General features: G+C 37.2%; 1 long non-coding RNA gene and 1 pseudogene across 1 annotated transcript; one reads left to right on the top strand and one right to left on the bottom strand.

Annotated features, from left to right (window-relative positions):
* Window positions 1-17,164: 17,164 nt before the first annotated feature.
* Window positions 17,165-37,135, bottom strand: LOC140239413 (uncharacterized). The gene is made up of 3 exons (XR_011901980.1): window positions 37,095-37,135; window positions 22,477-22,727; window positions 17,165-17,461 (listed from the first exon to the last, which is right to left on the bottom strand). It is a non-coding gene; the product is annotated as an uncharacterized lncRNA (long non-coding RNA).
* Window positions 37,136-44,296: 7,161 nt separating this feature from the next.
* LOC140240205 (uncharacterized) lies at window positions 44,297-47,487 on the top strand (annotated as a pseudogene).
* Window positions 47,488-72,089: the final 24,602 nt, after the last annotated feature.

Here is a 72,089-nt window from a genome sequence, read left to right as displayed (position 1 = left end):
TGTATACTAACATGTCTTCTATCATCTGTCGAAATTTTGAAGCAAATATTGATCAAAGGAAAGATAAAAAATAGCGTTTTTCTGAGCCATGTTTGTAGGCGTTTCAACGAAGCAGAAACTGGTTCGAAAATTTGGATTGAGCGCCACAGATAGGTTCCGCCCCTAACAACGACCAGAGTGATCTCGTTGGCCAGTTTGCTGCTTGCTGCTAACCGAAGCGTGAAGCTCGCACACTGCCCAGTCGACTGGTGCGTGCGGGCGGGATGCGCTATGGTCAGCCACTTCTCACATCCTGGTCACTGATTGGTTGGTGAGGAGACCGCCGACGCTGATGTGCTTGAATGAACTCTTCGGGGGTTGCTAGGGCTTACCTTCTATTGTCCAGAGTTGAAAACTGACTTGCGTGTCCCTTGATCGCGATTGCGTCGAAAGGAAGACTTTTAGGGCGCTTTTCTCGAAACAGTGATTTTCCAGACGTCTCGACATGCTCTCTTTTAAACGTCGATATCTCCGCAGCCGATTATTTTTATAAAACGTGTTATTTATCAATTCAAAGCAGAAAGATTAGGGGATTATATCATGCAATTTTCAAATAATCGACCTCGCCCGACTTTAGGATCATTTTATTGTAGCGGGTCACATATGTTATATATAGGCCGGCCCAAATTCTCGGTGTAAACGCACACCGAGTACCGCAATTTGGGCCGGCCCTGGGCCGGCCTAAAAGTAGTCAGGCAGTGTAAAAGGGGTCTAAATCTTAAACACTATTCCTGACGATTTTCATACTTTCACATTATTCATTTAAAACATAAATCAACAGTGGCATGTCTTTATAGATTTGTGGAAACTATAGTGGTCCTTGAGCAGAGAAACCAATACATGGAAAAACCTTTAACAAATTTGACTGAACAATAACAATAACGTAGAAGGTTAACATATTTCAGAAATGTAGCAGAATAATTTGATAACAATACCGCTGGCTTGCAGGTACACCTTTGTATAATCTACGCATGCTTTCTTCTTTTGTTCTCAGCTTCCTCAAGCCCCAACTCATGCATTCAGAATGCATCTTATGGTGAGGCTGCCATGCCATCATCTAGTTCATTGTAATTTGTTATAAATTTGGAAAACTATCTTATTCTTCATCGCAATCACTGTAAATTTTGAAACTCTGTGCTCAGTATAGCTTATTTTTGATTATTCCAATATAAAAAGTCTTAAAATCATCCGGCGGTCCGTTTCCGTGGTACCTACCTAAATCTCATTCTTTTTTTTTTTCCTAGCTACCCAAGTAGCTACCTGAAGTAGCTTGAGCTTTGTAATCTCACTAGTGCAATTGTCACTTTAAGCATTATTATGATCGATATTCCATACTTATCGGGCAGGAGTGTTCAATAATATCAAGAATTTTCAATAGTTCACTTTCAACTCCGTTGCTATCTATTGCTACTTCACTTCTTGTTTGTTGTATGTCATTATTACTTTTCAACTACATGACGTTGACTCGTCCTCGACTCGTTCCTAGCAGAACGGTATAAAAAATTTAAAGCGCGCATGAATATAAAATGTAATAAATCAGCATTTCCAATAAGCACAGGCTAGAATGGCCAAAATCCACGATAGCGGATCAACGTGAATTCTACATGGCGACAGTTGTTTTGACCTTGATGCACGTTTATTGGACTGACATCAACTCCTGTTTTTGTCATAAGCCGATAAAAAATACTATTCAATTGTTGCGTTTTTTTTTTCATGAAATTAGCTTTACATAGTAATTCAGGGCTTTCAAAGTAATGGCAAAAAATGAGACGAATTATATTGATAACATGTACAAACTTAATAGTGCACTAAGAATGAACAACTGTTGAAAAAATCACACCTCAAAGGAAGGAAATTCAGGTTTTTTTATTACCATCATACATGAATGTCAAAGTTTATGAAAAAAAAATCGTAATAAACCTTCAGCCTCCTACCTCATGCACGGTGTATATGCAAAGAGAGAGGAATGTGTCTCACAGATTAGAACTCGTGTGCCTTCACTGTTGACATTCTGATTGACAGCTATGTCAATAACGTTTTGTGAAGGTGATTGTAGTGTCCAATCATCTTCACAAAGGTCCATGGGGGGGGGGGGGGCGGGAGGTTCTGACATTAAATGTATGGCATGCTCCACGTTTTTCAAACGCACCCCCCCCCCCTTCACGCCCATGAATTGCACTAACTTTAGAGTGATCAATGGCGTGGACCAAATCGTCTGTGTCCATTAAAATATCCCATTTACGTCAACGGTGAAAAGTTGCCTGTGGATTTGAAAGGAATGGTCGCTATGCCTTCAAGACTAAATCCTGATCAGGATCTTTAGACTTTTCTTCCCCAGAGCCTACAAAAAGGCACTGATTTTGCCAAATCTTCTTGACTTCTCTTGTACGCAGGTTCTACAAATCAAAATGATTATATAACTTGCTTGACATTCAGGCACCAGCAATGATAATAACCAGAAAAAAAGAGCTCAAAATAATTGATAGCAATGATATCAATCACATGAAAGGCAGATGGAAAGGGAGAAAAGACGAATGAGCGACATGCTTCGACATATCGGGAACAATCAAAACTTAAAGGAAAAATGAGAGGAAATATGCTTACTTGTTTTAAGTTAGCCATATTTTGGAACATCTTGTCTGACTTATAATAGAAATAGATGGAAGTCTTTAACTCAATCATGCAAATGAATATGTTCTGCCTGACGAAAAAATAAAGTACTATACCATAGGACTGATGATACATACAGATTTATAATCTATCATAAAACTGCAAGAACAATTGTTTCTCTTTCTTGGTGTTTGGATAGGTGTTACTTTAGTAGCTAAATGTTTTAATTTCATGTCAACTAAGCTGCCAGTATTGCCTATGGACTTTTTGTTTTTGAAGCATGTACCATACCAGTATCTTTATTCTGTTGTTTCATAATAATACTAAATACTGACGACTGAGTACAATTTTGTATAGAAATCTGATGCTTCTCCTGATTAATTCATAGCCGCATGAAGCTGATTGGAAATTATCGTCCTTGATCGATGTGCAGAACGAAATTACATTTGCATATTAACGCCGTGAGTTGTTTTTCCTATTTCGACAATTTACGAGATGGTAAGTCCACCCAGCCTTGGCGCATGTTTATTTCTGACAGTCCTGCATCATTGATGCCTAAAATGCTCGTCAGACTGGCAGTGTCATGTACAACACCTACAAAGATATCTACTATCCAATTGGTGAACTGCCTTATATCACACGACACGCGGTTAAAGAAAAAAAAATATATATATGCTTATTATACCATACTGTCATTATGGGCGTGCAATTTTGTTGAGTAGTTTTGGGTATGTTGTATTCCACTCACTCCTTTTCAATTACCCCCATAGCAACAAAACCAGACTACTAACACCCGCCTTGTAATGACCATGATTTTGATAGCGAATATAGTTTTGAGTAAAAACCTATACCCGCCCAAGGGTTTTCTTTTATGGTTTAACATTACATATTTCATAATATAGGCATCGAGGATGACACTGAGATACTGGATGGGTAAATATTTTGGAATCCCGTATGCTGGGCATGTATACATTATATACATAATTATATCAAGAATAGAAAATGAAGGACTCTGTACACGGTCGGGACGCTATGGCTTCTCGCACTCCTTCTTTCTTTCTCTTTCTCTCTCTCTCTCTCTCTCTCTCTCTCTCGCTATCGATCGTGTGTCTGCGAGGGTCTGTTTGTGTGTCAGATGTCTCAGATCACATCCTATAGTCATCTATTCAAAGTAGCATGAACTTATGTTGTGCCATTTTTCGTCCCTTTCTCTCTACTTATCAGTATAATAATTCATATGATTTCAGTGAATTCAAAAATAGATTTGTATACATTGTGAGGAAGCTTTAAATTGCAACCCGCAGACCACAAACATTCTGATATTCCAACTGACTTAATAATAATTTCATTGGCGCAAATTTGCCCTTCAGTCATAGGACGAATTTGAATACCAACAACAGATTATGAGTCGTTAAATTTAATTCCACTAAGAATCAACTTTATCAAGGTACACTAAATTAAGCTCTTATAAATACACAGGAAAATTGTAGGATGATGATAATTATGTTTTCCAAATAGCAACAACAAAAAAAAATGTATTAACAATGATAATTTCTGTACATGTCAAGGCGGATTATAATCGCACAGGGAAAATGATATGATTGCGTTGTGCCTTGAAATGCAATGATTTTAATACTACACATCGTAAACGCACATAATGTCAAATCTGCAAATATTGATTTCTTGAAAGCTGAGTTCTTGCAGACATTTAAGAGATTGATTGAATACAAAAGGATGCTAATTCATACATACATCATTAAGTACGTTTAAAACAAACATGATCTGTTATTGACTGGCATCCAGTAGAGTTAATTGCCTTGCGTTCGAAGTCTGTATTAGATAGTTGAAGACCTAAATATAAGAACGACCCAAGTCCAATTTTTGGCCAAATTCAGTTTGACATGGGAAATTGTAGCTTATGCATGGACTCATCTTGTGTATAAATGATAAATCCTAATTACCTCCGGAAGAGCCTGAAATGAATGAGTTAGATCTTATATGAATGTAAGAATGAAGGACTTGGGTCATTTCATTAACCGTTTCATGAAAAAGCTATCCCATAAAGCTATCACATAAACTCAGACTTAGGAGAGACTTTTTCTAGAAACCATTTCATGAACAAAGCTAGCACATAAAGTCTCTCCTAACTTGGCAAAGCTATGACATAAATGTAAAAGTGGTCAGGAGCACTCCTAAGTTTATGTGATACCTTTTTGAGAGTCATTGTATCAAACTTTTTTTGTCTCATTTTTGGAGTAATTGACCCCAAATTTGGCATGTGTGACCACTGTCAAAGGTAGATGTGCAAGACATCTTTTTCGTTAATATCGCGTAATGCTTTGCCATGGCAACGACATATTTTCATAAAAATCATACAAATTATTGTGGATTAAACTACTACCCTCACTTTTAAAGCAATGCAGTTGAAATTCAGCATAGAATCAGATCAATGTAATGTGTAGTTGTGCATGACGCCTTTTTCCGTGTGTGGGTGTAAAGAAATCTGTTGCCATGGCAACAACAGTTTTTTCTATACCAATCATACAAAGAAATATGTGGATTGACCTAACTTCCTTAGTTTTTTAGCATTTGACCTAAATTTTGGCACATGTGACCAGTATAGTACGTAGATGTGCAAATTTCATTTTTCGTCATTGTTGAACAATGCGTTGCCATGGTAACAACAGACTTTGAATAAAAAGCATACAAAACTGTTGTGGATTCAGTCATCTCCCTCAGCTTTTGAGCATTTTGCTTGAAATTTGGCACATGTGACCACTATGATAGCAGCTGTGCAAACTTCAAACTTTCATAGATATGGAACATTGTGCTGCCATGGTAAAAGCATTTTCAACGAATATAATGCAAAAAAAAATTGTGGATTCAGTTTACTCCTTCAGTATTTGAGCATTTTACTTGAAATTTGGCACATGAGACTGCTAAAGTACATTGACTGATGTGCGAATTTCTTCTTTGATCGTTGCCAATGTGTTGCCATGGTAACAGAGTATTTTGAATGAAAATCATATAAAAATACTGTGGATTCAGCTAACTTCCTCAGCTTTTGAGCATTTGACTTGATATTTGACACATGTGACAGTCATAATATGTATTTGTGCAAACTTTTCTTTCAAATTTTCTTTCGTGAATATTGAACAATGTGTTGCCATGGTAACATCATTTTTTTAATGAAAATCATAGGACTTACCAGTTTATTCATCCAACTCCCTCAGTTTTTGAGCACTTGATTTGCGATAGTAATTATGACACATATGACGAACATAATTTTTAAATAAACAAAACACAACTTTATTCAATGTTGAACAATGCGTTCCCATGGTAACAACTTAAAAAAAAATAAAACCGTATAAAGTTAGTGCTGGTTGAACGAACTCTCTCAGTTGGAGGTGAGGGTAAAAATCACAATGAGTGATAGTTCTAAAATACAAAATGCATTTTCAACCCCTGCTGGTGCAAACATCATGGAATACATCCTAAATAATTAATGTAATCATCGTGATCCCGCTGGGCGCGCACAGCGTAAAATAAGTTGAATAATGCATGTTACTCTGCTTGCACCCATGTTCAGAAAAAAAAGTAACAAATGTTTTTTAATATAATGTGATTTTGTTTATTAAAATGTTATACTGTGTTTCACAAATGATATTTTCATTCTTTCAGAATGGTTCAATACACGAGGAAGAGATAGATGTAGAACGGATTACGAATTCAACCCTGCCGTGCACTTTTCGAGAAGGCATGCACAACACACGCGAAGAGATTTTTCAGAAGAAAAACAAAGAACGCGTTTTCAACCCTTTTTTTTTATTCTTTTGGTATCAACTCACAAATAATTCCTTTTTTTATTCTTTCTCAATAATAATGATCAATTTACTTGTGTAATAACAACACAAAGACTGTTCATAAGTTTGATTGCTTGGTATATGTGACTCCATGCTTATGTTTTCTTTGTTTTTAGTGCGTACGGTTATAACGATGAACCGGTTATAACGAGGCAATATTGGCGGTCCCACGGACCTCGTTATAACGGGGTTTCACTGTATATACATTGATTTTGAAAGATTAAATTCATATATATATATATATATATATATGTATATATATGAAGAGTTTGTTTGCAAAAACCGATAAGTCCATATTTGCAAAATGGAGATATTTGCGATTAAAGGTCAAGAAAAATAAAGAGAATAATAAGAACTTGTTTGCTTCTTTTGACCATAACTTCAAAAATATACCTTTATACGTAGTGACCAATATATCATTTAAAAGGTATCATTTTGTACTTTATGACAGAGATTGTACTTCAAAATCTTACAAAATGGACTTATCGGTTTTTGCAAACAAACCCTTCATATGTATATATATGATCTCATCTGTCAATCATTGCTAAGGTACTGATATGTTTAACAAAAGACATTGGAATGCACCTTCCCCTGCCTCGACTCAACAACTTGCATTTTCCCTCGTCATGTTTTTTTGTTAGTCACATTATAATCTTATCACAGAAACATACAAGTTACGGTGAGGCTTATGGTGAGGCTGCTATGTCATCATCCATGTTCATTGCAATGTGTTATGAATATTTTGAAAACATTCGTATTCTTCATCCCAATCGTTTTAGATTATGAAACTCTGTACTCAGTATAACTAATCTATAGTTGTTAAAATGTAAAATTCTTAAAATCATCCGGCTGTCTCCTTTAAGTGGTACCTACCTAAATCTCATTCTTTATTTTATTATTTTTTTTTTGCGAGCTCCCAAAGAGACTGAATTAGCATGAGCTTTGTAATCTTACTAGTGCCGATGTCACTTTCAGCATCATTTATGTTCGTTATTCCATACTTATTACGCTGGAGTGTTCGATAATATCAAGAACTTTTAATATAATAGTTCAATTTCAACTAAGTTGCAACCATTTGCTGCTTCACTTCTTGTTTGTTGTATCTCATTATTATTTTACACTCACGTGACGCTGACTCGTCCTCAACTCGTTCCAAGCAGAACCATATAGGTATGAAATAAATTAGACTATTTTGCATTTCCAAGAAGCACAGGCTAGTACGGCCAAAACAATGATAGCGGATCATCGTAAATTCTTCAAGGCGACAGTTGTTTCGACTTTGATGCAAGTTGATTGGACTGCCATTAATTCCTATTTCTGTCATAAGCTGAAAAAAAAAAATTAATCAATTGTTGCTGCTTTTCACTCAAATTAGATTTACATAGTAATTCAGGACTTTCAAAGGAATGGGAAAATGAGACGAGTAATATTAATACCAGAAACTCGATGATGCAATACGCATCAACAACCGTTTCAAAAAGAATAAAAAAAAACAAACAAAAATAACACCTCCAAGGTAGGGAATGCAGGGTTTTGTTTTTGTGTTTTTTTATTATCACTTATGAATGTCATAGTTTTTGTACGTGTCGATGGTGACGAGTTGATGTGCTGATCTGATGCCGGACACCGTCTACCAACGTTGAATGATTTATGGTCATGCTCAGTCAGCTGTGTCAACGAACGTGATTTCAGGAAATATCATTTGCGCCCACGTGAAGATGTCTATAATAACTTCATTAAGGTGTGTGGGTGTGTGGATGTGGATTTGGATGTGTGTGTGCCAGTTAATTTGTTTGGGTAGATCTATGTGAGCATGTGTATGTTGATGTTCATCTGCCTGTCCCTGCCTCTGTCTGTTTTTGTTTGTTTGTTTGTTTGTTTTTACGTTGAATTTCTTAGTTCAGATGCTAAAACAGAGTGACACAAAACTAGTACGATCTGTGAAAGTTGACTTCCTATACAACAGGTACCCGTCATTTGAGTCCAACTTCGAACAATGATTGCCTGCTAATCAGTAAAGGTCAATCAGCAGAATCATAGAGAGAACCAACTCATGAATTCCAAAGAATCACTCAATATGCATTAAATTGTTGTTGTTGTTGTTGTTTTGTTTTGTTTTTTGTTTCATATTAAGCATCGGTGAGGATCTTTAGATGAGATATTTCTTTTCAAAAACCAATATTATTTACAAATCTGGCTTCCTCGCTTCTCATTGAGGCTAGTCCCGTCAACATTACAAGGGCGTTCAGAATACATGACTACGAAAAGATGAGTAATGATGATAATGATACTCACCTATATAGACAACTATTCTAAAAGCCAGACGCGTGTTACTTACTTGCTACTTGCGTGTATTTCGTGTGACCTGCGTGAGAGCTTCGAAACCGATCCATTTTAAGTTACGAACGACATACGGGGAATGCGAAGTACCTGCGTTACACCTGCTGCTGAGTACGTGCGTGAGACTTGCCTGCGAGGTGCTACCGCTAAGGGCCTCCTAATAGTGCGGGCAACATCCTGCGACTCACTGGAAGAAGTCTTGAGTATGTTGAAGGCCTTGTCACACCGTGTATGAGGAAGCCTTGCTAGTTGACATGCGGGGACATTTTTTTTTTTCTTTTGCTACCCGGAGCTCCCCGCTGTTGGCCCGCACCTGACAGTACCTCTCTCGCTCGTAGTTGCCCGGACGTGAGCACGGAAGTCTGATTTACCCGCAGCAGAGTTTTGAGCGTAACCAAAACTTTTCCCGGCTGAGTCTCGGGGATTGACCGTAGAGGTCCACGCAGAATACCAGTAGGAGGCTGTCGCAAGTCACAGGCAGTTGACCAGCTTAAAGTACGTAGGTTGCCCGTTTATCTATGCTTTTGTGCCGGTTTTGCGTGTCATCTGCATGACATTCGATTTGTGGGACATTGCCATAATCAAAATTCTTCAGAGGAATTATTCCTTCATCGAGTTGTCAGCCTTCACTCGCCACCCATGAGCCTACACGCAGGTCAAACGGAATGGACGTAAGTAGAACGTTAGTATAACGGGTCCATCAAGTAAGACGCATGCGAAACTCGCCCAAATCATTGTCCTCCCGCAAGAATTGTCCCTGTGTGTTGGAAAATACGCACACGCATCAAGCCCGCCTATCTTGCCCAGAAAGGTGTGGCAGAGCCAAAACTTGGCTGCGGGTAAAGAGGACTTGCGCGCGCAACTCCGGGTAACTACGGGTGAGATACGTGCTAGTTACTGTCATGAGCGGTCATCTGTTCTTCGCAAGTCTCACGCAAGGCTTGCCCGGAAAGGTGTGACAGGGCTTTTATACATGACAACTTATACATGATGCGGGTGAACACTAATTCACTAATTGATCGCAAAGATAAAAGAAAAAAAAATGTATGTGTGTGTGTGGGAGGGGGGAATACTTCTGTATACATACGTGACCCTTGGAGGTATTATGTATTTTGAAGACGGCCCGACGGCACTTGTGGATGATTTTCTGATCTATGGAACTATCTTTTGCAGTTTTAGCAAGGTAATGGGGAATTTGGGACTATCTGCAGTCAAAAGAAACCCGAAAAAAATGTCCCATTGCCATCGAACTCTCGTGTTTTTTTTTTCTTTTTAGTTTCTTGCCAATATTAGATGATCTAAATCCCCAGGTTATACTTTCCAGATGGAAAGACTCTTAGGGTTATGCGTACATTATGTTAAAAATGATTCCCTCTTTTTTCTGTCTTGCTCCTCATCATTAGTTTATAGGATCGACAAAATTGTGCATTAGGAAAAGAATTTGTGATACAATGAGTCAAATAAACTTGTTCATCATTTCTTCATGGTCTTCTGATATATCATGTTGAGAATATAAATAGCTTCTGGTGTTACTTTGTCCGGAGGTTTCGTGGTATACCAAGTCATAAATGGCATGATGCAACGAGCCCACCGTTGTGCTGAAATTCTTCGTCACACTCTTGTCCATGCTTAAGACCCCTTGTTTTTCACTGGTACAGCTCTACACATCTCTATGTCCAGTCTTAAAGGTTCCCCGAAATACAAGTGCATATTGATTTGTGTTGTTTTATAGTACCCTCAACATCTTTTCTGCGCTGAAACGAATATCTAGAAGCATTAAATATATTTTGACAAGTTTTTCTTATATTTTTCTTCAGATTACTTGTATTGGATACGCCCACAAGAAAAAAAAAAAGAAGAAAAACGCCTTGCCAAACCAATCTTCCCGTTGTGACCTCATCTGTCAATCATTGCTAAAGTACTGATATGTTTAACAATAAAAATTGGAACGCACCTTCCACTCGACTCAACATAATTTGCATGTTCCCTCGTCATGTCTTTTGTTACTCACAAAGAGTAATCGCACAGAAACATGAAAGTTATGGTGAGGCCTAAGGTGAGGCCGCTATGCCATCATCCCTGTTCATTGCAATGTGTTATACATTTTGAAAACATTCATATGAAGAACCTTTAATATAATTGTTCAATTTCAACTAAGTTGCTATAATTTGCTGCTTCTCTTCTTGTCTGTTGCATCTCATTATTACTTTACAACCACGTGACGCTGATTCGTCCGAGACTCTTTCCCGGCAGAACGATATGGAAATAAAGCGCGCATGAATATATATATATATATATATATATATATATATACATATTTGTATATCACCCTATTCTGTATTTCCAACAAGTCTGGGTAAAACGGCAAAAAGCCATGAATCATTCACAAGGACAGCTGATGCACGTTGATTGGTCTGCCATCAATTCATATTTTAGTCATAAACTTAGTCATAAAAAAAAATAATAATAATCAATTGTAGCAGTTTCCCCCTCAAATTACGTTATCATACATAGTAGTTGTTCTGGGCTTTCAAAGCAATGGAAAAATGTGACGAGTTGTATTAATACAAAAAAAAAAAAAAAAAAAAAAAAAAAAAAACCTCGATAATGTAGTACGCATCATCAAGCGTTTCAAAAACAATAAAACAAAGAAAAAAAAACACCAAAAAAGAAACGCAGGGTTGTTTTTGTTTTTTTATTATTATCACTTATGAATGTCACAATTTTTGAAAAAAAAAATGGTAATAAACCTTCAGCCTCCTACCTGACATGCCTGATACACGGTGTATATGCACAGAGAGGGCCATAGTGGCATGTGTCTCACAAATTAGAACTCATGTGCCTACAGTGTTGACATTCTGATTGACAGTACAGTGTTCAATAATCTCCACAAAGCTCGATTACTATCGACATACGTCAGAGACCGAAATGTCTAGAAGCAACCTATCGTGCGTCTTTACTTGCAGGGCAGTCACCAACTTATTTCGGGGGTGGGGGGCGTTCTGACACTAAATATACATGGCCGGCGCCATTTTTTTTTTCAAACGCAGCCCCCCCCCCCCCCCCCCCCCCCGCCGTGACGCCCCTGACTTGAATTGACTTTTGAGTAAGCAATGGCGTACGTGGAGCCATCCTCTGTGTCCACTGAAATCATTCAATTTTCTTTACGGTGAAAAGTTGCCTGTGGATTTGAAAGGATTGCTCGATATGCCTTCAAGACTAAACCCTGTTCAGGATTATTACATTTGGTTTTTTGTTTCCCCAGAAACTACAAAAATTACTAATTTGCCCAATCATCTTGACTTCCCTTGGACGTCAAAATGATTATGTGATTTGTTGACATTGAGGCACCAGCGATGATAATAATGATGATAAGAGTTCAACTAATGATAGTAATGATATCAATCACATGACAGGCAGATGGAAAGGGAGAAAAGACGAATAAGCGAGATGCTATGTCATATCGGAAGCAATCAAAACTTACAGGAAAATGAAAGGAATATATGTTTCATTGTTTTAAGTTAGCCATATTATGGAACATCTGGTCTGATTTAGAGATGAAATGAAATAGATGAAAGTCTTTAAACTAATCATGCCAATGAAAAAAAAAATATTAATTTCAAAAAGATACCGTACTTTAGGACTGATGATACATATAAATCCATATATATATATATATATATATATATATATATATATATATATATATATAGTGGGGATGTACTAATTACTAGAGTGTGTAGAGACATCAGCAACAGAAGGGCGCCCCCATGTGGCAGGCACCTCTCTGCTTGCTGTTCACAGGTGAGTTGATGAAAATGAGAACGTCACAAATTACTCAAGAATTTCAGTGCCTACATGTTGCGGTGTTGTATTATCATTATTGATAATTAATATGAAGAGTTTTAAGGGCCAAACAGGCATATTATATGGAGTGAGAGTGGTAGTCAGAATTTACTTTAGCCATTCTATTTGTCTCTGGTTGATAGTGGTTTTGTTCAGTGGCACTGAATGCACGGTAGCTTATGTATGTACGTACCTGTGCTAAGTCGGTCTACGGACGTGCGTTGTGTGTACGGGCGTATGTAGTTAATTGCGGCTGCTGTAGTCTTGTGCGCACAGTGTATTCGTAGTGAGTAGTACAATGCAAGGGCTGCAGGCCTGCGTAGGTTTGTGTACGTGACCAATTACGATATTGAACAGTGTATTATGTAGCGCTGTGTAACAGTATAGGGCGTTTAACGTGATCTTTGTACTCTGGTATTACATGGTGTTGTGTAGTATGGGGCGCCTATAATAGTGTGATAAGATGCTGAGTTGATGGTTTTTGATGGAAGCTATTTACCTACACTACATTTTGGTAATGCATTTATGGTGGAAGAGTTTAGAGATAGAGTCAGAGATGTACAGTGTAGGTACAGACAGTGTTGTGGGTTTATGATGTAATACCACTGAGGTTGAAAGAGGGAATATTATTCCTTTTGCTTCCCCTAATAGAGTAAGATTCTGTATTGATAGGGACTAGGGTATCTTGTAAGTGTGTCGTCTAGCAAGAGATTTAAGAAGCTACCAGAGTATCGATCATAAAAATTTTGACACACACAATGGTGGAGTTAAGAATACAGGTGTATTGCACTGCCGTTACCATCATTTAAGGTTTGTTATGCTGAGACATTGTGTAGATTTGCATTTGTTTTTTTTTTTTATAGTTGGTGTACCCTGTGATCTAAAGTTGCAAGATCCGCAGTACTTGGGTATAATGTAATTTTTCAGCATTATTATACCCCCATCTTATCTTGCTGACATTCCAGATTTGATGCAGTGGGAACTATATGGATCAGATGTGTGATTGTAATTGTTTTGAGTAGGGATAGGTGATTTGACTGACGAAGTGATCTGTAGATGTTAGGAATGGTTGGTGGAAGAGAGGATTTATCCATATGGTATCGCGTGACTTTTATCTAAGAGCTAAGGTGATCTTATAGAAGGGTTATGTGGAAGTGTCGATAATGGATGCATTCAGGCTCTGGTAAACTGTTCAGCAATTCAAATCAGTGAAGAGAGAACTGCTGTCTCATTTGTTTTTATTATCATTCAAACAAAATAGCATAGTTTGAGTCAGATCTTTGCTGGACTCTAAAACAAAACAGGTATTATTCTTTTCACAAATAATGATGAATAAGATATGTATTGTATATGTATATGCAAGGACTGGTAGTCATACATGTAAAAAGCCTTTATCCTACTATATTATGGGGTCTGACATTACACTAACAGAGTGGACATGACACTGGCTGCTTATCATGAAGTGTGGAGAGTATGATTTTATTCCATAGAGTGAGCCCTTTGTATGTGAATAGACATCACAGTGTTGTAAGACATAAGCAGATATTGTTACAACACATTTACATTGTATTAAATGGTTCCACAACATTTGCACCCAGCCATTTACAGTCTGTTTAATGTATTATAAATGGTTTTTAACAGTCTTGATAAGTGAAATAATACAGAGAGAGAGAGAGTTATGTCACATACAGTTGATTATATGGCAGATGCTTTCACTAGTTATGATACTTTTATTGATACTCCATTGTGGATTTATAGCTATAGAGACAATAACTCACTTGGTATCTGTGTGTTATAATGAATGACTTGTTTTGGTGTTAAACAGGTGCGAATTTGATAATGTGCACATATAGTGTTTCAAGGGTTCTCCTAAAGTACATTTTAGGAGCTGTAATTGTGTTGTGACTTTATTATGAGTCAATAAAAGAGACCTCGCTGCTTGCTGTTCACAGGACTCCTGTCGAGTGTTTGTCTTTATTGACTGCACGACCTCCCACCCGAACCCGCGTGCCGTATAACCATCTCCATCATAGACACACATACACATACACACCGTCTTCACATCATCTCGCCCTTCTCCATATATCTCTTCTCATCTCCACGCCCATTCGGCCCCCTACATATATATATATATATATATGTATATATATATATATATATATGAAGGGTTTGTTTGCAAAAACCGATAAGTCCATTTTTGAAGATTTTGAAGTACGATCTCTGTCATAAAGTACAAAATAATACCGTTTAAATGATATATTGGTCACTACATATAATGGTATAATTTTGAAGTTACAGTCAAAAGAAGCAAAAATTTTCTTATTATTCTCTTTATTTTTCTTGACCTTTAATCGCAATTATCTCCATTTGGCAAATATGGACTTATCGGTTTTTGCAAACAAACTCTTCATATATATATATATATATATATATATATATATATATATATATTATAATGTATTGATTATAAGACAAGAACATCTGTTTCTCTTTTTGGTCTTTGTATAGGTGTTAAATAGTAGCTAAAAGTTTTAATTTCATGTCAACTAAGCTGCCATTATTGCCTATGGACGTTTTTTCTTTGTTCGAAGCATGTATCACACCAGTATCTTTTTTAATATTGTTTCATATACTGCCGACTGATAACAATTTTGTACTAGAAATCTGATGCTTCTCCTGATTAATTCACAGCCGCACTAAGCTAATTGGAAATTTTTATCCTTGGCGTATCTGCAAATCGAAATGACATTTGCTTATTAAAAGCCGTGTGTTGAATTTCTTATGTCGATGAATTATGCGATGGTAGGATCATCCAGCCATGGGTCAAACCAGACAATGTTGGATTGTTTATATCATATTCTGAAAGAGATATCCTTCTTCTACAATATATATATATATATATATATATATATATATATATATATATATTATTATTATTATTATTATTATTACTTTTTTTTTTTTTTTTTTTTTAGTTTGGGTTCATAATGTGAAAGGGGAAGCGTGTCTTCAGCTGTTTTTTCTACAACGTCACCTCTTGAAGAGTAGTGTGATCCGGTAAGTCTTAACGGCTCATTTTCATTTCTTGAAAAATCCTATCCACGTTCTTCACTTTCAACTATGATAACTTTTTTTTAAAGTATAATGCTACTGTTTTGAAAGTTGGCAGTAAGCATGGACAGAATGTATTGATAGAACACATTCAATTTCAGGTTAATCTGGTAATCCGACTATTGTTGATCGGTGGTTGGCATCCCTTTCTTTCCCATTCATCGCATTGCGAGTAGAATCGTGTTATTAAGTGTTTCTCATAAAGTCCTCTTTTCATTTCTTAAAAACCCTGCCCATACTCTTCATTTTTAATTGCAATAACTTTGGGGGGGAAAAAACACACAAAAACATGCCACAGCTTTGAAAATCGGCATTGATCACTTAAATTATGGGTTGATGAAACGTGCTAAATTTTAGGTTAATCAGATAATCCCTTAATTGTTGTTGCTCCGGTGGGAAACATTCTATTTTTGTTCCATTCATCGCCCAGCTAGCACGGCTTGGTAAAGAGTAAATGCTTAAATGTAAACCCTTTACTTCAGAGACTCCTTTCTCTGTCCACACTTTTCTAGAGTGTGTGCTTTCTTACCAATATGAAGGTAGGTTAAGCGAGTCCATTTGAATTGAATTATGCATCATTTTAAAGCCTAGAGCCTGCTCTTTCAGAATCAGTCCTTTATAGAAATTCTATGTCTGGCGACTTTTTTGTTTGTTTGTTTGGTGATGCAAGGTCATACATTTGTGTGTATGCGTGGGTCTGCTTGTGTGTCAGGTCACATCATAGTCATGTACGTAATCATCCAGTTTATGTCGCGCTATTGATATTCGTCTCTTTCTCTCTCGTCCTTTCTCTTTCTCTCTTTGTCCCTCTTTCTTTGTCGTAATTTATACGATTTCAATGCGTTCAAATGTAGATTGGTATACATGGTGAGAAATTAGCTTTACATTGTAACCCGTTGACCACCACCATTCTTATATTGCAACTGACTTAATAAATTCATTGGCGTATATTTCAAATATCCTGCTGAGTCATAGGACGGAATTTGATTGCAGACAACAGATTATGCTGTTATGAGTCGTTGAATTTAATTCCACTCAGAATCAACTTTATAAGGTGCACACTGGACAATCATTGAACTCGAATAAATACACAGGAAAATAGTCGGATGATGTCTTTTTTTCCAAATAACAACAAAGGCATACAAAAATGGACTTTCTTTCAGTAGGGTAATGGAGAATTTTGGACAACAGCAGAAAAAAAAAAACAACAAACAAACAATAAAGTCTCATTGCCATCAGCCTCTCGTTATTTCTTATTTTCTTGTCAATACTAGATGATTAAATTCCCTGTTAAAACATATATATATATATATATATATATATATATATATATATTTCTTCTTTTTTCTGCCTTACTCTTTAACATTTTTAGCTTACAGGATCAACAAAATTGTGCATCAAAAAATGATACAGTGAATGAACAAATTGTTCATATTTTTTTTTCATGGTCTTCTGATGTATCATGTTGAGAATATAAATGGCTTCTTGTGTTGTGTCCGGAGGCCAGCTTCGTGGTATACCAAGTCATAAATCGCATCCAAGGAACCCGACGTTATGCTGGGAACTTTCCTAACGTTTCTGTCCATGCTTACAGATCCCTTGTTTTCCCTGGCACAGCTCTACACATCTCCATGTCCAGTCTTAAAGGTTCCCTGAAATACAAGTGCATATTGATTTGTGCTGTTTTATAGTAACCTCAACATCTCTTCTGCGGTGAAACGAATATCTAGAAGCATTACGTATATTACTAACAAGTTTTTCTTCTATTTTTCTTCAGGTTACTTGTATTGGATACGCCCACAAAAAAGTCCTTCCAAACCAATATTCCCGTTGTGACCTCATGTCAATCATTGCTAAAGTACTGATATGTGTAACAATAGACATTGGAATGCACCTTCTACTCGACTCAACACAACTTGCACGTTCCCTCGCCATGTCTTTTGTTAGTTACAAATTATCACAGAAACATGCAAGTTACAATGTATGATGAGGCTTACGGTGAGGCTGCCATGTCATCATCCCTGTTCATATGAGTAGTTAAATTTAATTCCACTCAGAATCAACTTTATTAAGGTGCACACTGAACAATTATTTGATTCTAATAAATACACAGGAAAGTTGTCGGATAATATTTTTTCCAAATAACAACAACATACAAAAAAACGACCGATGACAACAAAAGCGGAGCGACAGAAAATGTCGAGGACATAATTAAGAAAAAAGATTTTACTCTGTGATTAATCATGATTAAAAACAATCATGACTTAAACAAGAAAAAATAAGAGAATAACAGAGAGTATACATTATCAATCAATCAACCTTCGTCACCCCAGACCGGGAAACTACAATTCCTGTCCCTTTGAATAACACACACACACACACACACACACACACACACACACACCTTTCCTTCGAGGTAAGTCAATGCCTTTGCATTACAAGCGAATTGCCTTATAAGTTAACGGATATCTTTTTTTTTTTTTCAAAATGTGTAGTTTTATAACAGTATTTAATAATGTAAGAAAAACTATTACCATATTCTGGCAGAGACCACTGTTGTAAAAATGATGGTAATTTCAATGTACTTAATTGTCAAGGCGGGTGATAATCGCTCAGGGAAAAGGATACGGTATATTGTATATTGTATATTATATTATATTAATACTACATATCGTAACGCGCGTCATTTCAATTCTGCGAATATAGATTTCTTGAAAGCTGAGTTCTTGCAGACATTTAAGCGATTGATTGAATACAATATGATTTTCATTTTATATACATCACTGAGTACATTTAAAACAAACATCCACTAGGGTAAATTGCCTTGCCTTCAAAGTCTGTTTTGTTTTGTTTTTTTTTTTTCATTTAAGTGTAGTGACTATGCTAAAAGAAGGCATTCATATACACAATGATTGCATTGCTAAGGCGTGAATACAACCTGCATAACAACTGTAGTCTGTGATTATAATACATATACCTACGCGTACGCATTCATACACACTCTTGTTAAGACTTGCATACAACCTGCATTACAATTGTTGTGATTACAATAATCATACGTATTCATATATAAGAGACACACGATGATTATCTGTTAAGGATTGCAATCAGCCTGCATGACAAGTGTAATGATTATGATGAAATACACCCATTTATATACACCATACATGCCATATGATCATAATTGTGATTGTTGAGGCTTGCATACGACATGCTTGTCAACACTTTCAACCAAAAAAGAAAACAATCCCCCGCCCCCTTCCGTTGGACTAGAAGATTATAATGATGATGATGATTTTAATGATGATAATTACAACAACAATGATAACAATAAAAATCGCAATACCTTTACTAATATTAATGTCTTCTTTACCCAGGGTACCCTCTTCAGTGTTGCTACTGTTCTACCAGAGTACCCTGCCATTGTTATTACCCTAGCGTTGCCAGGTATCCATTTATACGCCTGGGTCGAGAGGGACATGGTGGGTAAAAACATCTTGTTCAAGTACGTAAGCGCTGGGCGGGAATCGAGGGAGGGTCCTCCGATTGGGAGTCAGGAATCTCATCGACTTTGCCACAGCGCCCCCAGTAGAGGCAGAATCACAGACAAACAGTGCGAGCTTTGCCAGATTTACTACCGGATTTACCGCCAGATCCACTGCTTTTGGTGAGACCAGTGAAATAAAGAGAGCCCTTAGACTCCTTTACGGCAAGACCCCTCTTCTTGTTTTGGCTGTCGTCACGCAGGTCTATTAGAAAAGACGGCAAGTGAAACGATTTTTTTTTTTTTTTTTTTATCAGAACCAGGTAGACAGAAATAAGTTATTATTTCGAAGAACATCAAAAGAAGCAAGTTAACCGTGGAAGTGACTGCCTCTCTTTAAAAATAGACCTATGAAAGTGCATGGCCGTCAGGAAGATAAGTTTATGCGTTTCTCACCGATGCAAACAAAAACAAAGCCAAACAAAAGTAATATCAACAGTAGCATCGAAATCAGTAAGAAAATATCTTCCACAGTCAGCTTTCCATTATGAACCCAAGCAGAGGAAAAGACTTGTCCATGAAAGCTGAATATAGCTATTATTTCATGTACATTCCGTCTCAACATCGTGAGATTCCATCAATCCGTATTTTATGAAATTGTATTTCCTCAACACAAATAAACGAAACACTGATCTTGCCCAATTCTCTATTTTGATTATTGAGTATATAGTATCAAACCTGAATGCACCGTTTTCCAAAACAGAAATTGTAATAATGTCTGCCATATTAAAGTTGGTTTAAAAATCAAACAAACAAACGATAAAGAATGAAAGATAGAGACAGACAAAGAATGAGAGAGAGAGAGAGAGAGAACAGTAAATGGAAAGATGTAGACAAATCTCTTAAGGGAAACAAATGTTTTAATTAATTAATGTTTTAATTTTAAACTAATGTTTTAATTAATTAATTGCTTTAATCTCTGAGTCGCAAGTGAAACGTCTCATCAATTCTCTTCCGTCCAAGTCATGTTCTCTAGATCCTCTTTCCACATGACTTCTAAAAGAGTGTTTAGATGAATTTCTTCCTGCAATAACTCACATTTTAAACCTTTCGTTGTCATCAGGCGTAGTTCCTAAGCACTTCAAAAGGTCGCATATATTGGCCTTTTTGAAGAAACCTAGCTTAGACCGTAATGATTTGAACAATTTTCGCCCCTTGCTAATCTGTCTTTTCTTGATATAGTTCTTGAGAAATTGGTTGCTCGCCAACTCAGAGACCATCTTGATGAACACAAGTTGTTTCCTAGTAGTCAGTCTGCCTACAGGCACTTCCACTCCACCGAAACCGCCTTAATGAAGGTACTCAATGACCTCCTCTTAGCAGTAGACAAAGGCCACGAAGTTGCCCTCCTGCTTTTGGATTATTCTGCTGCGTTTGACACTATTAATCATGTAATTCTCCTAATAACAGATTAGAGACTAATTCTGGTCTTACAGGAACAGTCTTGAGGTGGATTACATCTTACTTACACGACCGCCACCAGATGGTTACTGTGAACGGTGCATTTTCTTAGTCGTTCCCTCTCAGACATGGTGTCCCCCAGGGGTCTGTGGTTGGTCTTTTACTATTTCGTCTTTACACAGCCCCTCTGTCTTCGGTAATCAACTCTCATGAAGATATTTTACATGGTATGTATGCCGAAGACACTCACATTTACATAATCATACAATCAAATACCAAAGTGGAAGTACTCTGCAAACTTAGTAGATGTGTTGATGATATTTATAAAGCAATGGTCTCACGATAATTATTTGAAATTGAATTGTGTTAAATCTGAATTTTTATATGTTCAGTCTCAGTTCAGGCGGGGTAGTTCTCTCGTAGAATTTTCCCTTGAAGTACTATCCTCATCTCTCAGTCCGTCAAAGATCTCGGAGTTATTGTAGATAAGTATCTGAACTCTCAACAACATATTAAGAATTCATGTCGTTCTGCTGCGTGGGGTATTTGTAAAATTGGTAAAATCCGTAAGTTATTGGATCAGTCTTCCACTGAACGTCTCATTCACGCATTTGTTTCTTCTCATCTTGACTACTGCAATTCCCTTCTTGTTGGTCTCCCTGCTTCGAGTACTGCACCACTTCAAAGAATTCAAAATACAGCTGCTAGGCTTGTCACCCTTACAAAAAGTTCTGACCTCATTACTCCAGTTCTCCAATCCCTCCACTGGCTCACCATACATCAACGTATCACATTTAAAATCCTCCTTATTGTTTAAAAGATATGCAATAATCTTGCCCCATCTTATCTTAAAGACTTAATTTCCTTCCGCTCCTCCACTTCAACCCGTTCTCTCCGTTCTTCCTCCACTCTCCAACTATCACGTGGTCCCCGCACCTGTACCCGATATGGGTATGGGTTTGGCAGTTGATATCAATGGGGTCTGCAGTAAAACAGATGACCGCAAGGCAAAAAATCTTTGGAACGCTATATTATGTGACAGTCCAAACAAAACGGAATGCCCAAAAGAATAGTAGAAGGATCATTCAAAGAATTCGTAGAGCTTGTATAGGAAGTCAACATCCGAATGCCAACGTATCGTGTGACCTCTTCGTGGTCTTTGCGGTTCCCATTATGATATACCGGTTGGAGCAGACATTCGAAAAGCAGACAAGATGCAGTAGTAGAAACTCTGTTACAGAGAGTAACAAATCCTCTGTCTTCCTTCTAAGCAAAAGTGATGATTAAACTCTCACTAAGGCAAACGACCATATCAACTGCTATGTGTTGCTATATGTTGTTTGTTGACTGTGCAAACAGTCGTCCTAGCTTCATACACCAAAACTAAAGAAATCCTCTCGGCCTTAAAATTCTGGAGAAAACACGTTCTCAGAAAGTGTCAGTCTTTGGACCCTTTAAGACAAATAACCAAGATTGAATCTCAGCGAATGTACTTAGAAATTGTGGATCTGAGCTCGCTTGAAATCTTTCTGAGCTGTTCAACGCCGATGAGAACATAACATGTTTCTTTGACAGAGGTAACCAATCTACCAATTAACCAACCAACCAACATAAAAAACAACAACAACAAATAAACCAAATTCGTTAAAACCAGCTAGTGATCTGAGCTGCTAGTAACTGGCTTACAGCTCCTGCATGAGTGTTTCCAATATGTAGGTTTACCTGTCTCCTGGTTTAGTGTCTCAACAGTGGTTCTCCACTTTGCCGTCGACCTGGATTGAGTTCTTGGCCCGATCTCGTAAGGAGTGGTTTCAGACACCACTCTCATAGTGGCTGCCCACTCCCGCGGTGAGCCTCTGCCTGTGTTTCAGAAGTCTGTGCAGGAGAAGATGTGATCCTCTCATCAGTGACCCGAGGTACCTTAGATCTGGTAGATGATTCCACGGTGTCTGGCAAAGTATCTACGTTGAAAACTGATTAAGAAGACAGAAGTGACTCATTATTTGCCGCCTGTCGTAACTGCTTGAATTAATTAAACCCTTAGACGGTGAATACTACGATATTTGGTTAATATTTTCTTCTTAAGACAAAAACATTTTGATTGTGTTTGTGCTTGTGGGTACTTTCTATAAAGAGTGAATTGTAGAATAATGCCTATCAAAATTGTATGATACCCCTTTTTGAACTGCTGTTCCTCGTATCGATATGATATGTTTTTGTCTTATAGTCAGTGTTGAAGTCTGTTCCTCATTTACATTGCCACACAGTATACCCCCAAAAGCCATGATTGTTTATTTCAAATAATTATGTTTCCAATCTAAAAGCATATAATTTCAGTGATAAGTCAGACGAGAAATGCTACAATTGATGAATAATAATGAGAAGAAAGGCCTCTATCCAATGCAAGTCTCATCAGGGGAAGGAAAGAGTTCAGTTTATTCTCACGGAATTCACGGATATCCCCGGTGAACTCTTCAGCATAGTGGCACTTGAAACCAGTCTTTGTTTCCTCACATTTCCCATTCCTGCATGGCGCTCTCAAGCCTACTGTTTAATGAAACGAAATAAGTAATACATAATTGTTTGTATGCTTGTTTGTTTGTATTTTCTGCACTCACTGCATATAGCAAACTTGGTGAGATTAAACCCTTGAATAGACCCTGTTAAAAACTAGAAGAAAAAACTTCTTTCTATTCTAGGCAGGTTAGGAAACTCTATTTCTAGAAAGTTGTGCATCATTTTATTCTGAAAGCTGCTATACCAGAATCCGCCCTTCGTAAAACCTATTTCTTGAGACGTTTTGTGATACAAGATCACAATATTCAAAGACGGCGTGGATAAGGTTAATGATTCAGATTCATGTTCACCGTCCTGAAAGGAGATGGAAGAGTGCAAAAGAAAATCTTAACCAACTTTGGGAAACATGACGAAGACCCATGTATGCCATTCAGTAGTGCATTTGGTCATATCACTGAATTACCTGCCTTGAAGCTCATGGCAACGGTAACGCTCAATAGGACATTGGAGAAATAACGATATTAATGTATTCTTTAGTAGTAACTCGCTTGGTGACACAATGTTTATCCAAGGCTCGACACCTTACCGGGAATGCGACAATCCCACTTTCCAGGCTGAAAGCGCGTCGCGTAGCAACTCTTCGGGGCGAAAGCACAAGGCATGGACTTTGGGATGAGTTGGACTTGAGTGCCATTAAAAGTCGTGATGTCGCATCGTGTACGTATGGGGGAAATGTAATTGCCCTTGTACTTGTTCCTGCATAATCCGTGGGCTGCAAATGTAACGATGGAGTTAAAATGTTTGTGTGTGTGTGTGTGTGTTAGTATTGTACAAAACATTTCAAACCGGCTTAGGCCTACATTCATCCCCTAAAAACGAGTATATTTGATTTTCACGTAAATTTGCTAATTTTACAAGTCGCATATAACAAGAGGCGTATTCTTCTTGGCGAGTTCCGGTAAACTGCAAAATATTCTCAAAATCGTATCAAAACCCTTTTTGCTATAAACTCTATAAAGGAAAAAGAGAAAAAAAAATGTTTGCATAAATGTAAAGAGCTGCAACCGTTAAAGCCCTAGGCAGTTTTGATAGGTGTCACTCAGTTTTACTTTTAACACCTTTTCAACATGCAATACCATGATATAAATAAAGGGGACATTCTTAATCCAAATTTAGGATACATGCAATTTTAATACATATTTATGTGAAGTGAAGAAAAAAATATTTTAAGGTTCAGGTGACACCTCCCTATAATGATATAAAAGGTGCATGGTCCTGGCGTTTTAGTCAAAAGCGTACGCGGGCGCACGGCGCAAGTTTCCTAAAGAGACCTCTTTAGCGCTTACGCTGTGGCCCACTTCCCCGAGTCCAAAGAAGTCCGATTCACTGTAGTCATTGGCCCGATCACAGTTCGGCTCTTGATTCGGCTGGAGGGGATGGCAGCTTTAGCAAACTTTTTTGTGAAGTCATAATAAGAAGCACATATGCACGCACCCTAGCTGGCATTACTACAGACTGCGTGATGCGCAGAGAAGACAACGAAGGCAACGTTACTTAACAACACCTAAGCACTTTGCTGATGATGACACCTCAACTTCGGTAATCTTCGTATCAATGCTAACGGTGATCGGCAGTATCAACAACAGCGCCCTCTACACTACCAGGACTACCGGGTATGCGTTGGAGATTATTTTGTATTAATACTTGATTTTTTTTTTCTCATTGAATATAAAAGAAAGTCAGGAATACAAGCAGATTCTCCCTCCGCCCCCCCCCCTACGCCCCCCCCCCCCCTACGCACACACACACGTCAGAATACAACTGCAATTGAAACATCATTAGAGTCATTATTCACGTCAAACACAAACAACATTGATCGCATTCGATGGACGTAATCAGTATTATTTCGTTATGCACTTCTTACGACTTTATTTGTGTTCATATAGTTTGTTTGTCATCAGAGTACTTACTAGACGTTAGGCACTGCATGTTTCCTGTACTTTTTTTTTTCGTTGAAATACATTGTCATTTGCTTATAAAGCAAACCGTTATATTTGTTCTAAAGAAAAAGGTTAAATCGAACATAATTATCTAATTGCTATCAATTTAAATATAATCAAAACACAGTTCCATATTCGTTTTTTTTTTCAATCAAAATGAGAAAACTAAAGCAAGATATACAGTTACCTGATATCTCGTATAAAAACAAGAGACCGAATGGAAGAATGGTCCACTTTAAGTTAAAAAAAGATAACAGATTGGATTCAAAACATGTTGATAGAATACATATGCATATGAAATTATGTATGTGACCCTGCACCACAAAACAAACAAAAAGTCGCCAGACATGAACTTTTAGTTAAGAGCATATTCTGAAAGATCAGACTTTTAGCTTTAAAATGATGTATAACTCAAATCAAATGCACTCTCCTAACCTACATGTATCTAAATATTGGAAAGGAGGCACACACTCAGGAAAAGTGTGAACTGAGAAAAGAGGCTCTGAAGTACAACGTCTATTCAAGCGCTTAATCTTTACCAAGCCGTGTTGGCTGTGCAATGAAAGGGACAAAAAACCACCGGAGTAACAACAATGAAGTGATTATCAGATTAAATTGAAATTGATCATGCCTTATTAAAACATTCTGTCCTTAATCAATGCCAACTTTCAAAGCAGTAGCGCCATCCTTTCAAAAGTTATAGGACTTGAAAGTGAAGAGTGTGTACAAGGTTTTTAAGAAATGAAAACGGGACTGTAAATACACAATTAATCACACTATACTCTGCCAAATAATGTTCCAGAAAAAACGGCTTAAAAGCACACTTTCCTGTCCGTTTTATGATCCCAAATTTTAGCATAATGTAGAATTGCTCTTTCAGAAAATATGAAAAAGTCAACATCGGCTCGGTTGACCCATTTCACCTATTTTCAGTCCTCACACAAAATCAGTGTGTGAGAGTTTTTGTTCGTTTTGTGGTGCACGGTCATATATTATATATACTCCTATATAAACAAAATTAATATTCGTATGAAAATAGAACACATAGAAAAATTGAACACAATCACTCATAAACTGAGAGTATCAAGAGTTGGTAAGACTCTTAGCTTCTCTTCCTACGTGATATTCAAGTTGAGATCTACATCTCACCGGGTTAAAGTGCAATACTGATCAGAAAACAATAACAGCGGTAATGACAGCAATCATAAAATAAATGTCATTGAAAGTTTAAGTTAAGAAAACACCTGGATGAGAAACAAAGACATTGCGTTGAAAATGTAGATAATAATTACTAGTATCTTGGTACTGCTAATAGGATGCATTGTGCTTGCAAACAATTTAATATTGATTGTAAGTGACCTCGCCTAAAAATAATAATTAAACAAATACTCGGTTCTACTAATCATTGCATTGATGATAACCATGTGGGAGGATAATCATTATCATTATTTCATGTTGCCTCTGCTGACACAGTCAGAGGTGTTAACTTACCACAATTGTTGCTCTTTCAATCGAAAGTTTTACTGTTAAAACTCGATGATTAGTTTCGTCAAGGAAAATGAGACATCAAACTTCTCGTTTTTCTGACAGTGCGGATGACGCGTGAAACGCGGCGGAACTATAAATGAGCTCAGTAAGCTCAGAAGTTCCAGGGTTTAGGCTGTTGGTCTGACGACGAATTTTCATTAACATGAGTTTGATAAATAGCAAAGCAATCATCTGCGAAAAAAAAAAAACTCTTAGTATATTGATATTACTTGACATGGAGCGGCGGAGCATTTTTGTAAGGTGGGCACATTTGGTGGCGGTGATATTACTAACACTATGTGTATGTTAAGGGCAGCAATATCATATCTCCCCTACTTTTTGAAAGCTGTCAGTCAAATGTAGTTTTATTATGCTAGTAAAAGTGATTTTTCGGTGGAATTCCCTTTATATTTTCGTTATGATGTTTTCCACACATAACAACGTTATTGTCCTTATAAGTAGTCTCCTCATCCAGCGGTTCAAACGAAAAAAAACTTTAACAAGTCATAACTTGTGCATCAATTGTCCGATTTTCCTCAAACTATCACTGATGTATTCCACTAATATTGCTGCTTTCATTCAATTAACATTTCTCCTTGGGCTATGGTTTCCTTTAAGTGAATTTTGAGGAAAAATATTAGGGAGATACGAGGAGGCGAACTTTCGATATTTTTTTTTTCTCCTTCGCTTCGCACCGGGCTTTGATGACCGTTACGAATTCAAAAGCTTTCGCCTCTTATCGCGGAGTTAAAGCGACTTTCCAGTACTGGTTGAGGTGAGGATTCAACCTGTAACGTTTTACGAGATATTCAGAAACCACTCTATGAAGTGTTAAAGGTCATAAAATTCTGAGGAGAATGAAAAGTTTATTTGATTAAAATCGTTTTGAAATGACTGAGATATCCCCCCAAAAAAAGTTAAACAAAGAGATCCTTCTTTGAATTACATGCCTTTTATAATCATTTCATAAGAGGTTTCTCATAATCCCATTAAAAAAAAAGTGTTGTAAACCTGACATTATTTCTTGATCAAAACTATACGACCCCTTAAATGGCACCGCATGGCCGGGCCTAATGCAGGCAGCAACTGCAGGGAGGCAGCACAGGCTCGATACGGATAAGCAAGCTGCTGACATGTATCCTTATGCATATTCATTAGATGCGTAATCATTTCCAGAATTGAGCTCTCTGATTGGACTCTACCTTTCCGGTAGCAGAATCGGTGAGAAGGTCAATGTTTTCGAGCAATAATTGCTGGTGCCACTCGGCCTCGTTTTCGCTCGTTCCCTCTTACTTATTTATTTATTTTTTTTTTAACATTAGCATTGTAGCCTCCCCCACCAACACCACATATTTTTCACCATTTTCTTTATTCATTTATCTATTTATTTATTATGTCTTTACTCCTTCATTCATTACACTTAGCAGAGTGGGGTCATTAAAAGTGGTCCAGTTAAATTCGCTGCCTACCGAAGTATTCGAAAGCCACAAATAACGCTGCCGGGCTGTATTTACCTGCAGCGGCAATTCAGTCATGGTAATGCACTAGCAAGAAGCTTGCTTGCTGTGCAACAATCTATCAATACCGACATTGTTCAATTCATGAAACACGTCCATACGTACACACGTATTATTTTGTATGCCAACAAGTAAATGTAAACTCCTCAAAATAAGTTCTGAAATTAAAGTTTGACATAATATATTTATCTTATACTCGCATTATCTTCACTAAATATGACATCATAAGAAGGCCTTATTGATTACCTTAAGAATGACACCTCATTTGCTATGATTGGGTGTTCTTGGAATGTGCAAAACAGCTGAGTATAGAGACAGATCAAAAGTAAAAAGTCGCAACAATTCTGCTATTGATAATGTACAGTTTTGATTAAAAAAGGCCACTGGAATAAGCAATGCTGAAATGACAGCACTTTCAAAAACTCCCATTTATAGACATTGGATGACTGTTTGGTCAACCTTTATGTTCAATTTTAATCTGCAGATACTACTGCAGTTTTTAATTCATGGATGAAGCCTGGAATCTAATGCTAATCTCACAATGCATTCTTTTCAACCACATTCCTTCCCTGGAACAACAAAGCAAATGGGAGTGATTCACATAACACATTTGCTCTATTTTTCAACATTTCACATTTGACCTTTCCTCATACGCAGCCATACTGTGCATTCCAGGAATACCCAATCATAGCAAGTGAGATGTTATTTTTAAGAATAATTAATCAGGCCTTCTTGTGATGTCATATTTAATGAAGATAATGCAGGTATAAGAGAAATATGATATATCAAACTTCAATTGCAGAACTTATTTTGAGGAGTTTATTATACAGTGCACTCCCGTTATAAAATTATAACGAAATGTTGGTTCAAACGAGCTAGGAATTCAGGGCACAACATTACCAGCTCAATATTATGAATTGTTACAACGAAATATAGATATAACGAAATAAAACTGATTGTCACGAGGACTTCACTATAAAGGGTGTCGACTGTATATTAACCATATAAAGCCCAAGCTATTTTCACCCCTTCTAGGCCCGGGGGGGGGGGCACATTGTGCCCCTATGATTTCTTGATTATATAATGTATGACCGTCTTATTTGGCACATTGGTAGAGCAACTCATACTCTACATGACCCAATATTTGACATTTCTCAAGGTCATCGACTGAGTGCGCTATCTACGAAAATGAAAAGAAATACATTGGAAATACGCTAAAATCATGTTTTTTCTTTTTTATTTCTTTATCCCTAGTAAGCCCTATATATATTTCTACTTTACATCAATCATTTTCATATTTACCACACAGGAAAAGCAAGTCAACCTTCACTATTTGTTATGGTTGAAATTTCTAAAGGTCAACGTGCGCTATTCATTACAATATAAAGAAATATATGAAACCTATGATGTCTTGCTTGGAATGCGTGCATATATTGGTATCACATTTCATAATAAGTTCCAAAATATTGAAATTTTGAGTTCGCAGATTGATAATAATATGATAAACAAATGATATTACAAGCAAAGCTTGCGTGAAGATAACACACAATAAAAGGGTAGTCTTTGGAAAATCCTGTATTTTTAATTATGTCTATTACATAATACTCTTTGATCCCTATGTCGTATAAAAAAAAAATAACGGAAATAATATTAAGGGTAACTCAGAACCATAATTACTTCACATTTTGGTCCTTTAGCAAATTACAGCCTAGAAAAACCCCCATTTCATCCATTATTATATTGTTAACTAAAATTGGAACAGAAAATCATGCAAAATCTGACGAACATGGTTGTCAGTTTACGGTTGCCATGGCAACCAGCAATATGGGACATGAGCTAAATTATATATCAAAAGTCACCGAATTTGGTTAAGTAAAGGGTGTAGGAGTGCCAAACTATAAACTATGGTAGGGGGCACAATGCCCCCCCCCCCCCCCCTTGGGCCGTATAGGATTAACGTATGCAGCGATATAAAAACATGTACTTGTACATCATACTGTATTAATGCACAAAAGCCTCCGATAACATGTCTACCACTGTTATCTGTCTATTCTCATACTCTTTTCATTCTTATATCCCTTGGATAGCCGCTCTGTAGGCAGGATTGAATATAGCCAAAACACCCTCTGTTTTATGGCATATGGTGTGTGTGACGTTGGAAATGAAACATATCTTTTGCCTGCTTGTCTTATAGAATTTGAGTGAAGTTTTGTCTTCAAAATCCAATGAACTATAATGGAAACCACAATTACCCGCAGGTTCTTGTTTTCTTTCATGATACACATTAAAGGTTGGTAGTTTTGGAGAGCAGAAGTTTATCATCTTGATCTTCAATAGAGTCTGCAGTGAACAAACAAAGGATCCGTGTGTTGTATTAAAAAGAAAAAAAAAAATCCAAGGGTACATCCGTCTATCCATTCTGCCGTTCCTTTCCGCTTATGGCCCAATTTTGCTAAAATTGTTTATGAATAATTCAAGTATAATCTAACTAATGTATCTCTTCCTTCACAAGGCTGCGGTGAAACGGTAGATGAAAGATAATCATCGTATATTTGTCTGACATTTTTTTAATACAGTTCATGAAATGTGTCCAGGGATAAAGCGATGATCATTAGGTAGATTGATTTAGAAATTGTTCCTGCGAACTAGCGTGTTTCATTTCATTTCATTTATTTATTTCAACACGGCACATGATTCAGCCAGACGGCTGTTCTTCCTCATGTCCGTGCATCATGAGGTAAAAATGACATACTTAAAAAAAAAAAAAACAAACATATACACATGTACATGAAACATATATACAAAATACAATTAGATGAAACAAATCAGGACAAAAGTAGAAAAAGTTACACAATGACAACGCAATATGAGGACAAATTATTGCGCGTGGTAAGGTAGGGTGGAAATTTACATGATTATGATTGGCATGTCATTGAACAAATCAATTCACCTTTATCTCTGGTGGGCGTGTTACTCTATTTCATTTCGTTCGTTTTTCAAGGTATTCATATCGTGGGGGTCATCCCCAGCCTGTGGCTCCCCGCGTTTGCCGTAATTTTTGTTTCTGTTGATTGGCTCATTTGCATATCTTTAGCATTTGAGAGGATACAGCCTGCGCGTCTTATATCCAAATATCGTCAAATTTTCTTCTTCCATTTTTTTTTTTTTTTTTTTTTGCGACAAAGCTTACACGTATTTTGCAAATACTTCACTAGCATGAATGGTCACTCTGTTTATTCCAGTTATGCCATTCCCTTCGTGTGTTAAAAATATATATCGTTGCTGGGGTGACCAGACCTTGTATCTGCAATTTTGGTGAAAAATAACCTTTTTTTGGATTAATGGTCAAATAACGGGTTAAGTGATGTACTGTCCAAATCCCAACTGTTTTACTCCAAAAATGAAGCCACCACGGCATGTCAAAGGAAAGGCTATCCCATTCGCCACAGTGCTTTGGCCGCCATGTTTTTTGGCTCTCCTGAACATTTAACATTAAACACGAGGTCTTGTCGCCCAAGCGACGATATGTATATATAATATAGACAAACAGCAAAGCATTCAACGTCATTATTATGTACTATATGTAACAAGTCAGCATACCAGGGTATTTCATGAATAATCTTGTATTGTTGACAAGTAAACAGAAAGTCTCAGCAGCTGCTAATTAGTCAATCAAACACATGCAATATTATGATGGGCTCTTTTTTCTTTAATGAGGTATGTCAAGTAGGGTTACTTTTCAATCATGCTGTATAAGTCTTATTCTGTCGATATTATATGCAGTGGAGCGGTTTGGGTGGGGGTACATTATAGCTCTAGAAAATGTGAAATAAACCGAAAACTTAATGTTTTAATTATAAATTATCATAATCACTGTTGTTCTCTGTTCAAGTTATAGTCTTCTCATCCAGCAACGGTATAGCGCCGAATATTTAACAATATCACATATTTTGGACCATCATCCTGTAATCCTCAAGTAATAATGAAAATTGAATATTGTGCAATACAGCCTATCCACTATATAGTTTTTGTAAACCATCAGTAGGTCACTGGTCAAATCATGATTCTTACCAGTTTGCTCCCTTCCGTTTGTGGGCCTGCCATAATCAAAGGGGAAACGATTTTAAATTTGTTTCTCTGAGCTTCGATTACGCAGAATGTTAACGTTTGCAATAATATGAATAACATATCAAATATAGAGCACACATTTTGTTTGTTGATATATAATGTTTATAATAAGGAAGGCAGCTTGAATACGTGCTATTAAAAGTTCGTGCAGACGGATACATACCCTTATATTCGTGCTTTGGTACCGTATACGCAACCCCCTTTTTTTTCCATTTCTTTCTCTTTTTCTGTCTCTCTCCCTTTTATCTGTTTGAAACACTTGTCCTGATTGTCATGCACACACAAAATGTCATATTCCACGTCACCATAATTATTTGGAAAGAGATTTTTAACCACAAACGTTAAAAAAAAAAAAACAGGAACAGGTAGACACATCTCTTCTAAAAACAACCCCAGTCGTTAAAGAAGGCTAACTTTTGTTCCTATCATTATGCCTTTTGCTCCGCCCCTCCCAATCTCCCTCTCTCTCTTCAAGTTGAACTTGAACTTGAACTTGAACTTGAACTTTTGTTCTCTCCCTCCCCCCCCCCCCCTTTCTTCGGCGATCCTTTCCATCATGTCTTCTGCATAAATTTGATGTAGACTATGTACATCCGCCCTCTAAGGGCAGTCTGAGTAAAAAACCTGCTAATTCCAATGTCGTTGACAATATGCTGCTGTCATGGCTGTGTGAGTGAAAATGACGGAATCATTGAATGTCTCGCACCTGCCTTTATCATCTTATCATTGCCTTTACCCTTTCAGGTTTTTCTCGAATAATCAGCATTATCAACTCTTTATGTGCCATGGTGGGAACTTCCTTTGTACCAAAGAGCGTACAACCCTAAGAGGGTGTACTCTCTCGATTTTGCGTAGTACGCTCACGGGCAGGTAGGAAGCAAAGCGATCGGTAGCGGGCGGATTTTTACGTGACACTCAATGGAGAGGTATCTGCCTCCCTTTCATTTTCTCTCTTTTAGGGAGGCATACAGGGTAAAAGAAGAACTTCGGACCTCAATACGGCATTTGTAAGTACCATTCCTGCCTAAGAACGAAATATAGATGAAGAAATGCTCTTAATATCCAATCTGTAGTCCCTCAAAATTTGAGCTAACTCCTAATGATAGGGAGTAAACCATGATGTGTGATATGCATGAGGGTGCTCACAAGTTGAGAGCCCCCCCCCCCTCTCTCTCTCTCTCTCTCTCTCTCTCTAACTCCATCTCTCTTTCTCCCTCTCTCTCTCCCCCTCTCAACTTTTCTCTTGGTCAACGTTGTAGGCTAATATACCATGATTTTCCCTAGAACAACCAATAGAAATCATTGTAGGCGGTCAAATTAATACAATTTTCCTTTCTATACAGTGTTTCCAGAAAAGCTGCAGAACACTATTCTATATCTTCTTTTGGGTTTTTTATCTCTCTTTCTTTTCTTTCCTTCGTTCTTGTTGATTGGGGGAGGGGGGGGATACCGTGGATGGGGTAGTGTTAACATCTTGATCTTTTTCGTTGTGTTGCACTTTTAAAATTTGTGAATTGTATGTCTCTTTTTTTTTGTACTGATCACAATTATAGACATGAGCATAATGTATCCCTGCATATGACCGGGTCTTTTCAACTACATGCATGTCAAGTTTTATGTATTTTTTTTTTTTTTACATTTTGTTGAAAAGGGAAAATAAAATCTGAATCTAAATTTGAATTGGAATTAGAATTAACATGGACCAAACGAATGCGGTGCATGGTATTATTATTATTCTTTGATTGTTATGATGCACGGACATGAGGAACAGCCCTTTGGCTGAATCATGTGCTGTCCTGGAGTAAAGAAGATTATGAAAAATTAATAAAAAATCTATTCTTATCATCCATGACACTCTTCTTCTTAGTATGAATTATCTTATTTATCAGAATTGTGATCTTTGTCGCGATCACCTTATACATTACTGAGAAAACAACGTGTCTTGTTATTGTAACACTGTCGATTATTCTTGCCCTAATTTCTCAAGAAGAATTCAACAATCTTTGGGGTGCCCACTTTGGTGGAATGATATTTAAAATGTTTTTAATCAAAACGATTCTTGGACAGTGATGGGCTGAATCATGGTATCTGTCACCTCTTGATCTATACATTGTCTGTCTTCACGGTGCACTCTGACATGTGTGTTGGAAGTCGACAGTGCATAGGCCCGGGGGGGGGGGGGCTTAGAGAATGTCTTCCTCCCACACGAGGGAGTTTAATTTGTATTCTCACAATTGATATGATTTGGTGCACATTTTGGCGGAATATTTGCCATTTTGAATTTAAAAAAAAAAAGAAATGTAGGGAAAATGTGGCTAAGTTCGTTATATTCGCGACCTCTTCATCCAAGATCGACATAATATGCGCGTCTTCATTGTGTAAGAGGTGGACTGAAGGGGCCGGGGAGGGAGCCATTATATTTTCAAAATTAAACTTCAACCATGGGATGCACACCTTTGGTGTAATATTTGAGAATTTTCAATCAAAATAATATTTGTAATCTTCATTGCAGATCATCGTGACATGGTCTATCAAGAGTGCTAAAAAAGAAAAGAAAAATAAGAATATTAAGTTTGAAAATACAGGGGGATGATCCTCAGAAAAAAAAAAAATACAATCCAGGGGAAAATTCCCCCCCCCCCCCAGATGTTTTATAGGGCCAAAAGGGCAGAGGCGAAAGAGAGGGAGAGAGAGAGAGAGAGAGAGAGAGAGAATGGAGAGAAAGGCGTTAAGTAGCTCAAACTTTGAGGGAATACAGATTCGAAAATAATGGACATTTTTTTCTTTTTTTTTCATGATGCTTCTAAATGGGAATTTGAGGTCTTAAACAAAGCAATACCACTGTGGGGTTGCCCCCTTAAAAGGGAGAAAATGAAGGGGAGGCAGAATTCACTCCTATAGGTCACGTATTAGACGCTCGCGATAATCCAGCGGTTTGCGTCCTAAAATGGCCGCCGTTTAATTGGGCTCCATGGCGTACTACACCTGTTTACGTGTAGAATCGCGTGAATAGACCCTCTTAGGGTTGTACGCTCTTTGCTTTGTACCACATTATTCTAAGAAACCAACGTAGTCATACTTTGAGGAAAACATTGTGGGTTTTGTTTTTCAAATCTATGTATAACTTATGTACAAATCTGCCCCCACCCCCCCCCCCCCACGGAAGAAAGCAGTAACTGCATAGCTGCTGAGCTGAGATGAATGCGATTTTGTGTTTTTTGCAGATTCTTTAAAAACACAGAAACATTCAAAAATAATTTTATGGAATGATTATGCACCATACCTAGTTGTCTAACAATACCTAGGAAAAAATTATGTTTCCGTTATTTTTTTAAATGTTATTTAGGAAAATGCAGTTACTGCGGTGGCTCACCCTTGATTCTGGGTAGTTTCCCCACGGAAAAAAAGCAGTAACTGCAGACGGCCAGGAGTCTGCTGTTTTCCCCATGGAAAAAAGCAGTAACTGCACATGTCACATGACCATACTGAGGAGAATTGTTACCACCACCAGGTTATAAAGTTCTTCTACTTTCTGGTTAGTCTAGATCTATAAGTGACCGTGCACCTCAAAACGAACATAAAGTCGCACACACTGATTTTGCGTGAGGACTGAAAATAAGTGAAATGGGTCAACCTAGCCGAACTTGACTTTTTTATATTTTCTGAAAGAGCGGGTCTTCTTTTACATTATGCTAAAATTTGGTATCATAAAACGGGCAGGAAAGTGTTTTTTTTTTTTTTTTTGCAGTTTATCTCGAACATTTTTGGTTGAATAGTGTGTCTTTAGAATCCCTTTTTCATTTCTGAAAAACCTTGTCCACACTCTTCACTTTCAACTCTAATAACTTTTGAAAGGATAGTGCTACTGCTTTGAAAGTTGGCATTAATTATGAACAGAATGTTTTAATGAGGCATGCTTAATTTCAGTTTAATCTGATAATCTCTTCATTGTTGTTACTCTGGTCGTTTACTTCCTGTTTTTGTCCCATTCATCGCACAGCCAGCACGGTTTGGTAAAGATTATTAAAGCGCTTGAATAGACACTGTACTTCAGGGCCTCTTTTCTCAGTTCACCCTTTACCTGAGTATGTGCTTTCTTTCCAATATTTAGATAGGTTAGGAGAGTCCATTTGATTGGAGTTATACATCATTTTAAAGCTTAAAGTCTGCTCTTTCGGGATATGGTCTTAACTAAAAATTCATGTCTGGCGACTTTTTGTTTGTTTTGAGGTGCAGGGTCACATAAGATCTAGGACCTAACGCTAGACCTAGACTAGGTCTTGTCGATTGAATGGCATTCTGTGTAAAAATAAGGTACATGTAACCTAATTGAACTTTGGAGTGCCCGGCCTGGCCCCTGACACATGACCCTGGACTAGACAATAAAGTCAAGTCTCTTCGTCTTAGATCCTAGTCGAACTCTGACGTTACACTTAAGCTATACTACAGATCTATGCCCAATGTTAGTGCTAGACCTAGATCTATTACGTTAGATTAGGCCTACTGACATTTTGTCTAACACGAAACAGTTAACAATAGATTAGACTAGATCTACTCTGTAACGTTAGATCTGGTAGACCTAACTTTAGGGCCTATAACGTTAGTGTATTAATACTAGTGCTCATCTCCCTTCAATATATTTTTAGCTCACCTAGATTTTCTGGTTCTGGCCAAATCCATGGCTACCATGACTTTTCCTCTGCAATTCATGATAGATTTACAGGCATGCCTGGACCGCAGAAACTGTGTGACAGCATGGTTAGCACTAGCCTTTAAACAAGGCGACTCGCTCTGCGTGCCCCCGTATAGCGCGTTTACCCCACAAACCTGTTGGCCGGCGAGTGATGTGATGCAATGTTTAGCTAGTTACTGTATGCTGCAGAATTTATGCGCATGCAGCTAGCTGCTGCTCGCGTATTCTGCACTCTGAGCGCGCCGAGTCTGCCAGGTTTGCTAGTCTCCAGAAAGAAGCTTTTTCTACAACTTGTCATATGGCAGAGTCAAGTTACTGGTGAAACAATCTTTTTTTATATCTACTCCCCTAAATTATGCAAGATACTGCTGTTTATATTGTTTAAAAAAATAGTAGAAAAATAAATGGTATTAGGGAAAAAATATACAGGAAGGACTATACAGAGTCTGAATGATTAGACTAAATTGTTAGTTACTGCTTTCTTCCGTGGGGAAACTTGCAAAGTTGAATCAACTGGATGCAGTTACTGCTTTTTGCAAAAGTGAAAAATTGCATTTTTGGTCACTTTCATTTTTTTTTTTTTTTTTTTGGCTAAACTGACCTATTAACATTGGCGAGCATTGGGTAAACTATTCATTTTTGCAAAAAAGTAAACATTCATAAAAATGTCAGTTACTGCTTTTTTCCGTGGGGGCAGATTTTAATGTAGATTTCTGTTGAGATGGACACGGTAGTGAGCAATGTTGTAAGAGAAAATAACAAGGTTTCCTTTAATGTAAATTCTACGTCAAATCTATGATTGTTTTTCTCTCAAATGACCAGTAGTATACATCACTGTAAAGCATGACTTTTGCACACAAAACAGTACCAGAAACTAAGAATTTACTTGCAAATTCAGTAGAGAACATCAATTGCCAGTCAATCACCACGTAAAATGCAAGCTAAATATGAGAGGAACGGAATCGCTAGTAAAACGCTTTCATTGTTGTGGCATTTGGCGGTTTATCGATCGGTTTGGCCTGGTTTGTGCGTTTGAGCAGAATATGCAAAGTAGGCAAGCAGGCGACTGAGTCGGAGGTGCGAACGGGCTCATAAAGAGTTAACATTCTCAAGAAAGAAAATCAAAGTAATGTTGGTTCGATCTGCCCTCATTTTATCCTTGAAAGTTTGTCCACTAAAATCGTCCATGGGGTGCCACCAGCAATAGACACAGACATCACATATTTATTTCCATTTCCCTTTGGAAGTGATGTTCCGTTCTGTGTTTATTTCTATAAAGCTGAAGGAAGAAAAAAATAGATTTCACAGCGTCTTGGATGATTTGCTTGTAATTGACGACTATTCACTCCCTGGTACTACTTGATTAATACTTACAACGAATCTTCTTCCTTCCAGGATTGGGTAAATTTTACTCATTGATCCCCACATCTTTAACCAATTATAATCTCGTTGACATTGTTCGAAAATATTCATTATGTCATTTTTTTTTCTAACAAGTGAGGCACCTGAAATTATGAAATTGAACACTGTTATTATTCAGACCAGTAGGAATCTTGACACATGGAACCATGAACAATAATTAATATGCGAAAGGTCCGTTCCGGTTGATTTGCAGAGTGCATGGGTTTGCTTGTCCCGCCCAGAGTCACATAAGTGCAGCAATTCCTCTTGAGATAGATAGTCTTCTGTAGTTGCATTCATATTTTAGAAAACCTGCCTTCATGTTGTGATTCTGTTTTCTCTTTGCTCGTTTGTCTTTTATTTCTTATTTAGCATGGTTTTCTAACCGACAAGTTTATGGAAATTGATACTTTATGCAGAAATAACGTTCAAATGTTTCAATGTACTTGTTGAAAAAACAAACAAACAAACAAAACGACAAAAACAAAAGGGAGACAAAAAATGCTTGTTTCCTTGCAAAGTTGTAATATCAAAGCACCCCTTGTCAAAACTCACTAACTACAAACGTTACCTTTGTTTTCTCCCTCGAATTTTGCAAGTAGGATTGTCTTGATGATGATAATCATTTCAATAACTTTAATAACAAAAGACAAGAGTATAGAAATATTGTCCTGTTCTTTAGACTCTCTACGTTATTAAGTATTTACATAGAACTATTTCTAAGACTGTATTTCAATGTATTCAAAATGAAAATGAAGACAAGCCATGCATACAATGATGAATAGAAACAATCATTACCAGATTCGTGTTAGTACTAAAACTTTTATTTATATTAAAAAATCGGCAATCGACACTTATCGCGGTATTTTTTTTTTTCTTTCTGTGTGTGTACATGCCTTTTGTGTGGTATGTTCATGCAGTGGTACACGAGCTTTTACGACTGTGGTTGGATGGTCTTGAGTGCCATCCAAACAATCGAACTGTCTGTTTTCTGTTGGAATTGTTTAGCTCGCCCTGCTGTTTCCTCTCATTCGTCCTTCTCTCCACCCTTCCTCTCCTCTCATCTCCTCCTTTCCTTCTTTTCCTCTTATCCTTCTTTCTCCATCGGACCTACCTCTTTCCTTTGTCACATTTTTGTACTGTTTAGATACTTACCTTTTGTGAGCGTCTTGTACCCTTGTGTGTGTGTGTGTGTGTGTGTGTGTGTGTGTGTGTGTTCCCTTACCTTTACGTGTATTTCATTGTATTGATGGGTCCGAATTCCTACAAGCCTGTCTTCTACATGGGTGTCTCTTTTCCAATTAAATAACGCGGTCATGTTTAACAATGGTATAAGTCCATTTGGTATGCATATTATTTTGTTGTGCTACAGTGATTTTTTTTTTCGAATCTGTATCGATAGCAAACATAAACATTGAATCAGCGCTAAAACATAAGCTCGTATAGCGGGTAATCAATGGTCTTTCTTTAACAGCAGCAAAGTCATTAAACCTGACAGCGATGTTTGGGTATTACAAATGCTCCATTGTTTATTTTTCTATTGCGTTCTGGTAAAGCAAAATACTAAAATAGGCTGCATAGTAAAAGAGAAATATAAATGATGTTATGTTCATTTCATCAAGAGTTAAAAAAGTCAATGATTATATTATGTGAATTTATATTATTAATATTTTATACCTAATTCTAAATAGGAGGAACGAAATAATATTCCGTAAATTGTATGGACATTATTCCTGTTGTTTGATTTTCATCATTTCTGAGACGAATCTCAGATTCATCTCAGATTATGATGATAAGAAGACAACATGATTTTATTTTGGCGACACATCCTTAGACCACATTTTTCTCCTTCATCCGTAGGCTCATCTATACAACTGCTACTGTTATTAAACCTGTTTTACACTCACATGGTTTGCGCCCTCAACTGGTTATTTTGAGAATAGGTTGACTTTATAACTACACCACTAGTGACCAGCTGAGACAGTATAATGCCATAGCAAAGGGTGAATCACAACGCATTTTGATTTTAATTACACCGAATTTAAAAGGCTCACGATATCGGTACAGGTGGACCTCAAAATAAAGCCTTGTATTCAGCTAATCTGGCATAATAAAGTTGTTTTATTCATAATAGGTATGATTATGGGGTGTCTCTAACTGAACACAAAACTTGATGTGCTGATACATGATTTAAAGATATTGGATAATTCTTGTTGGGACCTAATTTCAGGTTTCTAACCTTCTTTTTTTTTTCTTATGTGTGTGTGTGGGGGGGGGCGGATCCAGAAATTGCGTAAATGGGAGGCGCCTTTGAACAAAAAAAAAAGGCGCAGGCACCCCCATATTTTTCTTTTTATTTATTTTGTTTAAACCAAAAATAAAGAGGAGGCTCGCGCCCGGGACACCCTCTCCCTCCCCCGATCCGCCACTGGTGTGTGTGTGTGTATGTGTGTGTGTGTGTGTGTGTGCGTGTGCGTGTGCGTATAATAATCTTTTATGTTAATATCTCGTTACTCGTCTTTTTACCTTTCTCGCTGTTCTCTATTTCTTGGTGTCTCTTTTCAGAAGACTTCTTGCAGGCTATTGTGTTGTGTGTTTTTTTTTTTTTATTTTTCCAGATGGTAAAACATGGAGACAAAACACGGAAACGGAGGAAAAAAAAAATAAACCACCAGAGCCGCCGACTCAGCAACACTGATATTTGGGCGCAAGACAATAATAATTGCGGGATCTTGACTGACTCTCATCTGCCTTTTGTCTGTCCACCCTCCTGCTCTTACCCCCCCCCCCCCCCTCCCTTTACCTGTTGGGCTCCTTACCCATGTCCTCCTACGCTCCTCTTTGGTTTTCTTTGTTTTGTGTCCCTAACCCGTCCCTGACTGTTCTTGTTGTGTTAAGTCCGTATGTAATTGCTTTCCTTACCTGTTTGTCATTTTACCTCTGACGAAGATTCTGCTAGGATCAAAAGCTCAGGCCCCTTTTGACTCCATTTACCAATGATTGTCAGTTACACACTAGGTCTTAATCCCGATAGTATGACAAGTGCATCACATAGCGACAAGTAATGGAAGAAGGATCGCCTCTGGAACTTCAAAGAATATTTACATTGATCAGGATAGGATTCTTTCATATGCGGCTATTTATATTTCGGCAATAATATTACAGAATGGACGAATGAGTCCGCACAGGCCGTCGAGCATGTTGAAATGTCGACAGTTTGTCGATACTCGGCTCATGTACGGGAGTCAAAACGGCTCGTTATTTTGATGGTTCGTTATTCCAATGGTTCGTTGTCCGGAAAGAACAAAATCCTGTACTAGAAAAGATGTTTGTTATTGCTTAAATTTGAATGGGTTCGTTGATCCGAACATTGCTGAAGTTTTCCGAAGGTTTGAAAAATCCGAAAATTAAAGAACCTATGTGCTAACTAAGTCTTCGAAATTATGAATCTCATTTTCTTATTCAAATTAAAGAACCTTTGGACTGAAATTGATAGTATTGACATTTGTGAGCTTAAAACTGGCAAGTTTTAGATCTCGTGTTTAAGTTAATGCGTGTGTGCTTCTACCTCTTTCTTGTACTGAGGGAAAGGGGTACAATTAGTGGTATATCAGCAACCTGTTGGTTTTCATGATTCACAGCCGCAACGAAGCTGATTGTGAAACCTTCGTCCTGACGCGTGAGCAGAACGGGATGAATGGCTATCGCTACATCATTTAGTACGTTCAATACGACAAAATATGCCCTGAATGTATAGATACCTCGCTATTGTGCATTATTTGAAAACAGCAGGTAGTTCGAACTTACTGCCAGTTAATCAGACTCTCAATGTCAGTATAGGACAAATCTCAAAGTTTGCTTGTCAGTGTTTTTCTCCTCTAGACTTATCAAATATAACTCAGATTTGAGGTGACAATTATTTAACAAGGATAAAAATATCCTGTTTGATTTCTCATTAGATTGCTTCATACTCTAAAGAAGTAAAATAAATTGGTAGATAAAGTGCATTGACTTCTCTTTGGTTAGCCTTCTGGGAGCTTGGAAATATAGCTCACAATGACGGATGGTGATGGGGGTATGGAGTTTGAACCCCCCCCCCTTCTTTTTGTGGTGGGAGTGGGTGGCTTAGCCCTTCTTTTAGGTTTTATAGTTGTTTTCGGATTATACAAACCCGAGTCACTGTGTTTGTGGTATTCATACACATTATAGTGATGAATCTTTGTGAGTGATATATGACACAATGTGGATGGAGGGCGCTGTGTAATGTTCCTGCAGGGAAATGGCGCTACATAAATCATCATCATCATCACCATCATTTTATATATATATATATATATATATATATATATATATATATATATATATATATATATGTATATATATATATAATATATAGTGCGAGTCATGATCTTCAGCTGCTAAACCCCTGGGCCGTCGCATCTTTTAATAGCGTGTATAACGAGAGTAAAGAAGAGGCGGTAGACGTTGCTTTTGAATCCTCACAATTTGACTTTACTTCGAGCTTTCGGGCTCTGCCCTTTGTCAAGACTGAGGACAAATCGGACAAAATACAGAACATAGATATCATATACAAAAAATAATGATGATAAAGACAATAGTTACAATAATAACGACAATGATAAGGGCAGAGACGGCAGGGAAAATATACATAAATGGGAGCGTATACATATGCACCAATCAATCCATTCAAGGTTACAGGTAACCTTGAATGCTGTTAAACACATTATTATACACTAATTTCCGGTTAAGGACGCTACTTATGTGCTCTGTTCTTTTCTTCCTTTTTTTTGTGCCTATGTTCCATTTATTTATACATACACTCCTTGATTTAATTACTAGTATGATTTTATTAATTGCCGTTAGTGTTCATATGGTTGCCTGCTTTGACATATGCGAGGAGATTGACAAGTGTGTTTCTGCGTACATATCCATATCTATGTGTAAATGTGTGTGCGCAGATGTTTAGTCATACGTATTTGTAAGTGCTTATAATATTATGTATGCTTGTCTGTGATTGTATGTATGCATGGTATATTATGTAAGATTGATGCCTGGTATACGCTCCCATTTATTCCCTGCACTCTAAATCCATGGAGTAAAATTTTGCTAAAGTAAACTCAAGAGTGCTCAATATTGAGCAAGACTGCACATTTATCAGCGGTAAATTCGCCTTTATTGAGCAAACTCGTTCTTTTTATCCCTTTTTACTCAATATTTACATACTTTCATTTTGCTCTTCTTCGTGAGTAAGGTTTGCTCCATTATCTTACTCAACTCGGAGTAAACTGCATTTTACACTCTCGCTGTTTACACTGTACCAGGCCAGCCCAGTCGCGATATTGCTAAGTTAGGTGTAAAAAGCACGGTAACACGCGGATGACTGGTCTTTTACACTTGCGCGCGCACGTGCATGATATGCATGACGTGTAAAGCCAGCCAAACTAGCAACTACTTCGACGCGACATCGACAGCGCAGGGACGAAGCATTATGGCGGACAGCGAAGTTGCTTTTTTGCTGCATGAATGGGGTCTTGTTGACCAAATCCCCAACTTTAGAAGTAAGTATAGATTAACAGTATATTTCTTTCTAACAATGTAGATGCTTCAAGTTATTTGATTGTATTTTATGGTACCGTTCGTTCGTGGTTCGGAAGTGGTACCTACGACTACGTTGACCTTGCCCGCGCCGCACAGCAAGCGTATGTACTCGGCGGCCGGCCCTCTGGGCTGGCTCTTCAATGGCCGGCCGGCCGGCCCAGGTTCGACCTAGTCGATAGTCACTGACACAGGTCCAATACTCATACCGGCAATGCCAATGGAGATTTTTTTATATTTTTTTTTCATTATTACTTAATTAAAATTAAGTCTGACAAAAGTAGATCTAACAAATCAGATCTAAGTGATAAGTACATGTATGTAAAGTCTGTAAGTGCAAGAACTTTCTTACTCTTACTTTTTAGTATTTAATAATTTAGATAGGGCCTTTTTAGACTTGTTAGATCTACTTTTGTCAGACTACGCCTGTAGAGTAAGACAAGTTATAGACATCTTTATAGTCTATACTACACGCCTAGTGTAGATATTACTGTCTACTGGTTTGTTTGAAGCCTTGAGGCTTGCCTTTGATTTGTGTGAGGTCTGGATGCACAGATTACAACAAATATTTTGTAACAAAGTCAGAGGTGGAATAATGCAGGAGAGTCTACATCATGTTACTAGTTAGTTCAAAGGCTTCAAACTGTGTCTGTTCTGTGGAATTTGCCATTTTGAAAATGTATCTAGATTTACCTCAAGGGCAAGGCACATTTCCAAACTGTCAAAAATCTGCCGAACAGACACAGTTTGAAACCTTCAACTAAATACATGTAATGATGTAGAAAAAGAATATAACTCTACAATAATATTGTACTGGTAAGTTACATCCCGTATATAGTCTAGCTGTCTGCTATCTTTTCCTTCAGACTCAGTAGACTATTGTGCAACTACGATGGTGAGAATTCAAGATCTAACAGGCAAATTAACAGACAAAAAAACAAAATATCTGCGAAAACATGTTTTGTTGATGTTGTTTCTTGTTTCTTTGCAGATTGAGCAGGATTACAACAAGCTATTTGATGGAAAGGGGGACATTCTCTTCACAAAGTGGCCAGTAGTATCATCTTGCATTCTGGACTATGGGAACAGAATTTCTCCAGGGTGGAAGGTGAAATTTGGAGTACAAGAAAAACGTGATGAGGACTTCACCAGCAAGGTGTGTAATTATTGATAGGTACCGTAAACTGAGGGGACATTTGACAGGCGGGGGACTTTGGACAGTTCAGACAACTTCACTTACATTATTGTGCTGCTTGCAATATACAAAAAAAAAGTGCAGTAATTCAAATATTCACACATCCCCCTTTCATAACCTACAAAAATATTTGAAAAAAAAAAACAACAGCCAAAAAAAAAAAAAATGTAAGTAAAACAATTCCTGTCCAAAGTCACCCAACTGTTACGTCCCCCAGTTCACGGTATAACACATTACATTTGATTTTAAAATGATGTGATATACACTTCATCATCCCTCATTATGTAGATGTAATAGGATTTACAGAAGTGTTTTATTCCATTGCATTCTTCAAAATGGTGTATTCAGTAAAAACAGCACCAAGGGTCGTGTGTGCTCTTTCCAACATCTGACACCGAGGCAAGTGCTGGAATCAAGCTACTTCCAACTACTGCTGTTCGTGGCTTCTGTTGTTGCTCATCACATTAACCTTTTTTTTTAAATCTTTGTTGTAGCCCCAACCTAAATTGGACACCTTCCCCAAATACAAAGCACACCACCAATTCTTCCATAAAAGAGCAGTGTGCAATGTCTGCAAATCTGCATAATAATCCAAAGTCATCACAGGCCGATCCAGGATTCTTAAAAGGGGATGGAGGGGGAGGGGGCGGGCGAAAATTTTGCCGTATTTTCATGTGATTACTATAAAAAAAAAAAAATATTAGCATAAAAAGGGGAGGGGCTGTGGTTGATTTTTTTTTGTGTGTGTGTGTGTGTGATGACTAAAAATGTGTAATCAGCCAAATAAGGGGTGGCAGCGGCTTATTCGCCCCCAATCCCCCACTGGTTATAAAATAAGCCTTGAATTTGAAGAGATATAAAGCTGATATGTGAATTGAAAATATGCCAGGATTGATTTGTGGTGTGAAGACATATGTAGCCTAAAATCTTTAATATTCTAATAAAGACTTTTTGTGTACTCCACTAACAGTAGAAAAGGCAAATCTGGGTTTTCTTATGCTGTCACATCTGTTCCCGGGCAAGAAGTCATCAAAAAGGGGGGAGAGCCTCTTCCAAGAGTCATTAGAGTGTTTCATCGACTGCCAAAAGGTATGTCAAATGTGTGTAGCAAAAGCAGTATTAGTGAAGAAAATTGAAAAATTTTGTGTAAGTATAGGTCACATCTCCATACAGCAAGTCAAAACATGAACACTTTGATGCTTCATCAAAAAGGAATGTGTATTGAATACAAAGTTCCAGTAACTGTTATGTGCTACTAACATGTTTGCATCTGCTTGTCTGAAAGCTTATATGTCAAAGTTATATTTCAGGTATTACTGATGTCAAGTTTTGTGTAATAGGGTCCTGGCATGTGAACTTTGAATCGCTTAAAATGGTAAGAAATGTAACCATTTGAATTTTACCCGTACCAGAACTCGCTGGCCCTATTATTAAACTATTATATTATAGGATTACTTACAAGTCCAACAGGGAAGGAAAATGCATAGAGTATTAATCACAAAGATTTGGGTGATGTGTTGCAAACTTTTAACCTAAAGCAATATTGACTGAAATCAATCATTTCAAAATATCACCACGGGAATGAAATGTTTCTTATCACTATTGATGGTAGTTGTTTCTTTCAGATCTTTATTTTTTGATCGAAACTATTTCTTTCCATTATAGTGGAAGAAACAGCAAACTTCGTTTTTGAAACTTTGTGAACCATAAGATAAGATATACTTGTTTTATATCTATTATTTGCAGGAAGCTAGGAACCAGTCTCGAGGCCTACCGAAAAGACCATGGGAGGAACCAGCCTTTCGTCCTGGCTGTAGGGAAAGATGTCTGCCAGCCAATTCAGTGCTTCGTCATTCTGGAGAGCCAGTGTTTGAGAGAAAGGGCCTCGTATCTGCTGTTGACCTCTGCTATAAGATATTTCAGATCTTTGATCTGGAGTATCCAGCAGGGGCTCGAGCCATGTGTGTGATCTTGGTCACTGTGGTTTACGGGGTGGAAGCAGGTGCCAGAGAAACAGGGGCAGTAAAGGCCTTCAGAGCCTACTACCATTTTAATAAGAAGTAGACAAAATGTTCAGCTGAAGACTGGTATTAACTTCATGGTTAGGGGCAGACACCTCAGTATGTTGTAAAAAATAATAATAATCGTGTATTCGTGGATTCCATTTCAGGTTCTTATATAGTACGGCAGCATTATACCTCTGTAATTACATGTGAATGCTGTGTTGTTCAAGTTGTTGTTTTTTTTTAAGTTGAGTTAGGACGAGCTGAATGCTATATCTAAGTGTAATATACTCTGGTGATGAATTTCCCCAAATGGCAAATTTACTTCAAATCTGAAACAGACAAAAATATATCTTTGAGGCCTTCTGCTGGAGGTGCTTATTCCACATAATTTTGGTTAATTTTCAGTGTTAAGTCTCGTTTACACGGCATCACGGCACAGCATTTACAAGATATCTAGTCTGTGATTGGTCAGTGCGCTACTCTGCGCGCAGAGTGTTCAACACATTAACCAATCACGGCTTAGATATCGCGTTAATGCTGCGCCATGATACCGTCCAGATACGGTATAAATGCGCCTTTATACTTGTTATGTCTGTGCCCATTGAAGACATGTTTCTGGTTCCTTTTTGTGAAGAATTAAATATCATGTACGTGTACCAACTTATTGATTATTTTGTCCTTTGAGAGTGTCTACAGCTAGTTTACATTAACCGGTTAAGAAAAATCATAACTTGAAGTGTCATCATTCAGCTGCATGCCTTATTTTCCTATCATGTAAAATTTTACATGTGTACAAGCTCTGCATGCATAAAGACAGTCTTTTTCAGTGTATAAATTTGCAGTGTATAAAGGAACTTAGAAGTAACAACTCAATTTCATGTGTGTTCATATGGCCATATATTTTGCAAAGGGTGTTCTATAAGACCAAGGTTTACAATTTATGTGATATAAGACTTTGCTGGAATATAAATGTAGAGCAACCAAAATATTGACCTTGCTATAATCTTGTTAGAATACTTCGTCGGTTGAGAATGATAAGGGCGTTAAGTTGCCACAAAACCCATAGTGTTCAAGACCACTTAACGCCCTTCTCATTCTCAACAGATGACTTATGCCTTCACATGGGAAGGATATTGACCATATATTAGGAAAGAATCACTTGTACTTTGTGCGGGTATCCTTGTTTTGATTTTTGTGTTATAACACAAGAAATTATAACAAATGTTTAGATTGGACCAAAATCGAGAAATGAGTTGTAAATGTTGTAATTGAAGCTTTGAGAAGACCTAGAATCAGAGTGTCATTCCATTTGGTTCCACACTTTAATCCTACCAGAGACTGGAAAGGAAGTGATGTATAGCACAAGATGTTTTAGATAAATCACAGTTTATTTTAGTTTTACATGGAAAAGAAAAGTTGTGACAGGTTGATCGCAAGCTTTATTTTTTTCTACCATGTAAAGTTCTACATGCATGTTTACATGCTCTGCATGTAAGCACAGTCTAAATCAATGTTCCAGAGAAAAATAAGTTGTAAGTAACAACTGAATTCCATGTTGTTGTTTTCCTTATTTCATGCAGTTTAAAGTATAACATACTACCAGCTTTTCGTGTATGTTTGTTATATATGTTTTATTTCTAAGAAGATGAATAGTTCAGCTCAAAAAAAAAAAAATATTTGTTTACCTTCACAATAAAGGTAATAACGATATATTTTTTGTCATGTGTTACTTATTTGGGTTTTATGTCGCAAACTATTTTTGGTCTGTAGCATGCACTTGCTAGCTTGCCTTGTCAACTTCAAATGTACCATGAGAATGTGCAAGTCACATTTCACGTGTTTGTTATGTCATGTATATCAAACTGTACTTTTAAAATGAATTGTACATTGCAAATACGTAAGCAGGCCGACCAAAATTGTTTTGCCACAAAAGTAAAAGACAATTTACACTTTCCTCGTGTTCTACAGAATGGTCAATTGGGAGTAAAATTGAACTTACACATAACCCCGATCAAAATGGACACATGGCCAGAGATGGTTAAAAATCAGAATAGTCATCTGGGATTAAAATCAAATTTACACATTACCCTGATCAAAATGGACACATGGTCAAAAATGAGTAAAAATAAAATTACTCAATAATAAAGCAAAACAAATTTTACTCTTCACTGGGTAAAAGAGGAGCTCAAATATGACCAAACTTTTACTCAACTAGGAGTGGTTAAAACTTTACTCAATTCTGACCATGTGGCCGTTTTACTCAATTTTTAGTGAAATTTTTCTTAGAGTGTGTCGTCTCTGCCCCTATCATTGGAAGTAAAGTCAAATTGTGAGGATTCAAAAGCAATTTCTACCACCTTTTCTTTACTCTCGTTTTATATATATATATATATATATATATATATATATATATATATATATACATATATATCTATATAAGGGGAGAGAGAGGGATGAAGTAACGCGCTGGTAGTGCATTTTTGGTTAAAAGAAAAACAAAAACAGAAGTTTATTCGACTCAATTAACGGTGTCCTACACCTTCTTCAGGAGTCTTTACAATGACGGTACCAAAACAATTCTTTGAAGAAGGCGCCAAAAATCTGAGTTTAATAAATCTATGCTTTATTGGCCAAGAAATCCATTACCAGTTTGTTTCTTCATTTCTTCGTGGACCCAATACGTGAAATCTAATTACTATAAACACATATATATATGTGTGTGTGAGACCCTGCACCTCAAAACAAACAAAAAGACGCCGGACATGAATTTTTAGTTAAGACCATATTCTGAAAGAGCAGCCTTAAAGCTTTAAAATGATATGTAACTCAAATCAAATGGACTCTCCTAACCTATCGAAATATTGGAAAGAAAGCACAAACTCAGGAAAAGTGTGAACTGAGAAAAGAGGCTCTGAAGTACAGTGTCTATTCAGGCGCTTAATCTTTACCAAACCATGCTGGCTGTGCGATGAATGGGACAGAAAACAGGAAGTAAACCACCAGAGTAACAACAATGAAGGAATTATCAGATTAAACTGAAATTAAGCATACCTCATTAACACATTCTGTCCATTATTAATGCCAACTTTCAAAGCAGTAGCACTATCCTTTCAAAAGTTATTAGAGTGAAAGTGAAGAGTGTATACAAGGTTTTTCAGAAATGAAAAAGGGATTCTAAAGACACACCTAATCACACTTTTCTACCAAAAATGTTCGAGATAAACTGCTAAAAAAACACACACTTCCCTGCCTGTTTTATGATACCAAATTTTAGCATAATGTAAAAAGAAGACCCGCTCTTTCAGAAAATATGAAAAAGTAAAGTTCGGCTAGGGTGACCCATTTCACTTATTTTCAGTCCTCACGCAAAATCAGTGTGTGCGACTTTATGTTCGTTTTGAGGTGCACGGTCACATATATATTCACGATCCTTTTGTGTTACCTAGTATTATATTATATACATGTATATACGATCCTTCTGTGTTACCATAATCACAACACAATATATATCAAGTTAAACAAAAATCATCACCAAACTATCAACATCTGACATACACAACTACGCACTAATAATATACAAAACAAAAGTCTATATCTCTTCCTCTCTCTCCTCTCTTCTCTCCACAATGACGTATTGATAATTTTTTGCATCGTTCAGATGTTGTTGCTGATAATGGAATTGCATCTATGTCGATACATTTTTAACCGGCAGCCGTCCACAAACCGTTTGCTGCATTTTAGTGAGCTGAATTAAGAAAACAAGAACGAAATACGACGTCTTGATACATACTGTAGGTTGAACTTCAATATAAACACAAGATATCCTATGGAAATTGTGTTTTTAATTCTACTCAGAACCAACTTTATTGCGGTGCATCAATCAATCCATCCCTAATAGGTTGCTTGACATGACATTTTGAGATGACCGTTACAGCGCGGATAAAAGCACCAAATTCAGGATCGATGGCTCCAATTCATGAAAGTTTATTACGTACAAGTAGGCCTATAGACCCTACTACGTGTACAGGTATTCTCAGCCCAGAGTGAGTTTCGTGTGGGGCTGCGGAACGTTCTCTGTAAATATTTGTGCGTGGGAGGGGGCTGCGGGCCGTTGACGGGGGGGGGGGGGGTGGAGGTGTTTAGGGGTCGGTGATCTCTCCCCCCTCCCTTACATTAGGAAACTTTTCCAAGCCCCTTTGATTTGTACGTAGGCCTAAAATTACTCTACAGGGTGTCTCAAATGAAACTATACAATTTTGAAATGGCTGCCGAATAAGAAAGATATAATTATGGGGGAAAAGGTTTATATGTATGGATAGCTTATGGACTCATCTTTTATATGACACGAAAAGGTCTACAAATAATTCATGCTTGAATGAGCACTACTCACTTTTGTAAAGGGTATGAAAATTAGGCTGCGCAGGAATTAGCCTTTTAAATTTTCGACAGGTGAGTCCGTTGGAGCTTACAAAACTGAAGTTGATATGATAAATTTATTAATGGCGATCTGTTTGGGTTTGCTGAGTGAATTTCATGGTTTATTCAACCAAACTTTTGTGCCTGAGTAAACCACAGTTGCATTTATTTTATTGTAGCATTGCAAATTTTCCTGGTAGACTCAGTGGTGTGTTCATGTGAGTAAGGATGAGGTGATGGTACATATTGCAATTTCCATGTTACACACTCTTATTTTTTACATCTGTGACTTAAACCTTCGCCCCACATTGCAGTTATTTTCAGATTAGGAGAATATCTCATTTATTTACTTAATAACCAGATGGGGATTATGTAAAGTCATTATTCAAATACATTAATTTGTTGAACATTTTGCAGTTATTTTCAGATTAGGAGAATATCTCATTGATTTACTTAATAACCAGATGGGGGATTATGTAAAGTCATTATTCAAATACATTAATTAATTTTGTTGAACATTTTGCTGACTCACATGAACACACCACTGTGTCTACCAGGGAATTTGCAATGCTACAATAACATATATATATATATATATATATATATATATATATATATATATATATTTATAAATGCAACTGCGGTTTACTCAGGCATAAAAGTTAGGTTGATAAACCATAAAATTCACTCAGCAAACCAGAACTGATCGCAATTGATCATAAGTTTATCACATCAACTTCAGATTTGTAAGCTCCAACGGACTCACCTGTCGCAAGTAAGGCTAATTTCTGCGCAGCCTAATTTTCATACCCTTTACAAAAGTGAGCACTGCTCATTCAAGCATGAATCATTTTTATTTTTTTGGTGTCATATGAAATTTGAGTCCATAAGATATCCAAACATATAAACCTTTTCCCCTAGAATCATATATCACTTATTCCGCAGCCATTTCAAAAGTGTCTAATTTTATTTGAGACACCCTGTAAATTAGGAAGAGTAGGTCACACTGCAATGATACCGCAAGAGTTTTCTGTTTATTAATCTCTCATTAATTCAACAACCTCCACGTGTCAATTTAATGCTTTGCTGCTCATGGAATTCAATAGGTAGTGAGTTCATATTTTCAAGTTCCATAAAGAATAATAAAACAAAAATCAACACATCTGAACTTCTTTTCTGATACAACTTGTGCTATGCTGCCTCAGATATGTAAGTTACCTTCGCGGCATGAAGCTTTCGCGAATGAGAGGAGACTGCTTTTTACTTTTCTTTTTCTTTTCCCCGCGGCAAGAAACTTCCACGAATTACCACTGGCATTCAATGCAATGTGTATGTCGCGCGCATTTTGCTTTCACGAATGTTCGCTCCTCGCAAAATTAACTGAAGTTTTATGCCTGTTGAAATCCCTGGAAAATTAAAATCAGCATTTATAAGGTAAAAGTAATCAAACAAAGTCCATTTCAGAGGGCTCCTACTCTAATAACATTGGGTATTAGTCCTCGGGCCTATTTCTCAAAATTTGGTGTTTTTATCCGCCGTGTAACGGTAATTTCACTAAACGACCTGACTATATATAAGCACAAATGAAAAAAAGACAATGCTTTACCAGATAGTAGATAATATATAACTTCAGCAAACTATCTCGACCATCTCATTCTGAATGAATTCTGAATGAATGAATATTGATTGGATGGACCACCTCACACCATTGGCATCAAATACCAGAGGCTATGCTAGCCAATTCTGGATTCCACATTCCAGCTCACAAGTTTTCTCGTTATCTTTCTTTCCCTGCACCTGCAGAGAATGGAACAACCTGAAGAAGGACCCCGCAATCTTCCCATCACTCGATGTCTTTAACAAGGCATTGAGGGAAGCCCTCATCTAGCATCTTATTTAAGTCATGCCAATGATCTTTAGCAGCACTTCACATGTACATATTTACTGCTCAAAATATTGTTCATTGTATGTAAATAATGATTAGCCCTTACACTGGCTTAAGGGCCCTGTCTGTTAAGTGCGCTGATGTTCAACTATGAAGGATGCTCTTCTACAGAAGAAGAAGAAAAAGAAGAAGTAAAAGAAGATGAAGAAGATAAAGAAGGAGAAGAAGAAGAAGAAAAGAGAATGTATACATCCTTTGCAATACGAAAAACAGTATACCATACTAGCGCTGTCAGAGTCAATTTTCAGAATTATGTTAAGTAAAGTATTTGCGTTTTCAGAGTGGATGTAAAAGTGCATTGAAAAGACCACAAGTATAGTATCTGATAAAATTGTGTTTGAAAATGCCGTGCTTCCTATACCAATCCGCCATCAAGCTTGTTTTAAAAACTACCAATGTCTAATTACAAAGCAACTGATAGATTTAGCCGACGTTAGAAATAATTTGCCATGATTTCAATATATCAACCCATGCTTAATACAATATTTTATATGTATGTTTTTCTTATAGCAGACTCAAGTTAAGAGTGGAATTAACACATATTATATAGGCCTACCTTCAAAATAAATTTCCTCTGATAGACATTTTCAAAGTTACAAGCTAAGCTCAATTGCCCTAAATGATAGTAGCTATTCAGAAGTATTTACACGCAGTTTGTGCCTCATGAACAAATTCCTTACGATGGTAATAGAACTTGTTCGCCATTTTCACGGGAAATATCTTCCCTTGAGGAGAAAAAAAAAATAAAGGTTCGCTATCACGTGACCCTATAGTTCAATAGTTATTGTTGACATCGTTACAGGATTTAATCATGGTTGCTTGTATGATTATGAGACTGCGTATCCAGTATTAATTTCGTTATGATATTTCTAAAAACATTTTCTTTTATAAATGACGGAGTAATCTTTTTTTTTATTGAGAAAACAAAGCAAGAACAATAAACTAAAGTTTATTTTGAAAGACATTTTCTGGAGTTTACAATCCCTCAACTTCCCGCATGACTTTAAAACTCTTCACGACAGCGAGTAAAACATTTAAAATTCTTAACCACTTGCAACTTACTCAATTCTCAACAGCGTACAGAAAAGCAAAAGTCATGCTATGCTTATAAAACACACACATATCGTCACAGTACATAGCCGACTTTTGTATCTCACACACAGAAAAAAAAAAACCTAGAAAACTTATTGGCATTTGTACAAAGTTATATTTTTGTTATGCATTGTGTGTATGTGATTATAAATGGATGAATCTGTACATAATTATTGTTAATGCTAACTCGTAACCCTGCATGCCCATAACAACACTTTTTATTTATAGACTAGTAGCTGACTATTGCAGTGCAAGCAGGATCACACGCAAACTTTGCGAGCTTCTTCATTAATTATCAATTTACTAAGACTGTAACAGGTAAGAGCAGAGAACTGCAGGGCGCCATCAACCATCCGTACGGCCAGACATCTCTTCTCACTTCCGCTGTCGTAATGCAGGTCTGAGGAAGGAGGACAATGAAACGATTACCAGAATCAGAAACAGGAATGAGGGGGAAAATATTACATCTGTAATAAGAAAAAGCAATATAACAACAACAACAACAGCAACAAAACCTTTAAATGCTTAAATGCTTACATGTTTAATGGCTATTCTTAAGTAACAGATTTATCAATTTTCATTTCATTTCTTCTGTATTCATATTACAAAACTTTTTGCATTTTGATGTTGTAAATGGTGTAAATTGATGCAGGCTTTTTGCGTGTTTTTTGCGTGTTTTTATCGACTTGAAACAGTCCCACTTGTTTAAGGTAGCAGTACATTTTGATGGAATTTGTTGTTGAACAATGTGCCTATAAACTATATCATTTCAATAAACGTCTTGTATATACACTGATGTCATGAAAGCGACCGAGCCCGAGCAAGCGGAGAGAGCGAGGGGGGATTTGATGCATGTTTTGCTTGTTTTATCGACTTGAAACAGTCCCACTTGTTTAACATAAAGCAGTATAATAGCAGATTAATATCGCACAATTTGCCTTTAAAATAGTACCATACAAATAAACTTCCTGTTTTAATATTTACACTGAAAATCATGAAAGCAAGAGCGAGAGGAGTGAGCGAGAGGGGGATGTGGGAGGGTGTGTTCCCCTCCAACGGTGAGCACTTTTTGCATTTTGATGTTGTAAATGGTGCAATTTGATGCAGGTATTTTGCGTGTTTTATCGACTTGAAACCGTCCCACTTGTTTAAGATATCAGTACATTTTGAAGTAAAATGTTGGAACAATTTGCCTATAAATGGTATAATTCAAATAAACTTCTAGTAATAACTCTGACACTGATGTCATGAACGCGACCCGAACAAGCGGAACGAGCAAGGGGGAGGTTGTGGGAGGGGGTTGTCCCCCTATAAATGGATTATTGTATAATGGTGTGAAACGACAAATTACGGAACTGCTGGCAATTACTGGCAGCAATATCAGGTGAATTGCATAACGATTAAATGCGAGCGAGCTTGAAAATTTCACATTTTACAGTCCAAAAACTGCCGTTCTTAGCCATATTTTTTTCGCTTTGGAAATTAAGGAAGGTGGAGCGCATGCCACCGGCGCAACTGCTGGCAATTACTGGCAGCAACATCAGGTGAATTGCATAAAGATTCATGCGAGCGAGCGAAGAGAGCGAGCTTGAAAATTTTGACATTTTACAGTAGAAAACTGCCGTTTGTAGCTATATTTTTTCGCTTTGAAATTAAGAAGAGGGGAGGGCGCACCGAGCGCAACTGCAGGCAATTACTGGCAGTAACATCAGGGGAATAGCATAAAGATTAAATGCGAGCGAGTTTGAAAATTTTGACATTTTACAGTCCAAAAACTGCCGTTTGAAGCTATATCTTTTTTGCTTTCGAAATTAAGGGGGGCGCACCGGGCGCAACTGCTGGCAATTACTTGTAGCAATATCAGGAGAATTTAAATGCGAGCAAGCGCCGGAGCGAGCGAGCTTGAAAATTGTGACATCATACAGTCCAAAAACTGCCGTTTGTAGCTATATTTTATTTTCATTATTATTATTATTATTATTTGTGTTTTTTTTTTTCTGCAGTAAGGGGGGGGGGGGGGGCGCACCGGTTCGAGCTGCCGACAATTACTGGCAGCAACTTCAGGAGAATGGCATTACGACTAAATGCCAGCGAGCGGAGCGAGCGACCTTGAAAATTTTGAGTTCGCTTTTGAAATTAGGAGGGGGGGGGGTGGAGGACCCCCGGTGAGCCCCTCCCCCTGGATCCGCCACTGGTAGTCAAGGGTGTCGGTTTATGTTCATGACTGGGGAGGTATGACCAGCGAGGTGGCGTCGAAGTGACCAAGCATGGGAAGGATGTCCAAAATCTATCTAAATAGTAAACACTGTATAGAATACACTTGTACTAGTAGATATGTATAAAATCAGTGCTGCCAGAACCAGGGGTTCGAATTGTTTTTGCCCACGATTTTTTTTTTTCCCGAAGCAAGATTTCAAAAAAAAAAAATAAATAAATAGATAACAAATAATAATTATTTAGGGTCCGGCGTTGAGGTCGCTCGCAGACTGAAGTTTTTTTTTTTTTTTTTTTTTTTTTTTTCTTCTCCTTCTTCTTTTTTAAGGGTCTGAAGGGGGGTGCGTTCGCACCTAACGCACCCCCCCCCTCTCCCCCGGTGACGCCCATGTCTACACAATCATTCTATTTATTACCAATGTCAATTTTCAAAGCAGTAGCACCATCCTTTTAACAGTTTGTACAGTTAAAATAATGATGAGCGTGTAGAGTGTTAAAATGAAAGTACAGCCCTCATAGCGCTAATAGAAGAATTTTTTTTTCTCGAAAATCTGCTAAGAACGCAATCAAAATTCATTTTATGATCTCAAACTAAAGCATAATGCAGAGGAAGACTTTTTCTTTCAGAAAACATGAAAACATGCAGATTGATCAGTTTGACCCGTTTTATACCTGTTTTGAGCCCTCACACAAAATCAGTGCGTGCTACTTCTTTTTGGTTTTGTTATGCATGGTCAGATAGTATGTCCAAAAAAAAAAGTAGAAACACAGATGGAAATGCAAAAAAACAAAAACACACACACACACACGTATAAAAATACAACACCATCTGCACTTAAAACAAAGATACATAATAAAAAATTACAAGCTCTCGAGAGGTGTTCACGAGCACGGAGACCACGGTGCCCCCCCCCCCCTTTAGACACCCACCAAATTGTCTTGCTTCCCAAATCCCCACCCATTAGACGGCAATCCGAAGCATCAACGCTCATGTCCACAACAAATCATAACATTAAATACCCGGTCCGAGCTCAGATGTGTTATCAAAGGGGCACCCCTTCACTCTGCGCAAATACTGCAGAGATGATAAAATAAAAAAAATGATATAACCTTCAAACAAAAATATTGAACCATCTCAAATAAAAAAAAAAAGTTGGAGCTCAGCTTCACCGCCTTACAGATCATTTCCACACCCGTTGTCCCGTTGTGATTTCCATCGTGTATCATAGTACTTGGTTCATGCCATTTGCATAATTCGATTCCTTGATCCTCAAAACATGCCTTCACTGCCGCCTGCGGGCCGACCAGCCGTGTGTGCTCAACTTACTCTCTGGTCAACAGTGCTTAATGCTACTATGACGGTCGCAAAAGCAAGCGCGCCATCTTGCTTTTATGATGGACTCAGAGAGTCTACTAATGTTCAAGAATTCCCCTCCCCCCCCCCCGAAATTAGAAGAACGGAAATGAAACAACCCTTGCTCCTGCAGACGTGGGGGGGGGGGGGGTGATCCAGATCACTATCAAAATAATTGATAACCTCTTCTTATGCATTCTCAGCTTTCCTTTAGAGGTATATACTATTTCCGTTCATAACAGGCAAACATAATTATCATCGCTGGCCAAAAAAAAAAAAAGGAAACAAAACAAAATAAAAAAAAAAACACAACCTCCTTGGCGGATGCAATTAACAAGCTTTGCAACGATATGTTGAAAAGGAAACATAAATAATAAATATCCATCAGCATAATCTGTTGTCAACTATCCATTTCGATATAGAGCAACAATGGAAAATACTAAGGATGACTGAGAACTGTATTGTCCATGAGTATTATCCGCATTAATGAAATATTCAGTGACATTATAGCGCAATCACAGAAAACTTTCTTGCACCCCCAACTTCACAGATGGACGATGCAGAAATCTAAACAAAGATTGATGATGTAATCACCCCCAAATAGTTTTTTTTTTTTTTTCTAAATTGATAACGTTGAAATATTGGAGATACCAGGGTACATAAAATCAATGCGCAGTTTGTAAAAAAAAAAAAAATCAACAACAAACAAACAACAAACAAACAAACGAACAGGAAAAAAAAAACAAGCAGAAAAATCATGAAAACATAGATTAATCGCTGTCCTTGAAAAAAAAAAAGGCAAACTCATTGATATCAAGAGATCAGTCTCATGGAGGACATGAAACCAACGTATTCATTATAGAATGCTGGTAGATTAAACATGATCTTTGAAAGTAAATCTTATAGTAGGCCTATTATTACATTCTACCTTCTCACCGTCCCTCCCCATTCCATGCAAGACCAGGTTAGACACTTTTGCTTAGTGTTGTAATATAGACCTACAGGGCAGACATGTGCACTTACTAAGAGGCTGCTCTGTAGAGAGACTGAGACTGTTCAACAGAACACTGTTGCCGTGAGGAGGAAAGCCGCATCGCCAGTCACCTTCACTGCCAAAGTCCCAATGGTTCCATGATGTCTGATCCAACGGCCAGCAACATGAGCAGTACAACCAGATGACGTCATGATCACCACACTGGTCTCTCACTGCATTCACTATGTCGAGGACGTAAGACTGGTTGACAGGGATCGGCAAGGCTTTCCCTGCAGGACACATCCCAAGGTACCTACTCTCTTTTTTGCATGTGATTTCAGTGGAGTCTGCCCAAGAGATGAACAATTAACTCATACAAACACACACACACACACACAAATAGAATACATGTAGCAATAATGTTAGAAAACAACAAGTAATCGTAGATTAAGACTTTTTTCATAACATTTTATCAAGTTTTCAAGATACGCGTATTGCGAGTAAGGATTGGTAGCACATTACACTATTGTGAGACAATACATAGTTGCACATGTGACAGGAGAAGAAGAAAAAGAAGAAAAAGTGTGTCCCGGGCACATTATAATGCAATTTAGTAAATCAGAAAGATAAAAAGTGCAATGTAATATGTATTTTCACTGTTACAGCAACAGTGGCACATTCGTGTTTTTTTTTTTTTTTTTTTTTTCGTTAGACTTCTCAATCTCAAGACCCCTATCCCCATTATGCAGTCGCGAAAGATACAAACCAATGTGTGTAGTTATCACATTGCTTATAATTGACACGATCTATTCATATTATAAAAATACAAGAAGACAAGGCTGTTATCGTTGACAGAGAAAGACATAAACATGCACGCATGTGTTTCTTTGCTTCGCTTGGCTTTGTCGTTTTTATTATAAGCAGGATGAATTCGGAGGCACATACATTAAACATTGTGTAGTTACAAACACTAACAACAGAAACACGATTCTAGCATACATGTAAATGCATCAGTTATGGTGTATGGAGATATTAAATTAATATCATTAATGCGTTTAAGAATAAATTCATTCTGATGCAGGCTTTTCACATGTCCGACACTGCTTAGATTTGTTTGTGAGGTAAATTTTAGTAATCGGCTATCCTTTTGTATGTTTTCATTTTAACTTTAAATAAGTTCCACATTGATTTCAGCTTTTCACGTGTTTCAGAAATGACACAAAATGAAGACATACTAGTTTTGAATATTATAAAGGAAGGTAGCTATAAAACATCCCTGACTGTTACAGTTGCAAACCAGTCGAATAACCTTCTTGAAATAAGTACCTATTTTAAATATACGTTTTACACGTTACCGTATATTTCCGTGCTGATGTACACACCCAGTACAAGTACTTGTGCACATCAGATACGAACATAATAAATGTACGAAATACACGGTAGTTTACAAAACGTCTCGCAGTTCCTGCAGGGTTTACTGAGCAATGTCAAGTGTTCTAATTCATTGTTTCACTTTTTTCTATGAAATGTTATCTTCATCATTTATAAAACTACAGGAAGCATAAATTGGATATGAACTCATATATTTTGTACATACTCATCGTTCACGTCATGTTGACTACTTGTTTCAACATTGATATACAGGAGTCAGGGGAACTGTATGGCTTTATCATTATTTCCTTACCTACTCTTAAAAAAAAAAATACAAAAGAGAGATAATAAACAATAGCTATAAAGATTTCTTTACAACCCCATTTCATTGGTAAAAATATCATAATAATTACTGTGTTTTGAACATTTCTCTCCATGATTCCAGTGTTTTGTCGAGATCTTTTCAATTTCCAATTTCTCTTATTTTATTTTTTTTTTCGTAGAGTTATGTAGCAAAGTAATGATTGACTGAATAGCGTGAAGTTATATAGATGGAACTGATTTCTACTTAGCGTTTAGATATAAACGAAAGAAAAACTTGAAATCTCATAGAAAAGAAAATTCGGAATGTTGATCATTCAACTCATACCTGCTGAGACATAAGACGTTTCATCGGCCGTAGATGTATCAGCGTACCCTGTGCCAGAGGTACCGGTCTCCTTCGTGGTTGTCTGAACCGTCGACATCCACTCCGTCGTCGACCCGGAGTGAGTACTTGACCTGGTCCCTTCGGGTGTGCTTTCAGACACCATCCTCGAAGTGGCTGACTGGCCCGACTCACTGACACCATCTGCCTGTGTTACAGAAGTCTGTGTTGGAGAAGAGGTGTTCTTCTCAACTGTGATCCCAGATGGTACAACGCTGGTAGATTCTGTCCACTTGTCTGTCGGCGTACCTGCGTACAAAACATTTTTAATATGTTGTTCAACAATTATAACTGCCGATTTCACCCATTCATTATCATAAATTATATCTTACTCATCTGTATCTGAAGAGTTTGTTTGCAAAAACCGATAAGTCCATATTTGTCAAATGGAGATATTTGCGATTAAAGGTCAAGAAAAATAAAGAGAATAATAAGAAAAATTTTGCTTCTTTTGATCATAACTTCAAATATGTACCTTTAAATGTAGTGACCAATATATCATTTAAAAGGTATTATTTTGCACTTTATGACAGAGACCGTACTTCAAAATCTTCAAAAATGGACTTATCGGGTTTTGCAAACAAACTCTTCATCTGTTCTTCTGAATACGTGTAACATATTTTTCCGTACATGACCCTGCACGACAATACTAAGAAAAAGATTTAGATAAAGGCCGATTCTGAAAGAAAGGATTTTAAGCTTCAAATTGTGTACAACTCAATACAAAAAGACTCTCCCAACTTATCTACTTAAAGAAAGTGAATCCTCCGGAAAAGTGAGTGATAGGCCCTATACTGAGAAAAGACGCTGCGAAGTAGAGGACCTATTTAAGCACTTCATTTCTACCAGGTTGTGCTCTGCGATAAATGGGGGGGGGGGGGGGAGGGCAGGGTGTGAAACACTACAGTTAAAACAATGAATGAATGAATTAATTAATGAATGAATGATAATATTAAGTTGACATTATGACTGCAACATCAACACTTTCTAATTAAAAACTGATACCAACTTTCAGTGATATAGCGTCATCTTTTAAAACATGTTTTACGACACAATGTAGAGGCGGTGAATTCTGATATAAGTACACATCAATGTATCATTATGCAACTTAAACTGCCGATTCCTCGACGTATTGATGACATATCATTGTGCAAAGAATAATCGTAATTAGAAGAAAAAGAAAAGAAACATTCACTATCTATACGGGCATATATGACAAAGTATCTCCTGACCACGCAACTTATTAATTGACATCGTAAAGAGAAATCTCTTGAACATCGCTACCGAGAGAATACAATATTATAACATGAATCTATTTTAAGAAAAGAAAAGAAAAAAATAATAAAGAAAGAAAGAAAGACATGTCTGGCATACAGGCATTCTCCTCAGTGTTATGATAATATAAACGCAGGTATACATCTTTTAACCTTACCTACGATTATAATCATACAGGTTTAACTATTAAAATCAATGTTAAACCCATTCCACTAATAAAAGGGGAATGTGACATTAGACGTAATGTAGGCCTACATGTCAAGAAAGTAGAATGCAAAAATGAATGCTGGTAGGTAGCCTTATTTTTCTATTTGTAATAAAATTGGAGAAGGCGACTGTGTTTTTGTTGTTGTTGTTGCTGCTTCTGTTGTGTTCTTTTCAAAGCTCCTTTGGCGTCCGGTACGATGTCACTTCGTAGATAAAGATAATGATTAATTCCTAGTGAGCGACAACATCAAACACCTATTTACAGATTGGCAGAAAGAGTTCATTCTTTGTTTATTCTTACCCATGTCACAGACGTCTCCGGTAAACCCCTCAGTACAGTTGCACGTGAAATTAGTCTTGGTTTCCTCACATGCGCCATTCTGGCACGGCTCTTTCCAGCAATCTGTTTGATAATATCGATTAACATTTTACACTTGCACCCACCAATATATTGTCTAACACCATCCATGTTATTGTTTGAAAAATGATAATGATAATAATAGTAATAGTTATAATAATAATGGTAATGGTGATAATAATGATAATAATAATAATAATATTTTTTCCCTTCCACAGGGTTCCTTTATTAAATAATATCATACACATAAATATATACAAAAAGAGATATGTTTGTACATGCAGATTTAACACATGATATTCTTGGCCATTCTAAATACAATAAGAACAGCAAACACTTACAAAAATCAATTATAAATTGCAAATTCTTTTCAAAGTGTCAGAAAATTACCTGACAAATTATTTCATAAGAAAACACAATCAGAAATATTTAGTAAAATGTAACCACTTCTTCATAAATTTCTTTTCTTTCAGATTTGTTTTACTTGTATAATAATAATAATAATAATAATGATAATAATAACAATAATGATAATAATAATAATGATAATAATAATAATAATAATAATAATAATAATAATTATCAGTATTTTATTATTATCATAACAATGGAAATGATAGTGGTAATAATAATAATAATAATGATAACAATAACAACAATTATAATAATGAAAAAAAGAAGAAGAAGAAGAAGAAGAAGATAATGATAGCTATTATTTGTACAGTGCATTCCAGACGTGTTAAGAATTCAAGTCCCCTTTAAAGACTTATACTGTACCCCATCTGCACTGGACACATTGTGAATTGTAACAAAGTACCGCATCCGTGTAAATCATTTGATTTTCTTTTACACGTGTAATTTGTAGAACTTCTGTTCATTTCACAAGAATCAAATGTGAACTATTACATTTATTGTTTGATTTTTTTTTTATTTGTTTGCCATTGAACTAGCTTATCGCGTCATTTAATGTCAGAAAACTAAGAAAAAAGCGCGATAAAGACAGTTGGTCTGTCTGATAATATATAATATAATTGTTCGATAATTCAATCCAGTAGATACACTTCAAAATGAAGTTAAAGATTAGTCCTAATACGAAAAAGAGCTTTTAGGAATTTGAAGTTCGGAAATAAATTCGAAAAAGTATATTGAATATAGTGTTAACGACAGTCCAGAAGAAAGGACAAAACCAGTGTCTCCACTTAAGAACTGGGAGCTCATTTAACTTAGCAGTACACTCTCTTAGGTCACCAGGCATATGTATCGAAAGTCAGGAAATCTTATCTCATTTCATTTCATGTACTTCACTTCTTATTCACACAAGTGTAAAATATAATCATTTGAATACACATACGTACACAATCTCTATATACAAAATTGCAATCAAGGAAATACTAAAATTTTAGAGGAATATGTGTTATGTCTGCTATGACAATAACAGGTTAAAAGGTGACCAATTTCCAACAAAGGAAAATGAATTATAATTATACTACGTGTCACACACACACACACACACAAACAAAGACACACAAACACACAAAAACCTTTCCCACTTTTGTTCGAAAACTATACATCATATTATGGCCGGTGGAACTGGGGGCGGTTTGCTTGTCAGCTGAAGAAACCCGAAGTGGCACTCAAATTTGCGCTGAAGACCTTGTTAGGTGATACGCTATCAGCGTATCACCTATTGTGATTGTCAAAATCTCTCTTTATTTTTTTTTTATTCTTCTTTCTTTCTGGACAATTTTGTGTCGTCAATATCTCAAGAATGACATTACGAAATAACATGACATTTTCAGTCAACATGTCTCATGACAAAATCTAGCCACAATAAGGTTTTCATGACAGTAACATATCTATGACGTCATCTAGGCGCCATTTTGTGATTTTCGGACCTTGTCACATGATCGATCATAACTTCATAACTAGATGTCATTTCTGTATCATTTTCGGTGGACATCAAGTTCAGGTCACGCTCTATCTTACTTTTTAACGCTAGTTACACAGGTCATCATTACGCGCGCGTAAGCGCGCGTCAAAATTTCAAAAGGCTCAAAACGACTTCCCAATGGGAAATCTCGAAGTTTCAGACAATTTTAAGCGTTTCAAACATTTTCTCGCGTGCGCGTCCGTCCGCGCAATTTCGCGCGCAGAGCCCGTAAGCAACATGAAAATGCAATTTTTTTGACTGATTTGGATTCCTGATACTTTGAGTAACAATATCCATTGATTTCTGATCGATTTCGACCTATAACAAAGGAATGCACTGGCGTCAAAGTTGAAATTCCACGTGCGCGTCTTTCTGCAAATATAGTGAAAAAACATGTCTTTGTTTATTTCGCCATAGCTCTTTAAATCGTCCGTTGACCCTATATTTCTATTGCATATTACAAAAGTATATGAATTGTAAATAACATTCCTGGTATCAATATTGCCAGGAAAACGCGATGACGTCATCATATCGTCATTTTAGATGAAAAAAGTGGAATTGATTTTTTTGAGGTACTGTTTCTGACATTCATTTGCTCGTATCTCTGTTGTTTAAGCTCAATATTATCCCAAATTCAGATATGTTGCAGTTTGAACATTTGCCTTTCAAGTCCATGTAATGGTTTTGAAATATGATGACGTCATCACACTAGAAATTGTGATTAAAGGTAAAGACTCAAAATCAGACAAGTTTACGTGTTATGTCTATGGGAGGTGATTTTTTTTTAAACCATGCATTGACTTGACAACGTTTAAGCACCTTTACCTCATCTGATTTTGCTCCATTTCCTCTGAAACATAAATATGTTGTAGCTGAGACAATAAGCTTTAGTAATCATGCATTTTATGTTTTCAAATCTCCTCATCAGGTTGACAATTTTGCAATTTAAAACTGAAAATGAGAATGCAATCTCTACGGAACGATTCCCAATTTTTCTTTGCAACTGTATATTGATCGAATCCACGCTGCCACTTGTGAGAAGTTGAATAGCGCCATCACAAGTCGACACTGTCACAATAGTATTTAGATTTAAGTTTCGCACTCGATCTTCAGGACAGCCATGTGGCATAATCGGTTAGCGCGCTGGTTCTTCATAACGCCATACCGGAAGGTGAGAGGTTCGACCCCCGCAGGACTTTTATCCGTTCTTTCTTTTTTTCTCTTTTTTTTCGGCAGTTCAGCTTTACTCCGATGTCATTTATCGTATTATTTTATCAAGTGTACGTAACCCGTGAACACGGCTGCTCTATTTCCCTTGCTTTGTATTGGAGTTTGGATATTGGGTTTGCTTCAATAATTTTGTCACACTTAATGTTGTAAATTGCCCCTTGTTACAGTGTCCCGCTTGCCACCATTCGTTTTCTCTTTCCTTTTCTCTTCATTTGTTCTTGTTATACTGTAGCAGGATATTTAGGAACGTGTACGTTTACATAACTAACATGAATGGGAACTGAATTAATTAACTCTAGTCCAGGTGCATGGCGTCTCGCTTATCTCTTTGGAATTCCAGGTTATTGTTTGACCAAATAACGGAGTTAAAGACAGGCAGGGAAGGAAGTGACTTGATATTGCTTCATAATGAGGAATTTCGGGCAACACCTTTCCAAGTGTAGTGATTATGACGGGGTTCTCTGTCGTTTATTTTCGTCATGGCTGTTTCACTAGTTAGCCATAGGTGATATATGTTGCTGGCATCTGGGAGAAAAGAACAGATCAGTACCAAACTGGAATAGCCCTATAAGCAATGTGGTAAGCGTTCAATTTTTGTATCATCTTTCTTCTTTAAAGTCAATCACTACTGATCGAAATACGCAATATAATATGACACGTTCCACTGGTAGTTTAGGCAAAGGGAGTTAATGCATGATGCAATGATAAATGTGCTACCATTGATTTTAGAGACGTCATTGTGGTGTGGTACTGGTGATGGTAAGGGAACCATAGATTGCTTTTAAAGTAATGAGACAATCATTGGACCTTTGCATCAAGACCGTATTCCCATCTAGAATATAATGCATGTTCGTGCGGCGTTTTTTTTTAATCCTGACGTGGACATTTTCTTTTTCTTGTTTTTAATTTAAGAATGTTATATCTAAATTTGTTTCTTTCCCCTAACATTTGTTTTTTTGTTGAATATAAAGTTAGACGTTCCGTGATCGAGTAGAAGAGCAGCGATTTAGTTACAGTTTCAATGCATCTTGTTTACCATCTTCTCTGACATTAAATTGATGGTTTTTATATTTGACATTGTCTGTCTATTTGCCAGTTTATGCTCATAAACCACTGCTATAACAACTAATACATTTGCTTCACCTGTCACACGCAATGACATGGATTGCAGTTGTGCATGCAGTTTTCCTTTTGCCACCTCTCGTTTTTCTCTCCCCTTTTCCCTCACTTTGGTTTTGTTATACTGCAGATGGGAATGATTACAATAGCATAACCCAACTTGAAGTAGGAATGAGAACTGAATAAATTAACTCTGGGCCAGGTGTATATAGCGTCTCGCTCATATCTTTGAATTTTCAGGTTGTCATTGTTCGACCAACGGAGTTGAAGACAGGCTTTATGTTGCTATAGAGGTATCTCGCGCCACATGAATGGAATGCATACGCTGTTTAGTATTAGTAATACACTTTTTCATGCCCATCCCTGCCAATAAAAGTGTGTTTGACGGGGTTCTGTGTCATTCTGCCTACGAGAAAGCAAAGTTTTATTTTCGCCATGGCTGTTTCTCTATGCGTAGCCGTGGGTGATGGGTGTTGTTGGCATCTGGGCAGTAAAGAACCGAGTATCATGCTATAATACCCCCCCCCCCCGTTAGGTTCTAAGCGTTCAATACGGTGATATATCTTTCTTCATTATATCAATCACTGCTGATGGAATTACAGAATTATGTTATGACACGTTTCACTCAAAGCTTAAAAAACAAAGTTTATGCACGATACAAGTAATGGTGCATGAGTCCTATAGGCCATTGATTTTAGATGAGAAATTATGATATGCCTATAGTAGTGGTGTCATTGATTAGGAATTAATGACACGATTAAGCACTCCTTCCACTTCTAACTGTCCCCTTTGAATGTGTGTCGATCACGTGAGATCGTCATAAATTATCATTCACGTATAAGCTTACGTTCAAAGTGTACTCTTAGTTGGAGGAGACCTATAGTTACATGGTTAAAGGTGATGTCTCTTCGCTAGAGCCGTACGTTTGGCCCGTTTTTCTTTTGCCCTTTTCTCTTTAATTGAGGTATCACTTTCGTCCAGGATAAATCACATTCTCATGTAAACAGACTCACTTGCTCTATATCCCCTGTTTTGTATCGGAGGCTTCATTGGTTTACTGCTGGTAAATCTCACAGGCTTGTATATAGTTGTAAGAGCTCTCTGAACTGATCATTGTGATAGCAAGATTATAGAGGGAGTCATATTGGTTATGTAAATAATGGTCAAAGGTCATGTTTTAAAAGGCCACTGTTAAAGCCAGGATGGTTATAAACACTTAATTGTCATGTTTTATTTGTACGTGCCGAGGATCACTTGGACCCCGTTTACAGTGCGAGGCTCGGCCGCGTTCGGTGTAAACGCGCAAAAGGCCAAATGCGGGGCCAAAATTGGCCTCGCATTAGGCCACGGTCTGGAGGTGGTCTCGGCCGCGGCGAGCCGCGGTCGCGCCCGGCCTTTTTCTCAGTGTAAGCGCAAACTGGGCTAAATGCGCGGCCAATTTTAGTCTGGCTTCCAAACCCTCGCCTGTACTATTTCGCTATTCAGGATATTAACCACTTCAACGTCGAAAACTAGTATAGTTTAAGGTGGTTTTGTCCTGCAAAGGATTTTCTCCTTCGACAAAGGCCTTTGCCCGAACGGCGACTTCGTCGCCACGGAATTCAGTTGGCAAAGGATCTGAAAACCAGACAATACCAAATTGCGTTTGTTTAAAAGGGTAGAGCGCCACTACGACAAAATATTGAAAGGTTCGAATCAAAAGCGCGGCCGAGCCCGGCAGTGTAAACGGACTAAATTGCGGGGCTCGGACTCGCAATTGAGGTTGTCCTTGATTGCAGCTCGGCCGCGGCTCGGCCCAGCCCCGCACCGTAAACGGGGTCTAAGTTTATGCGCTGTAAGTACTCAAAAAGTCCGTAAATCGACTTAGTCGCACACGCACAGAATTTCCACTTAGTTTGTGTGACAGAAAAACAAATGTGATCTGAATAATGTAGGCCCAAAAAAGTTCAACTAAGTATCTCATTAGAACTTCAAGGTTCTGTATTACATTCTTTTCTTTGTCGATCACGGATGACCGACATCTGATGACCCCAAGCGTATCACCTAACTCGTCTTCAGTGTGACGAGTTTCATATCTCGTTTCTTTTTATTCTTCTTTCTTTCTGGACAATTTTGTGTCATCAATATCTCAAGAATGACATTACGAAATAACATGACATTTTCAGGGAACATGTCTCATGACAAAATCTAGCCACAATAAGGTTTTCATGACAGTAACATATCTATGACGTCATCTAGGCGCCATTTTGTGATTTTCGGACCATGTTACATGATCGATCATAACTTCATAACTAAAGGTCATTTCTGTATCATTTTCGGTGGACATTAAGTTCAGGTCACGCTCTATCTTACATTTTAATGCTAATTACCTAGGACATTATTACGCGCGCGTACGCGCGCGTCAAACTTTTAAAAGGCTCAAAACAACTTACCAATGGGAAATCTCGAAGTTTCAGACAATTTTAAGCGTTTCGCGCGTTCGCGTCCGTCCGCACATTTTCGCGCGTAGTGCGCGTAAGCAAAATCAAAATGCACATTTTTTGACAGATTTGGATTCCTGATACATTAAGCAACAATATCCCTTGATTTCCGATCAATTTTGACCTATAACAAAGGAATGCGTTGGCGTCAAAGTTGAAATTTCGTGTGCGCGTCTATGTGCAAATATAGCGAAAAACATGTCTTTGTTTATTTCGCCATAGCTCTTTAAAACGTCTGGTTACCCTATGTTTTTATTGCATATTACAAAAACATATGAATTGGAAATAACGTTTCAAGTATCAATATCTCCATGAATACATTATGACGTCATCATATCATTATCTGAAATCAAAAAAGTGGAATTAATTTTTTTAAGGTACTGTTTCTGACATTCATTTGCTCGTATCTCTTTTGTTTAAGCTCAATATTATCCCAAATTCAGATATGTTGTACTTTGAACATTTGCCTTTCATGTCCATGTCATAGTTTTGAAATTTGATGACGTCATCATGCTTTAAATTGTGTTTAAAGGTAAAGACGCAAAATCGGACAAGTTTACGTGTTATGTCTATGGGAGGTGATTTTTTTAGAAACCATGCATTGACTTGACAACGTTTAAGCACCTTTATCTCAGCTGATTTTGCTTCATTTCCTCTGAAACTTTAGTATGTTGTAGCTGTGACAATAAGCTGCAGTAATCATGCATTTTATTCTTTGAAATCTCCTCATGAGGTTGACAATTTTGCAATTTAAAACTGAAAATGAGAATGGAATGAGGACCAAACGATTCCTGATTCATCTTTAACGTACATAAGTTTACGTTCCTCTAATTTTCTCGTCGAGACGTATGGCCGAGTGGGTAGAGGCGTCGTCTTAGAAACGTGAGGTTGCACACGTACGGGTTCGATCCTCACAAGAGCACGAAAGAAAATAATATTTTTTTTTTTACTTTTTTTTTTCCTCAATGGAGTACTACACCTTCGTCCATGTAGAAATCACGTTTCCATGTAAACACACCTGTACGCACACACTCACACAGTATACCTTTGTTTTGCTGCAAAATCATAGTTTTGGAGGCTGGGCTTTTCAAACTGATATAGTATATTGTAACAAAATGAAATTTGTTCATATGAATTTAGTAACACAATGTAGTCGTGGTTACTTTGTGCTGATTTATACATGTAACAAGCTATACATTGTAAAAAAGGTATTCAGTCTTCTGTATTGATGATTATTTGTCAATTAGTGGTTTTTGTGGAGTTTCAGATAGTGATAAAAAGTATGGATGATAAGTGCAGCGATAATTCCTACAGTTAGTTCAAAGTTGTGTTACAGATGTTTGATACATACATTTAACATTGTGTGTGTATATATACGTGTGTATACAGGTTGGCCATATGACACATTCTAGACAATTAATCTTAATTGATTAGCAAACGTAATCAGCTATGGAACTGAATATGGTACTAATGTATGATGTTAATGATTCTAATTAAACTGTGACGAGTTTAAAGGGATAGCGTAACTGTGTGTAAAAATAAGGCAATTATAAGGAAATTTTAAGGCAATTTGATAACCATGCCTATAATAATTTCATACAGGTACTAGTGCCTGCCTCATACTCGTGTGATAGATCGTCATGTCAATAGCAAACTGACAACGTACGATGAGTGTGTTATACATTGAACGAATGTCTTTCAAGTCCATAACGTTCCCCATATTTTCCCGTCGAGACGTGTGGCCGAGTGGTTAAAGGCGACGTCTCAGAGACGTGAGGTTGCGGGTTCGAATCCCACAAGATCACGAAACAAAATACTTAGCTACTTTACTGTTTTTTTTCTTCAGTTTTGTATTACATATTCGTTCATGTAGAAATCACGTTCGTATATAAACGCACCTATACACACACAGAGACACACACACACGCCATATCCCTCTTTTTTGTGTGTTGGAGACCACATTGCTTCGACTGCAGCAAATTTTGCAGGTTGACTTTGTCAAACCGATCATAGTATGTAATGACGACGACTGAGGTGTTGTACTTTGAACAATTGTCTTTCAAGA

The sequence above is a fragment of the Diadema setosum genome, chromosome 16 (genome assembly GCF_964275005.1).
Source record: "Diadema setosum chromosome 16, eeDiaSeto1, whole genome shotgun sequence".
Lineage (NCBI taxonomy): Eukaryota > Metazoa > Echinodermata > Echinoidea > Diadematoida > Diadematidae > Diadema > Diadema setosum.
The sequence above is the reverse complement of the archived record's forward strand: the minus strand, read 5'-3'. Positions and strand labels throughout refer to the sequence as shown.